The sequence below is a fragment of the Sarcophilus harrisii genome, chromosome 4, assembly GCF_902635505.1.
Source record: "Sarcophilus harrisii chromosome 4, mSarHar1.11, whole genome shotgun sequence".
Taxonomy (NCBI): domain Eukaryota; kingdom Metazoa; phylum Chordata; class Mammalia; order Dasyuromorphia; family Dasyuridae; genus Sarcophilus; species Sarcophilus harrisii.
The window spans coordinates 84,764,205-84,836,293 of NC_045429.1; the positions used below are offsets into that span (position 1 = coordinate 84,764,205).

Consider the following 72,089-nt stretch of genomic DNA (forward strand, 5'->3'; position numbering starts at 1 on the left):
AACTCTACAAATAAAGGATTTCTACTCTTAAATTTAACACTCAAATGCATTTTTAAGTCTGTATATTTTCATACTTCAGAGTACAGCTATTTTAGGAAAAATACAGTCTTGGTAAGGAGACTTTTCTCATCTCTCCCAAACAGGATGCAAAATGGATCTCCTCATGTAAGAAGATGATACAAAGAGACTGAGAGGCAGTTGCTGTTCTCTGACCTCTCTGAGAGGCTGTTGTGTTGTCTGACCTCTCTCCTCTTCCCTCTGTCTCCAGTTTATTTCATTCCCAGTCTGCAACACCTGTGTCAGCAAAGTCTCCTTTGCAACTCCTTCAGATGTTATGATCCACAACTGTGGAGGCTCTCGGAGAATTGACCTGCCCCTTAACAAAAGGGGATACAGCTTCCAGAGTGATTATTTTACAGATTAAGGAGGACATCGTTTTCAGAGTTTATCCCCATCACTTTCACCTTGTTTTTCTTAGTATCAAATGTTTATTTGAAAACTATTTGCCAAATTTGAGTAGAAGAGGAGAAGACTATGATTCTAGATAAACTGAATTTTCTGGTTTTGAATGTGGTCAATTTTATCTAAAGAGCGTCAGTCAGCTCTGATGTAATTCAATTTATCAGTCATAAAAAATGGATTTGTCCATAGATAGACCTATGAGACAAAAGTACATTTTAGGGTTCTGTAAAGATGATTGCTATTCTGAATTCATCGGACAAGTCTGGTGTGGAAGAGACTACTTTGTGGATTTTGGACACAAGACTGACGGAGTCAAATTAATTACATTAGTATAATAAGTGTAGTGACTCATTTTCTTTCTTTCTTTCTTTTTTACCAAAAAAAAAAAAATCTATATAATTTTTTACTTTTCTTTTTTTAAAAAAAGTATTTTATTCAAAAAACAAAATAAGAAAAAAAGAAAATAAGAAAAGGAATGCAAAACAAACTAAAACAAAAGAGACCATTGTCATGTGCCCAGCATAACATCAGGGAGGATTCAAAATATATAACAATGAATTACCAGTTCAAAAAAGTATAAATATATGTAAATATACATACATATATATATTCATAGAAGAAATTTTATTCATGAGTGTCCATTTTTTCTTTAATTCCTTGAAAACTGTTCTTTTGTTCTCTGCTGTACCACCTTTTTTACTTTAATCTCCTCCCCTTCTCCCACCTTTTTTTTCCCTCCACCTCCTCCAGGCAGAGACTCATTTTCTTAGAGAAAGGACAGGATCCAGGGTAAGCATTCTGGTGTGTTGGGTTATTTCTTCTCTGATTTTATTAGCTCAGGTCCCTACTGGTTGTATTCCCCCATTCTTAGCCACCAGTAGTATAACAGCTGCATTCAACTATTTTACATAAATTAGGTTTTACAAAAGGATATTTTCACTTTGAAGATACAACAATGACAAAAATACAAGTCTTTACCCTTAACACCAGAGGGATATACACCTCCCCTTCTAAGATCTACATCTTGGTGAAGAATGGTCTCCTGTTTAGCTCAGTTTCTACAAAACATTGGTTCCATCAAGTACATTTCCAGATGCAGCATTACTGCTGAAATGTTTGTCCTTCCTTCTTGAAGAGGACCATAGTATCAGGGAGGTGATGCTGACATGCAAATGAATTGGATTTAAGTGAGGGAGGGCTTTGTAAAGTCACCTACCTCATTTTCTTCTCTTGAACATATATAGGGACAATTGAATACAGTGTGAAACTTTGGCCTTTTTAAGCGGAGGTCTTTAACAGGTTTTATTCTTTGTCTCAGCTACTACAGGACAGGGTTGTGGAAATCAGCCCTTATTTCTTGGGTAATCAATATTGGATTGGTTGGAAAACTCAGATTTAGGACCTCAGGATATTGGGATATCTAGTGGCTCACTCTTTTGACCTTTTGAAATTCAGAGTATCAGTCTCCAAACCCTTCACTTAAAATGGTAGAGAACAGAGAGATAATGAACTGAGGCCCATTTCCTGAGGCCACCTAAGTTCCCAAAGTTTCCTGTGCAATATTATTTCTCATTGGATGTCATACATGAAGGAATCAAATTAAGAAAAAATAGCCATAAATGAGTGACTGAGGCCTTTTGAAAGCATCCCCAGTTCTGCTTATATAGCAAAAGAAAAAAAGGCTTCTCCTAACTATATGGTTAGCAGAATAGAATCAGTTACAAGATGTCTAGACATACTCTAAGACTCCCAAGTCATTTCTATTGTATATCATCATTAACCTCCCAGAAGCAAGTTCCACAGTCTCTTCTATATGATAAATTTACTTCAGCTGAGAATGTGGGTAAAATATCATAATGCAGCAATCCCTGTTATATCACCATCTCTACAGAGAGAAGTTAAAAAGGGGAACAATTTCCCCATGTCTTTTGAAAACTCTTTAGCACAATCCATTTCTACTCACAACTTACAGTGTCCCCAAATTCTCAATTCTGTAATAAGATAAAACATGGTTACCAAGTGGAAGTGAAATGTTAATATTTGAGATTTATGAAACAGAATAGTAGTCACTTAGCTTTTGTTATACTCTGTAGAATCATTTCCCCCCCTAAAAACCATTTAATCCCCTTGTAAGAAACAAAATATTTTATCAAGAACTCCACTGACTTTCTGATAAATGTAGGAAAGCTTTATTTTACATTCTTAAGAATAGGTGCCTAGGCTAGTAAACACACCTTTAAAACTCCGAAGGCAGCATTTTATTTTCTATACTGAAGCACAAAACCCTCCCTGATTTCTCATTAATTGGATGTAACAAAAATTTCACTACATGAATCTCCACTCCTCAAGCCAATCCCTGTCCCCAAGAAGTTTACATTCTAGAAGGGCAAAAGTAAAAGAGAAAGGCTAAGGGCAAAAATTATTTTCAAATCTCCAGCTACCATCCCAGATTATAAAAGTCAGTTCCTGCCTCAAAGGAGTTTACATTCTTTTGGGAAAAGATAAAACTCCACCCTTGATTATTTTTTGATGTCCTTGTGGATTTCATTTTTCTAATTTGTTTCATATCTTCTGTTTATTTTTCTTAACTGTGGAAACCAAATAAATGTCCACTCATTTCTCACCCCCATTTAGCCACTCCTTGTAATGTTTCATTCACCTAAGTCAAAGGTAAACTCAAGATATTCTTTCTATTAATTGAATTACTCAAAAATTTCCTTCTTTTTGCAGTCTGATAATTATCCTAATCAGATCAATTCATGGTTTAATCAAGGACCTTTTCCAATTTTTGGCCTTACCCACACTAATTCTATCTTTAGTTCTGAAATGTTGACTTCATTTCCTTTTAGAAACAAGTCCCGAGGCCTAATAAAGTGATTTTTTAAAGAGTATAAGACTGATTAAGTTCTGACAGGTTGTCTATTCATGAGAAATCAAGGTCTCTTAAACTAAGACATTAAGAAAATAAGATTTCCTTGATATTTCCAAAGGAAGAAAAAAGAACACATCAAAATTATAATTTACTGACAAAATAGTAGGAAAATTCAGAGAAGTAATGAGAAAAGAAAAATAATTTTTTTTTGGTGCCTACAACTCAAGGAAGTTAAATCAAATTTTTATTAAAAGTTAATTAAAAATAGAATGATGTATTTTAATTTTGGGGCACTGGAAATAAGAAAAGATACTTGATTCACATTTCTTTTATGTCGTTGCCTCTATTGTCTTGATATAGTTAGTAACTTCATTTAGAAAAAAAAAAAACTATGGCAAAGAAAATATTAAATAAGTTGATATTTTTAAAACAATTGAATGTAGGTACTAGCATCAGTAACATACTATTAATAAATAAGAGTTTCATCCACTCTTATAGGAAGGATGATCTTTAATAGTTGAACTTAGACATAACTCCTGGAATCTTTGTAAATCCATTTCTCAAAGGACAGGTGGTTCAAGAAATGGATAGAGTACCAGGCCTGGAATCAGGAAGATGTGTCTTCCTGCATTCAAATTCAAGTAAGTAGACATTTAACTAGCTCTGTGCAATTCATGTATTCCTGTTTGTGTTTCCTCATTTATAAAATGAGCTGAAGGAAGTGGCAAATCACTTCATTATTTTTGCCTAGATAATCCCTAATGGAATCATGAAGAATCAGACATAACTGAAACAATAGAAAAACAAAATCAATTTCTCAAGCATTTGAAATTTGTTTTTACATATTCCTCCCAACAAGGCATTTGTTAAATTAACCTTTGCTATTTCTAATCATCACTCTGTAAAAGACTTGTTTCTATTATAAACTACAAATTCACCATTAAATAATACTTTAAAGTTTAATTGTTTTATAGATATTTTATTTATCACAAATGAGAGAGGTAGTACTATTATTATACCCATATATAGATGGGGAACCTGAGATAAAGATTTTTATTTTAAAATAATTTTTCCAAGGTCATACATATAGAAAGTATCTGAGACCAGATTTGAATTATAAGTCTTCTTGTCTCCAAGTTCAGTGCTCTGTCCAATGCATCTTTTAAAATTTTTCTGATATAGAAAAATTTACTTTAATTTCTGAAGGTGATGATATTTTATCCACTTAAACAAAACAAAACAACAGAATATAGTTTTGCATTTCAACAAAGTTTAAAAACTCCTAGAATCTCTCATGTAGGCCAGAAATTTGATAAACTATATTACTAAATGTTTTTAAATGTTTGTATTTGTTTTCTGTCTTGCTCAGGGGAAAAAATATGAAAAAATGGATAAAATATTGTTGTTCAGTTATGTCTAACTCTTCAGGGATACAATTTGTAACTTTCTTGGCAAAGATACTTCAAGCCCGGATCTCTATCCATTGTACTAACCAGCTGCCCTGGATAGTTTGTAATGTTTATTTCTGTACATTTCTACTCAGTCTAAGTATAAACAAGAAGTTTTTGTTGGTAAGGGAAATTGATGAGCATTGCTACAGTGTTTCAATCATTAAAAGAATTGGCACATGAGGACTAGGTCCCCTAGGTCTCTCTTTGTCCATTTGATCTGAGTACAGGGTTTTACTTGAGATAGACAAAAGTCCTGAAGCTGATCTGTTTTGTGAGAAGAGACCCAAAGTATGACTGTGACTCTCATTGTTGCTCATTATTTGACACTTAAAATATAAAACTATAAAGAAACTATGAACAATGAAAGTCATTTCCAGTCCAGTCCAGAAAGTCAAGGCCAGTATCTGAACATTTAAAAGAAAAACAACAACAACAATAAACAGGGCTATAAAAAATGTATAAATGTTTAATGGGTCAATCCAAAATAATGGGCAATGGGATACAGGATAGAAAGGATAGGACTCCCTCAGGGCAGTGCCCAGATATTTGCCTGTAGGACCACATTTATACTTTCTAAGAATGAGAAGAAGTAGCAGATATTTAGCTCTTGAGCCCTACTTTTTCCAGAATTCCAGAGATTTAGAACTGGTTTGGAGCCTTCAACTTCCTATACCACCCCCCCCCCCCCCCGCCTTTTTTTTTGGCAAATGAAGAAATTACAATTTAGAAAGATTAAATAATTTGCTTGATTCATCATGAGAGTAAATGGCAGATCTCGATTAGAACTCAGCTCATCTGATTCTTTTCTATCCTATCACAATACTTCTTTCACTCTTCCTTGAAGAATTGGATCTTCCTAAAGAAAAGAATCATTTTTTTGGTGAAAGAAATCATGTTGCTTTTAGATTATGACATCATTTATGTCATGGAGTTAATGCAACTACCAAAGAGAATGAGTTTAATTCTCAGATTGTATCCATTTCCACATTTCATACTGTTTCCAAAATTATTTATGTTCAAAACACATTCAGGAATACTTACAATGTTATTATGAGGTTAACAATTGCTGATTCTATTTTAAACCATATTAGTGATAAATGGATTAATTTTAGAAAATCTTCCTGACTTCAGAACTGTCACCTAGACATAAAAATAGCTTTTACCTCTTTAGGGAAAGAATAAAATTATATTGAAAAAAGTATCTGCTGTTTTATGGCTTAGTAAGTGTGAAAAATCACACATTTCTAATTATTTTATATTAATGAGAAAAATTGGAAAGTTTCTAATTTCTTAGTACCTCAAAAGTTGTATTTAACTGCCTATCAGATTTTTCTTTTAATACTCATATTAAAGCAATTTTTAAAAAATAGCTTAAGTAGAAAGTAAATTGATGCTAGTGTAAGTACCCAACATAATATTTTTGATATATTTTGATTTCTGAAGAAAAACAACTATAGAAACTTTGTTATCCAGGTCTGAAAAGTCAAAGAAACTTTAGAGATCATCATGGAGGGTCATTATTGCTATTCATTTTTCATTAATCATTTCAGTGCCACAAATTATAAAATGAATAAGAAAAGTCCCAACTTTCTAATAACTTATAAAGTCTAATAATTTTAGGTAAAAGTAGCAAACTCCTTAACTTAAGGAGAGATATTTCAGGGAAAAAAATCACATTATCCTCTTTGAACAAAAGGAAGATGAGTAAAGACAAAGTAAAGTTTACCCCTTTATGCAATGGACTTTTAAACTTGTATTTCAAATATTTTTCTTGTAAATAAAAATATATTCAAAAGGACCTCATGCTTGGGAATTATCTTCAGTGATGCAGAATATAACTTATTCATGTCTCTCTGTCTTTGTAACTTTTTGTTCATAACTTGTATGGTTCCTTACATGTCTAACTAAATATTGCAGTCAGATTCAATTACCACAGTATATAGATCTGAGGGGGAAAAAAAGATTCCTTCTCCTTTTTTTTTCTTTATTTTTTTCCCTTTCTCTTTTCTACCCTTGTAGTTCTACCCTACAGTTCAGGAATATGAGGGCAGAGATAATTTTGCTGGAAAAGTTTTTCCTACTAGGCTTAATAAGCACAATTGCAGATTTCTGAGAGACTTATAAACATAGGTACAGGAAACATGGCCAAGACTGATATACTATTTGATAAACTCCACAGAATACCCATTCAGATACATGCTGAAATATGGGTAATAGATATTTTCCATCAATTTGGTCTTTCCTATGTAAATGCATAGGCCAAGCTTTCTTGAATGATTGTTTCTTGGTGTAAATTCCTTGAAAATATCATATTTCTTTGCTGACTTATATGGACATTACTAAATGCAATTTGGCCTTTTGCAATAATTTAGGAGTATAAATAAGGGTGATAATTATTTTATTATATAATTATATCACCAAAGACAACTAAGGTACATAGACTGGGTTGGTCCTATACTTAGTACCGAAAGGACCAAAAGCAGCTAGCCATGCTTTTAAATTCTTGTTTCTAGTTTTTATGATCATCTCCCTTTCACTTCTCATTGCTATTATTCTACCTTCCTTTAATGTTCTTTTTTACCTCTTCAAGTTTGTTTTCAGCTTAGAATATAGATGGCCAAATTGTCAGAATCATAACTGTGAATAGAGAGTGGGCTGTGTGCCAGCCCACTTTGGTACCCTGATACAAGATACAAATTGTGAACTAAATAAACATGATTTGTAATGATGTTCAGTGGGTTTCTTTTTTATATACAGTACATGGACTTTTACAGAGTTTGAACAGTAGTTTCTTGTAACAAATTATTCTTTCCTAATAGAAAATGCTATAAAAATAGAGTGGGACTGTCTCTATTGACTGTTCCAGTTCTTTTCATTATTCCTTGGTCCTCCCATCAAATTTCTTCCTTCCATCTTTTCATCTGAAGAACTTGCCTTGTACTCAAGGATATGATGGTAAATGTTTAACAATTGAGTTTTCAGGGGGAAAAATTACACATGAGATTTATGTTTAATCTACATCATTAATCTTTTATCCATTTTCATATTTTTTTAAAATCTGGAAATCAATAAGAGTATATCAAACTGATTTGTAGCATTTGATGATTTCTAAGATGTATTTACACTGAAAATTTAACAATCAGCTCTTAGAAGCTGGTACAAACTGACTGCAATACCACTCTCCTTATACTTTACTGGTAAAATTGAGACTATTTAAAGAGAGATGTCTCTTCTTCTCCTCTTCTATTTATTTTATTTGACTCGGATTTTTTTTCTCCCACTATCCACTGTCTTTCACTCTGATGGCAAATAAATAGGGGGTCCTTGCTCCTTGCCAAGGCAAACCCCTCTACATGTACCTTCATTCTATTTCCTCTTGACTTTTCCATCAAACTGACACCATTATCATCTTCACTGTCTCTTCAGTCTCTCAACATATATGTTTCTTCCCTGCTGCCTATAAACATATCTATTTTTCTCCCATCCTTCAAGAAAAAAGAAACTTGAAAAACAACAACAAACCAAACCCAGTAAAAACAATAGTCCTCTTATTTGAGCTCACCAGTCCTACTAGCTATAGTCTTATATCTCTCTCCCTCTACAAGGCTAAATTCTATGAAAGAGTCAAATGAAATGAGTATTTTTACTTCTTCTCCTCTGATTTGCTTCTAAATCCGCTGCAGTCTGTCTCCTGATCTCACCCTTCCTCCCAAAATAACTTCTATAAAGTTATCAATGATTTCTAAATTTTTAAATCTAAAGGCTTACAAAAAAATCTGATCCTCTTTGATCTCTCTGAAGCATTTGGCATTGTTAAGTAACTTCTAATTCTGGGTATTGTCTCTTCTCAATTTTTCATGACACTACTCTTCTGATTTTCTTCTTATCTAAGGGTTCTTTGTTGATTCTTAATTCATATCACACCCACTACATTTTGCATTCCCCAAACAGTCCCAATCCACTTGATGATCTCTCCATGAGTTCAATTATCCTCACTATGAAGATAATTCCCAAATCTATATATTGTGTCCCAAAGACATTATTGAGATACCCTGTATATTCAATCTTAGTCTCTTTCTGAAATTATAGTTGCATGGAACTCAGCTTCATTTTGTACATCTCAAATTGTTATTTTTTTCAATTGATATCTCAAATTCAACTCATTTTCTCCCAAATCCTTCATGAATTTTCTTACTAACAACATCTCCATCCTCCCAACAACCCAGTCTTGAAACCTTGGTGTCATCCTCAATTCAGCACCTATTCATTTTTTTAAAAGAAATACTTTTAATTTCTATTTTAAACATTTATTGTATTAATCCTTTTCTCTTTACTTATATAGCCATAATATTAATTTAGACCATTATTACTTCTAAGTTGATTCATTGCAATTGACTTTTAACTGATCTTCTTAATTCAATCATTTCACATTTCAAACCTCACCAGAACTCATTTAATTCCATTGTTCCCTAATATTGGCAGCATCAAATTTATTTGACATTGAAAACTTTTGGAAACTGACTCCTTCCTAATTTTTCAACCTTCTAATATGTACTTCCCCTATACACACTATACAATCTAGCTACTTGCTATTCCTTGAACATTATATTCCCTCTCTCATCTTCATACCTTCACACTAGCTCTCCCCTATGAATGGAATGCTTGGCCCTCACACTTTCAACTCTTTGTTTCTTTGACTTTCTTCAAGATTCAGTTCAACACTTATCTTTTCATGAAGGGCTTTCCAAGTATCCCTAGCTGCTTGTTTTGGATTAACTTTCATCTATTCTCTAAATGTTATATGTAACTGGTTATATACACACTGTCTCCCCCATGAGAATGTATGTACCTTAATAGCAGGGATTTTTTTTTTTTTTGGTTAGCCTCTTTTTTTTCCCTAGTATTTAGCACAGTCCCTGGCTCATAGTAAATTGCTTAATAAAGGGTTTTTTTTCCCCACTATTTTGGATCATCTGGGATTTATTGAATTCTGAGTTCTTGGCTGTATTGGACTAGCTATGTCTTTTCTGAAAGCATTATTCAAATCAGTAAATAAGTTTTCATTCTATTGTTCCTTCCTTCCTTCCTTCCTTCCTTCCTTCCTTCCTTCCTTCCTTCCTTCCTTCCTTCCTTCCTTCCTACATCCTTCCTTCCTTCATCCTTCCTTCCTTCCTTCCTTCCTTCCTTCCTTCCTTCCTTCCTTCCTTCCTTTTTTTTTTACCAGAACTGAAATTTTACTTATATTATTCACTCCAAAAAAGGAAATCCTTCTTTTCTATACAGATCAGAAACTGCTCTGAAATTTATAATGTTAGGGAATTTCTTAGAACTTTCAGAGATTAAGTAATGTGAACAAAATCAGAGGCAGGTCTTAACACTAAGGTCCACTCTCTATTCACTATAGCTCTTTACTTTTTTTTTTTTTTTTTAACATTCATATTGGTTGTTATTGTCCTTCATTCTCAAAATGACACCACTATGTTGAAGCAAAGGCACACTATATCATACTGTGATTGATCAGAACAACATAAATTGGGAAGTCTATACCACAGATTGGACACAAATAGTCTATATGAATATTTGGAGTAAAGGTGTCTCTAAATTTGAAATTTACATTTCTTTTGAGCTAATGCAATTATACTTCACTTATAGAACACAGTTTCTTTGATGGGGGAATGCCATGCTGCATTGTCTTTTACTAGTATCTCCAATGTCACACAATCAATTCCAAATTCTTCAGAGAGACCTTGAGAGAAGTTGAGAGTACCTGACTCCGGGCTTAGTATTTCATTCACCACATCACCTAGTTACGCCTATCTATCCACTTCATTATGCCAAAATGTCCACAATTCTACTTTTGTTTCTAGATAGTAGAATATAAGCTGCTTGAGGTCAAGAACTATTTTGGTTTTGATGTTTTGCTTTATCTTCATACTCTTAATTCCAAGGGCATTTTAATATCCAATTGAAGGAAAATTCAATTGTAGTAAGAATAGAAATGATCAGATTCTTGCCATTCAGTTCTTTTTGTTTGTTTTTAATTTTTAATAGCTTTTTATTTACAAATTATATGCATGGGTAATTTTACAGCATTGACAATTGCCAAATCTTTTGTTCCAATTTTCTCCTCCTTCCTCCCACCCCCTCTCCTAGATGGCAGGATGACCAATACATATTAAATATGTTAAAGCATAAATTAAATACAAAGTAAGTATACGTGTCCAAACCGTTATTTTGCTGTACAAAAAGAATCGGACTCTGAAATATTGTACAATTAGCCTGTGAAGGAAATCAAAAATGCAGGCAGGCAAAAATATAGGGATTTGGAATTCTATGTAATGGTTCTTAGTCATCTCTCAAAGTTCTTTCTCTGGATGTAGCTGGTTCAGATCATTACTGCTCCACTGGAACTGATTTGGTTCATCTCATTACTGAAGATAGCCAGGTCCATCAGAATTGATCATCATATAGTATTGTTGTTGAAGTATATAATGATCTCCTGGTCCTGCTCATTTCACTCAGCATCAGTTCATGTAAATCTTTCCAGGCCTTTCTGAAATCCTCCTGTTGGTCATTTCTTACTGAACAATAATATTCCATAATATTCATATACCACAATTTATTCAGCCATTCTCCAATTGATGGGCATCTACTCAGTTTCCAGTTTCTGGTCACTACAAAGAGGGCTGCCACAAACATTCTTGCACATACAGGTCCCTTTCCCTTCTTTAAGATCTCTTTGGGATATAAGCCCAGTAGTAACACTGCTGAGTCAAAGGGTATGCATAATTTGATAACTTTTTGAGCTTAGTTCCAAATTGCTTTCCAGAATGGCTGGATGTATTCATAATTCCACCAACAATGTATCAGTGTCCCTGTTTTCCCACATCCCCTCCAACATTCCGCATTATCTTTCCCTATCATTCTAGCCAGGTGTGTAGTGGTATCTCAGAGTTGTCTTAATTTGCATTTCTCTGATTAATAGCCATTCAGTTCTATCAAAGATTTCCCAAGGTGGTCTTGTGTAGCAGGTCACTGTTCTTATGTTTTTCCCTTCCCATTAAATTTCTCCATGAAAATATTGCTTCATTTTGATATTTTTATATAATTTTCTCTCATTTTCATCAGCTTTATTTTTTTTAAAAAAGATCAATTAATTCTACTGTCATATTCTATCTTTTAGAAAATCTTGTTGATATCCTTTGTCACACATTGAATTTAGGTGTTGGGTTTCATGAAAGTCTTGTTTCCTGGCTAGGCCCATGGGATTTGCATTCATTTCTTCTAAGATTTTTTCCTTGCTAATGTTGACAGCAGACTTCCATGGATTGACACAGAAAGTTGTGTTTTGGGCAGTCACTGTGAACAGAAGGAGTTTAGGGAGTATGGGAAGAAGGCTGTATAAATTTGTTTTACTCAACCTTGAAGAAAAGTGAAGCATTAATTCCCTCCTTTACTGAAAGAACATTGAATGTCTATGCATTCCTGGGAGTTTCCTAATGAACTGAAAAATAAGAGATCTGGGGTAGGGAGAACTACATTTCATCAACCCCCTGAGTAGCAATGATTTGACTCAGCTTGTCATACATACTTGATCCTGATAAAAATAAAGCAAATTAACTGGTTTAACCTTTCCTAATGGGAAAGAAGACATTTGTCTTAATAGATTCTCAAGTTTCAAGGAAGAGGGTCTAGCTATGATAATTATTAACATGATGAATAGTAAAATAACAACCAAAAAAAGGGCAATTGAGTTATGGGGTAGATTCTGGTGGGTTGGCCTGCCTGGGAATTTTTTTTTCCATTTTTAGTGTCTTTTCTACACAAGATGGTAAAATTGGATGTGACTTTCAGAACATGCAATGATCCATCAATCAGTTAAAAATGAACTCCTCTCTGTAGACTGTGGTATTCTCCTGATTCTTTCATCGAAGCAATGAACAACAGGAGAGATATACACAGGAACAAGAAAGCAGAGATCCCTACTATTGCTTGGATGAGAGTGATGGTGTCATCTGCTAAGACTTCTCTTTTGGCTGTAATCCGAGTAGTTTAGGAGCAGCAGGAATAAAACTACTCATACACATAATAAATAGGGCAGAAATGGTCACTAAACAGACTTTCCTTTGTTACTTATATCATGGGACTGAGACCTGCGCTTGAGGCTTGTTTTCATACTTCAGGGCACCTGTTAATGAGCCTCCTTGGTATGTATGTTCATATTTTTCTGCCCATATTTTGCCAGGTATTAATGTAGTCTGTAGGTATCCATTGGGAAAGCTAAGGAATTAAAGAAATTATACAGCCAATTTGGAATAAAACATCATTCATAACTAGATTATCTGAACGATTTTTGTTTAAATTATGCAGCAGAGACTTAACCAATGAATAATGAAATCATAAAATGTTAGAGTTGGAAGAGAATTTAGAGATAATTTAACTTACTCCCAATCTTTGACATTTGAGGTAACTGAGACCCAGAGAGATGAAATGATTTACCCAGCTAGTTTATACAGATAATAAATGGGAAATTGGGATAGAAAGTTTCTGACTCCTGATCCTAATATGTTTTCACTAAATTATGCTATAGTCATAGCTGCTCCCTCCTTCCCCCCCCCCCAAATCTGACTCCTAATTAAAATTCCAAAGACTAAAGTTTGATATTTATGAAGAGACCTAGCATATAGAGAATAACTTGCAATGTAGAACTTGGGTTACTCAGTGCTTAGTAAATTTTAAGGATCACCTAATTCTACATAATGATGAACAGAATCTGACTTCTCTGCTTTCTCATCCTTCAAGGCCCATCTCAGTTGCCAAATCTTTCATGAAGCCCCCTCTGATCCAGATAGAAGTTCTAATTCAATTCTTTAAATCTATGTGTTCAAATCCTTTGTGATTAGAAGACATTGCCATCACTTTTGGCTTTAGGAATCCTTGATTTCTGTCAAGATTCATTCCAAGAAATACTTTTCTCCCTTTGCTGTTGTGAATAATTGTTAAAAAGCAGCATGGTGTCAAAACGAACCAGACAAGTTTGGAAGATGGTGAGAAATGAAGAATTTACTTAGAAATGTGAACCCTTTATAAAGAAAGAGTTTTAGAGGAGGTCATTTATTTAATTTTTTATTTGTTTATTTGGCTCTATAATTTAATCAGAAGAGATTAGATATTTTCTTATCATAAAAAAATCATTTATTTCTGTTGGTGGTGGTAACAGATTGTTACTCAATGATCACAGGGGTCTTATTCTTGATTCTTCATCTTCTTCATTCTGTTCCCCACCACTTGCAGAAGTTCTAATATAATCTTCACCCTAGATCTCCTACCCTAGTTATGATAAAATACCTAGTTGACTCAGACTGTATGCTCCTCTGAAATATAGATGATGATATTTGAATTTTTTGTATTTGCAAAGATTTACTGTTGCCACAGTTTTATAATAGAAAAGGGACCCAGAAAGCTGTTGGATCCAACCATCTCATTTTATAGATGATGAAATTTATGACACACAGAGATTAAGGGGCTTGCCTTGTTGATAACATAGGTAGCAAAAGGAAGAAATAGAATCTTAATATTGTATAAATTTTATTTTCCTTAGAAGAGAAGGAAGAATAGACATAGAAACTTTTCCCCACTCTATTGACTAAGTTGTTAACCACAATGACTCTTAGAAAAATGGGAAAATGTTGCATGCTTGCTTAAGAAAAAGGAAATTAGAAGAGAAATTGAGATTTTTTTTTTTTTAATTCTGCTACTGAGCAGGCAAGGGGAAACTTTCATCAGGAACATTATAAGAACTTCCTCTTCATAACATGGTTCAATTTATCATTTGGCAAATGGTTATTATTCTTAGAAATTTGAATCAATTCCATAGATATTTTGGAAATGAGAATTTCAACAGAGAAACTTGATATTAAGATTTCCCCCCAATTAAATGTTTTTTTTTTCTGCAAAAACTTTAAAATTCTATGTAACAAAATTTTCCAGATCTTTTGTTATCTTCTCATCACAAACTTTTCCCCTAGCCATATTTTTGAAAATACTTTATATCCTGGCCTTCTAATTTGTTTATGATAGAAACTTTTACATTTAGGTCATAAATCCATTTGGAGCTTATTTTGCTAAAAGGGAGAAGATGTTTTTTCAAATCTAATTTTTTCCAAACTATTTATTCCTAGCACTTCTCATCACATAATAAAGTTTATTTTTTCAAGTAAAGTTTTTTTTGTGTGTGTGTGTCAATGATTCTCCTGTTTTGCAGAAGATCTGGATCTAGAACCATTAAACTAGGCTATGTGGGGGCCTATAACTTTCTTTAGCTGCTTCTTATTCTGAAAATATCTTTTCTCCAGGGTTAGTCCTGCTGAGCTATCTTTGGATTTCTTTATCTTTGATTTGAATTTTTATTTTATGAAATATCATGTCATGATCAGTTAAAATTTGAATGATTAATTTCCAAGTCAAATTAAGTTAATTTCTTTTAAAACTCAGTGGCAATTCCAGAATAGTCTGTTCACCCAGGTAATTTACACAAAATATTTACAGTGTTTGTCCATCTTCCAAGTGAAGGAGAGAATAGTCAGAAACAAAACACTTTTAAGGAATAACAAGGTAAAAGGAGAGAAAGAATAAAATTAATGGGAGAGGGAATAGGATGAAGGAAATTACATTTAACTGTCATAATTGAAAAAAAACTTTGAAGAAAGTTTCTCTAATAAAGTTTTCATTTCTCAGAGAGAACTGAATCAAATTTCTATAAATAAAAAACAATCTCAAATTGATAAATGTCTTGATAGGAAAATTAGAAACTGTTCCAAGTTGTAGCAGGTTATAATAGTAGAGAGAAGTTTTTATATTGAATAGTTATATAGTACCTCTTATCCAAAGAGATTAAAGTTTTTGAATAAGATTATCATGGTCAACTCTTATTAAACTGTATATTATCTAGATTGCCGTCTAGCTGTGAGAAAATGTTAAATTTCTAGTCGACCTTTGCTGGATACCTAATATGCATATATGACCCACCTTGTCTGTATTCTCAATAGATGTGTGCTAAGGAAATTTAATAGTATTCTAAACAGAACATAATTAGAAAGATAAGTCTGCTTTTAGAAAAGAAAATTATCTAATGTATTTTTATATCAAAGATAATGGCTTATGGCTCTTCTCTTATTTTGAATTATCTAGACCACTACTTTCTGTTCCATAATAAAAACTATGAAACAATTATATTCCTTTTTGTACCTTTTGAATCAAGGATATATTTCAACATGTACTGGAGTCCCCATTTAACAGAGGGCAAAACTGACATCAAATGTTTGATGCTAGCTTCTTAAATATAAACTTGTATGATATTCTTGATTAGGATTACAATAATGTAACAAAGTCAGGAATAAGATCTCTGGATACTTAACTACTCATCCTAAATTCTCTCAACTAAATAAGGTTATCTTCTCCAGACTGTGCTTAGGGTGATCACAACTGTTGAATTAACCAGGACAAAATGGTTACATATAAGATGAATAAGATGCTTGAATTCCCAATATTATAATGAGGAAACAATACATTTTCTTGGAATTATAATGAAATTGATCTACAACTTCCCACTGAGGGAAAAGAATTCTGTTTTGAACACATAAAACAAAAATGTTATATGACCCACCAATAAGATAGAACAGAATGATGTGTTATCCACACAAATGCTTTTCATCATCTGTTCTGTTTTTTTTTTTTAAATACACGTTTTGAAATCTAGTTTTTTTTTAATTGTCAGTGATTTAGCAATGTTTGAAACTTTGCCAACCTCACATCTAACAGAAGGGTGTAATTCCCTCCTTAATTTTCCTTCCTTCTGCATTTGATTCTAGGTTAGCTTTCTGATGGAAAAGTTAGATTGTTCTTGTGATGTATGCCACACAGAATTTCCATTATAGGACAAGATAATTTATACTGTAGTTAAGGAGCCTCAGAGCCCCTGCCTCTTCTATCTCCTTCCACACTCTTCATCTAACCCGCACATTCTTTGTCTTAATTCAGCTGCACTGAATAGTGCATCGGTTGTCAACAGGGTCAATCTTCTACATTCAGTGAAGCCTGAAAGATCCTCAATAGATTATTGGAAACATATACACACTCACATACACATGCCTGTACACATATATACACATATGTATGTGCTATACATGTGTGTATGTGTGTATACACACACATATATATATATGTGTGTATATATATATATATATATATATATATATATATATATGAATATAAACACATGTAAACTTTTTTTAACTTTAAAAAGTCCAAGCAAGGCTATTAGGCAAAGTGCTAAAAAAAAGAGTGCCTTATGACATAATTTCAGGACAGAAAGTTTGGATCATTTTCTTTCTTCTGTGCAGAGGTTTAGTACAAAAGTATCCTCACATGAGCATGTATACAGTAGAATAAGGCTAAGTTTTAACCAAATGATTCTGTCAAGCCCTAAAATGAAAAAACAAAAAGAGAGAGATCACTCACGAGCTCTCCATCCTCTTTTTTTCAAAAGTGACTCTTTTTCATTGACTTCTCTAGTTCAGCTGTGAGAAAGAGGTGAACCCTGTTTTTGACAAAACCATACCTGGCCATGTAATCTTAACCCAGGATCCTCCAGCCCCTTTCCTTTAGGATCATTCCCAGTTCTTCTTAGTTATTGATTCATCTCTCATTCCCAAAAACCATGCTCAGGTCTCTCCCATCCTTTTTTAAAAAAGGCAAGTAAAACAAAAGAACTTTCCCAGTAACTTGCTTTCCCCCAACCAATATACCTTTTTATTGACAGAACATATGCATGAGTAATTTTTTACAACATTATCCCTTGCACTCACTTCTGTTCCAACTTTTCCCTTCCCTTCCTCCACCCCCTCCCCTAGATGGCAGGCAGTCTTATACATGTTAAATATGTTATAGTATATCCTAGATACAATATATGTGTGCAGAACTGTACAGTTCTCTTGCTCAACCAATATTGTTTGACAGCTTTCTTTTCTTTCAAAGTCAAACTCTGAAACACACAAAAACAAACATTATACCTGAATTCCCTTTCACCTAGCTAAATAATATTTTCTCCAAGATTAACAAGAATCTCTTAATTAAAAAACTCAGTGTTTTTTTTTTTTTTGCAATATTTGTCCTTTTTAGGAGATCATCTTTTGACACTTAATAGTTTTTCTTGTATACTCTTTCCTAATTAATCTTTTGATAGCCATCCTGGTTCTCCTGGTATCTACTTGACAGCTTCTCAATCTTCTTTTTAGTTCATCATCCATCTTGACCTCCTGAGTCTTGTCCAAATATTTTTCCTCTCCTTTTCTCCAAACCTTCTCAATTATCTCAACTGTTCTGATAGGAACTAGGAAAATAGATAGTCCCATAGAGAAAGCGCTAGACCTAGATTCAAGAAGACTTAAAGTTAAATTCTTCTTGAAATTTAGTCATGTTAATCTGGGCAAATCATTTTGATTTCTGTTGCCACTGTTTCCTTTAGTAAAATAAGAAAAATATTAGCACCACCCTCTCAGAGAATTAAATGAAACAGTGATTGTAAAGGGCTTAGCACACAGTCTATGTACATGCTATTATTAGTAAATCAGATAATATAAGCACAGAGACACCAATTAATATTTCATCATATCTAGACACACAACTTTGCAAACTTTAGAACAGTTGTTATTGTTGTCTCCCTTATTATTAGTTCAGTTATCATCTCAATGTAAATGACCTCTAAATCTGTGTATATAACCCTAATTGTGCTGTTACATTCTAGTCTTACACCCTACTTCCTGTTGAACATTTCTACCAATAATCCTCAGTTTCTTTCAAGATTGTACTTGCCCCTTGAATGACCTATTTCCATCCCACTCACACCTCTAACCCCCATTGTCAGTACTTTTGTGACTCTCAAATTATCTTAAATTTTATTATTTTTTTATTTGGTAATTGAGTTGGTGACAGGAGCTACTTACTTTTTAAAATGATGGCTTTTGTGATCCTAGCACCTATGAATTGTCTTGTATATAGTAAGTGCTTTTTATAAAGCACTTATTTTTTTAGATAACATTTTTTTAGATAGAATTGAATTTCTAATCTTGGGCCACTTGACATTTTCCTTGAATTATAAGCTAGCTAATATTGTATTTTTCAGCTTTCTTCTTTTTTATCCCCTATGACTTTTTCCTGATAATTTTCTCTCTATTCCTTTTTCAGTGCCCCCCACCTGCTTTTTCACTTTGCATCCTGTATTTTAGGTAGAGTGAGAGCATTGTTGTATGCATGACAGACTCTGCTTTTCTGCTTTATTAGTTTTCATTAGTTTTCTTAGTCCTGCAAATGGTACTGTGTCCTAAAGAGGAACGACAATAAATAGGCAAATACAGCAGACCGGGCTTGGGCAAAGGCTGTGCAAATACACATCGACTTTATTATGTTTTGGTCTATTGGAGGGGAAAAAAATCTTTCTTTCAACCTTTTTAATATACATGTGATAGAAAAAATGTCTGTGAAATTAAGTATTTTTAGTAACAGACATACATATATAGCAAAATTTTCATTTAAATCTAAGTTTATTATGCCAATGTTAATTTGCCATGTTGGAGTATTGCTGAACTCATTTATAGATATAAAATATAAAAGGGAATAAGAGGCAAGGTCATAAAGTGATAATTACTTCCTATTTATCCTTTATATAACTTGACGTGTGTGTGTCCGTGTGTGTGTGCGTGTTGTTTCTGTCATTAGATTGTAAGCTCCTTGAGACAAGGACTGTCTTCTGTTTCTGTATCCTTGGCTCTTAGTACAATATCTGGCACATAGTAGGCATTCAACAAATGCTTATTGATTGTTTGATGCCCGAAATTTGGCTACTTATTGTGCTCAGATTCTATCATTTATAACATAGATTTTTAGAAGTCTGGATTTGAGTAGTATACACAGTCTGTAAAGCATATTAAAAACATAATTTCCTAGGTAGAAAAAAATACTATATTTAAATATTTTTTCCTCCTCCATTCTACCCCTAAAGTTCAAATTAAAGATACCAATTTGTAAATTCACAATTTTATTTTTTCCTGTATATAAATATTATATTCCTATTGCAAGCATATATAACAGACAAAATAACAAAGAGGATTAGCCAGCTGAAGAACAGACTAACCCTTAGAGTATACACTTAGTTTCAGCACTGCAACAAAAAGGATTTGGCTTCTGATCATGAGTCATAGATACTATAGGATGATGAAGATTTCTCCATTTCATTATTGAGTTAGAATAACTGATGACTCAGAAGTGTCTGAGTTGAATCTAGTGTGCATACCAAAAGATATGGCATACTCATCTCAGTCTCTTTTATTTCCTGATAAATTGTGAGGCAAACCAAGTATGCAGCATCGCAGGTATGTGTAAGGGAAAGATTAAGCATGACTGCTTTCCACCCTGTCTCCCATGCAGCTGCTTCATGTCCATGAGCACAAAACAATATTTTTTTCCTGGTTTTGGATGAATTAGTATTCTGAGAGGGGAGCTCCCAGACCACTGTGCATTTGAGGGAGATTCATCAAAGGCAGAAGATATCTCACCGACAACTGGAGTCAGCAATAGAGTTAGTAGCAGTGTCTATCAGAGAAGTGGTAGCCAATGACAGAAGAAACATATGCAAGCCTATGTGGAAAGGGAATCAAAGTGAATAGGGTGACAACTTCAGACTTTGTTACCTTTGGAGACAGAGAGAAGAACATAATAGGCTCTTTCTCTTTCTTTCTTTCTTTCTTTCTTTCTTTCTTTCTTTCTTTCTTTCTTTCTTTCTTTCTTTCTTTCTTTCTTTCTTTCTTTCTTTCTTTCTTTCTTTCTTTCTTTTTCTCTCTCTCTTTCTTTCTCTCTTTCTCTTTTTCTTTCTTTCTTTCGTTTCTTTCTGTATCCCTGGCTCTTAATACAATATTTGGCACATAGTTGTCACTCAACAAATGTTTATTGATCGTTTGATGCCCAAAATTTGGCTATTTATTGTGCTCAGATTCTGTCATTTATAACATAGATTTTTAGAAGTCTGGATTTGAGTAGTATACACAGTATGTAAATCATGTTACTCTCTTCCCAGACTCATCCCCAAGAAGGTAAGCAATCCAATATAAGCTATACATGTACAATAAAGTTAAACATATTTCCCTATTAGTCATGTTGTGAAAGCATAATCAGAATAAAAGGGGAAATAGGTTATGTACTTTAGAAAGGAACTGACCTTTGGAACCCAGCAGAGCTGCATTTAAGGGGAACTTTATGAAGACTGCACAAAGAGAAAAAAGGATTCCACTGCCAGGAATTACAGTGCTACACATGTGTCACTGCCATCATTTAGCATACATTCTTCCCTGGGAACTTGTGTGTGCCGGGGAAAAGTGTGGCCCATGATTACAGGGGAAGGTTTTTTGTTACTTCTGTTATTGGTATATTTTCCGGGTTAATTCTCTTTTCCCAAAGCTATTTCAGGTTACTGACTAATTACCAAATGGAAGCAGTTTAGCTGGGGTTTGTGAGCAAAAGTACTGGAAACCTCAGCTACTAAGGTTTGTTTCTAGATCCCTGAAGGGAGAAGTAATTAGATGAACTCTGAGCACCTGTTCAAATGTAACTAGATGACAATAGAAAGAAAGGCAGGCATTCAAGAAAATCTGAACTCAAATCCAGTGGCAGATATTAATTAGCTGTACCAGCCCTGAGCAAAACCTTTATCTCTACTACTTCAATTTTCATGATTGCAAAATGGACATAATAATAGAACCTCTTTCACATTGTGAGGATCAAAGAAGATAATGCTTGTAAAGCAGTACAGTGCCTTTCACATAGAAGCTAGGTGTCTAATAAATGCATGTTTCCTGCCTCCCCAGGGTATGTTACAAATGTATTTTTGTATAGTCATGGATGATCAACAATGATAAAAGAATTGTTCTTTAATTAATCAATGTGTGCTGATCTAAGTGTTGTGGGGGATACAAAGAAGACCAAGACATAGTTTTTGTCCTAGAGGACCTTATAGTCTAAGAAAAGAAGATTACATGAAAAATATAATCTACATGAAATATCTACATGAAAAAATAAATAACCTGTAAAATAGATAAATGACATATTGAATAGTACAAAAATTAAATGCCTACATAATTTTCTCCTTTCTTTTGCCATGGTCATTAGTAATAGACATTTATTTATGGCCTACCAAGTATTTCTTCAACAATAGGTCCCAAGACCAAGCCCTCCTTGATCATTGTTTAGACCTTGATTGGCTCAGAGAGACCGTAAAAAGCAATTGTTTCTGTTTTGTCCAGAAACTGTAAGCTTCTTTCCCTCCCAAATTGATGTGTGTGTGTGTATGTGTGTTTTGGCTAGGTAAAAGAGACCATTCTCTACTCATTATTTGCCTACCCTTAAACACTGAGTATTGCTTCAGTCAAACCTATTAAAAACCTTAGCTTAAAAAGGTTAAGTTCTCCCACTGCATCCAGAGCCATCTCTTTTTTGTTTTATTTTATATCTTGTCACTGAACCCAGATGTTTATGGAATTTGTGTGCAAGCACAAACATAATATCTGATTCTACTATCTCTAAATACTATTTACATTGGTTCTCAGAGAGTGGCTGGAGAAGAATATCTCTGTAACAATGACCATAGTTATTGGGATTTGCCTACCATGAAAGAATTCAGACATGGATCATGTGTCTTCCCAAATATAACTTTTATTATTTTAATTATTATTTTTTCATCATTCCTCATATTTTACTTCATGCAGAAGATCAGATACAGAAATGTGTGGTACAGGGATCGGCATTATCTTGAAGATGCAGCCAAGGAAGTCCTCAGAAAACTGACAAGAGTAAGGAAGGATCAGACAATTGCATTGTATGAAAGGAAAACTACAAGGAAAATGATACCTTCCATACTCTGCCTTAGAAGCATGTTTTTCACAAACCTGTGAACATTGTACTTATCCTCCGTGCAAAAAGAACAATTTGAAGGCCTTAGGGATTCTGAAAAATAGTTTATTATTGCCAATTTTGGCCTCCTCAGCATCTTTTCTCTCTGCTATAGGATCATCAGAGACATGGCTCACTTGAAAGCTAAGGAAACAGAATGTTTTTAAAGGAAGAAGCAGTTTCTGATAGCTCTGGGAAGAGACTATTTTTATGATCATCATTTAGCAAACATGCCCCACAAGCATTTATTTTTAGTACATTTTATTTTTTCATATAATTGATAGTGACAAAACTTTTTAATAAAATAAATAATGAAAAAAGGGAAGTTCTAACAAACAATTCTGAGATATCACCTCATATCTATCTGCTTGGTTAATATGACAAAAACCAAACCAAAACAAAACAAGATAATGATAAATGTTGGAGAGGATGTAAGAAATTTAGAACTATGCCCAAAACAATAACAAACTATGCAGATTCTTTGATCCAGTAATATCATTATTAGGCCTGTATCCTTAAAATGTAGAGCAAAGAAAAATCTATCTAAAACTGGATCATTTGAATATGTGATTATCAGTCTAAAAAGTCTTTGCACTTCTTTTTAAATAACATTTTCCCCAAGTTAAGACAATATTGTAGCATTTATTTTAAAAAATTTGGAGTTTTAATTTTTTTGCCTTCCTTCCTTCCCTCCATTATTCCTAAAAATGGTAGGCAATTTGGTATAGGATGTGTATGTGCTATCATATGTTTCCATATCAGTCAAAATTATGAAACAGATCAAAAGAGAAAAAAAAACAGTGAAAAAATATTCTTTGATCTACATTCAGAGTCCATCAGTTCTTTGTCTGCCACTGATTCATTTGCCCCAGGTCTACTCCTTCTTGCTGGTGTCTGGTCTGTGGGATGTAGTATGCACTGGACTAAAACACCTTCCACTCTTGCTGTGGTGCAACAGACATTTTGTGATTATCTTCTAAGTTGTTTTAGGCTGAAAAATTATGTCACTCTTCTTTTGATGGGTTCTGCCAAGCTAGAATTTATTAGGAGATATTGTTTAAAAAGATTTGGAGAGATTTGGGGAAGAGTTCAGGTGAGTCCTTGCCTTTACTTTACCATTTTGGATCCACTTCTCTCCCTCTTCAATGATTTTTGAGCTCCTTTTAGAGCACTTTCATGAGTTCTTTCTGACTTCAGATCACTTCCCATTTTTTTTAGGCTTTTGTCCATAGGTTTTTGACAGTTTTATTTTCTTCTAAGTTTGTGTCTTGGTCTTTCCTGTCACCATAATAACTTTCTATGGCAAAATTATTTTTTTTTTTGGTTGTTCTTTTTTGCTCATCTTTTCCCTGTCTTTCCTCCATTTCTTTTAAATTTGAGTTTTGCTCCCAGCATGTAAGAATTATTGGATTAGGCTTCTTAAGCTGGAGGCGGTTGACTCTGGCTGTTTAGCTGGTGCTTCACTGACATTGTCCTGAGGCTCCTAGGGGACACTTATGTCTGATTCTGTGCTGACAAAGTAGAGTGGAGGTGACTGGTAGTGCTGGAGGTTTTAGGGGTCTGACAGCTTAATTAATGTTGATCTGGGGTCCGAATGGTGATTTCTGGAATGTACTAAGGCTGTTTGGGTATTTTTGTACTTCCTAGATACTATTTTAATCTGTAATGGGTTACCCTCTGGAAGCTGCCTATTTTCCTGGGGCTACACTGAAGTATATGGTGGTCCTTACAGCTAGAGTCTCTGAATTCCCCTGGGTACACTGAAGCCTGTGATGGGTCCTGGTGTTCCTATTCATTTGTTCCACACAGGGGTTCAGAATCTCCTGCTTTCTTAGCAACTTCAAAAGTCTCCACATTTGTCTTGAATCAAGACTCAAGGAAATAATAACATTCAATGAGAATCTACTTAGTCCCAGTGAGACTATACATACACAAATATATAAATATGCACATTTATAAGTACATTCAACTGTTTATTAATTTAATATCATATGTTTGTAGTTTTGTACCAGATTAGTTCAAAAGAAGTAAAAGAAGATATAGGTTCATTTTTGTTAATGAGTAATGATGTGTTCTGCTTTCATTCTAGTTCAATCATGCTAAAAGTAGAGACTCAATAAATGTTAAATAACTGATGAAAGTTGATTTTAGATTGATAAGCAAACACATAGGATGTCTTGAAAAAAATTTTCTGATTATTTTACTGAATAATTTCTTCATCTCCCAATTTTGGTTGTTTGTAAGGAAGAACGGGTATAGTAACAAAACCTGGTTTGAAGCTACTAGATATTTTCCCTATAGGAAACTCAGGAATCCAAACAATTATCAGATAATCTCTTAGGAAATGAATTTGTATTAGTTTGATTATATTTAACTGTTGAGAGTGTATAGATAGATAATATATAGACATAACTGTAACTTGGGCTAGAAAAGAGCAGCTCTTGCCCTGCTCCCTCCTCTTTTTCTGGAGTCAATGACATTCACACCTACCATATGACAGGCATTATGGAAGAAAAGGTAAAAGAAAATTCCAGTAAACAGATAAATGCCAGAAAACTGTATAAAAGATAAATAGGAACTAATTAAAAGAGAAAGAAATTAGAATTTTAAAGTTTGGGAAGGGCTTCCTGAAGAAGATGAGATTTTAACTGAGAATTAAAGAAAGGAAGGGAAGCCAACAGGAGGAATTGAGAAGGGAGATCATTTCAGGCATGGGGGACAGCCAGAGAAAATGCCAAGAAATAGAGTATCTTTTTAAAGAATTGCCAGGAGGCCTATTGTTACTTGAATGTAAAGTGTAAGAAGATTGGTAAGGTATGAGACAGCCAGTTTAGGAAGGACTTTGAACATGAGGATTTTGTAAAGGCAAGAATGAGTCAGTAAGAAAATTCCTTCTCATGCTGCAGAATAGCAATTGTTCTACATAGTGTGAAACTGGGATTGTGGGTGTGAGGACTATAGATTTTGTTAGGGCAGGTTAGAATAAGACTGCCAAAGACTTCTCTGTTATCCACCATTTGAAAATGTTGAATTTAGAGTCTGGTATCTCTGATGTTATGGTTTGGAGATAGGATAATGCTACAATTCTTTGTCTCTCCCCACAACCCACACTCCTACCTACTCTTTCTTCCTATAACCAGATACTAAGCTTATCCTTGACTGGACAGGGGAGGGCACTTTCCCATCTCCCATGCAATTATTAGTCTTGCCTTGGGAAGAAAGTACCTAAGAACTTAGGAGAAGCTTGGTTTTGAGGTTTACATACTGGTGGAGGAGCAGCAGTTCTGAAGTAAGACAGCTTGCTGACAGGGCTTCAGGATTACTCATTCTACTGATATTCCCTGTACAAAGTCATATTTGCTTAACCTGTACCTGTGATACCAATTTGGGATTTTCTAATTTTAGTGGTACTCTAGTAGCAACTTTTCTGTTAGTTTGAGATTTTTTAGTGTTCTTTTTATTCCTGCTAAAATTCCAAGACACATTCTAATAGATTTTCTTCTATTCATCCCACCATCCCCAATTAGTTATTAGCTATAATGATAAAATCACAAATCTGATTAGGAAAAGAGTAGATAGGTAGATAGAGATATGAATAAGATTCTAGAGCTAGGATCAGGAAGAACTGAGTTTAAATTCAGCTTAAGATTCTAGCTTTGTGATCCTGGACAAGATGCTAAGGTTTTGTTTTCCTCAATTTCATCATTTGTGAAAAGAGGATATAATAATACATTATTACTATTATAATTGTACATATATATAATATATATTATATAATACTACAAGTACCTAGATTTGCTATGAGGATAAAATCTGATAAAATTAATTAAGTGCTTAGCAAATTTTAAAGAGCTATATAAATGTTAGCTACTAGCTATGGATATAGAAACAAATGCCAAAATAAATAGAAATAATTAACAAAAAGTTCTTTAAAGGATTATTTCTTTTTTGTAGCTTCTTAAACTTTGCTTACAATTTGTTTTTTTCCCTGTTAATAGTATTTTATTTTTTCCAACCACATTTAAAAATAGTTTTCAACATTAACTTTTAGAAGATTTTGAGCTCCAAATATCCCAAACCTGCTCAAGACAGCAAGTAATCTAATATATGCTAAATATGTATAATATTCAATATATGTTCGTGTTGTTCATGTGAAAGAAGAATCAGAAAAAAAGGGAAAAACACGAGAAAGAAAAGAAAATGAGAAGTGAAAACAGTACTTCAATCTGCATTGATACTCCATAGTTCTTTCTTTGAATGTGGAAAGAGTTTTTCATTATGAGTCTTTTGGAATAGTTTTAGATCATTGTATTGCTGAGAAGAGCTAAGTCTATCAGTTGATCATTGTATACTCTTTCTGCTACTGTGTATAATGTACTTTTGGTTCTGCTCACTATATTCAGCATCAGTTTACAAAAGTCTTTCCAGGTTTTCTTGAAATCCACCTACTCATCATTCTTATAGCACAGTAGTATTTCATTACATTCAAATGACATTGATTTTTAAATTAATTCTCCATTGGTGCCCATTCCATCAATTTCCAATTCTTTGCTACCACAAAAAAGCTGCTGTAAATATTTTTGTACATGTGGGTCCTTTTCCAATTCTTATGATCTTTTTGGAATATGGACCTAGCTGTAGTATTTGCTAAATACAGAATATGCACAGTTTTATTACCCTTTGGGCATACATAGTTCAAAATTGTTCTCCAGAACATCTACTCCCTATTTCATCTGGCTGTGAGAAAAGTGATATGTAAACCTGTAAACATTACATCAAAATAAACAATGTAAATTAGTGGTAATTATTTTACTGAAGTTGTTTTAAAGCTAAATGCTCAGCTTATCATGAATCATACAGACTTCAACTATGTGAGCCTCCCTTGCATTATAATGATAATACCACCTTCATATGACAGAAAACTATTTATTTAGCTTTTCAAATCATGTTTGTCATAGTAACACAATGAGAAAGTGAAAATAGAATTCTCCCAGTCTTGTAGTGGAAGAAGTTGAGGATCAAAGAGATTAAATACCTGCCCCCGGGTCACATAGCTAGTACTTGAATTCAAGTCCCAGTCTTCTGATTTGAAATCCATTGTTCTTTGAACTAAATAACAATGCTTTCTTCATGGTAGGGAAGATTAAGAACTGAAGGATTGCATATGGAAAGAGAAACACATTGGCTTGGAGGGAGAGATCACATTTAGAACTAAAGAGAGATGAAAAATGGAGAAGTCATGTACCTGGAGGTAGTCAATAAAACTGACATAATACCAAGTCCTTAGGGACCCTTAACACAGTGCCTAACACATAATAAGCCTTAAATAAATACTTGTTAAGTGACTATTAAACACAGAGCAATATATCATTGAAAAAAGGATTGTGAGTTCTATGACAGGTTATCTATAGCTAGGAGTTAAATCACTACATGGAATCCGATGCATTAATTCTATTAATAGTCATCAGTTCTTACAGTTCTTCACAAGTGCCATTGGTTTTTATATAATGAAGAGTTTTAATAAAATGTAATTATATTTGTCCGTCCTGATCATTCAAATGTCTTTATTGAAGAAAAGTTTTGACATTTTTCAAAATCATGAAAGTGTCAAAATCATGGGAGTACATTTGATGCCAAATCAGTTCCTGTTATGCAATGCAATGGCAAGATGCAGTTATGGTAAAACTATTAGGAAAATCATGCATTACTGAAAGACTTCCTATGTTCATTGGAATGTGCATAATAAGCTAAACGTAGGTCTATGAAATATCAGATAATTCACTTTGCTCTGCCATCTCATGTCATTTTATTCATTGATTGAATAAGACTATTTGTTCAGAATTAGACTTTGATGAGGAACATAAAGCCTGTTAGGTTTCCTGTGTGTGACTCAAAAAGGATAGCACTGAAGATTAGAATGATATAAAGAAAAAAGTAATTCTGTGTTTCTTATACAGAAAAGACTTATACATCTCTCTCTCTCTGGACATACACACATACATATATATATATATATATATATATATATATATACTATACATATATATATTCACACAAATATACACATATATATTTACATCTAGATATGCATACAGAGAGATATGTATAATAGATAGATAGATAGATGAATAGATAATTCTTTACCACTATATATAAAGGAAAAATAAAACTTACATGATAAGTATATACCTCTCATCTTTAAAATATAGTTGCTCACTTATAAATAAGTAAAGATAGTCATTTAAAGAGATTATATACTGGGATGAAAATCTATTCACAATATATGACTCTCTTTAGCATTTCAAAGTCAGATTTTTTCCATCCATTGTTTTCCTTTTATTACTAGAGTGTAAAAACTTGTTTTTCTCTAGACTTCTATGTGGCTCTACTCCAGAATATCTCCTCAATTTTTTTAGTTCTGCTAGCTTATCTGCTAGCTTAATGCCTTTAAGTCAGGCAAGTTAAGAAATGGGATGTCAGCAAGATATTTCAAAGATTGGTAGCCATCTTACATTTGGATCCAATTATTGAAATTGACTCCTTTCCAACACAGGATGTCTCTTTTTTTGAGTTTCTCAAATATGAAAACATGTCATATGAAGTAAAGATGTATCATGGTATAAAGAGCCTTAGGAATGAAATCAAGTAGGTTCTAATTTCGAATCTAGTATCTGAGCCTTAGTAACTATACAATCATAGGCAAGTTACAATTCTTTGAGCTTTACAATTTGATTAAACTCAATAAGCATTTATAAAGTACTACTATTTGCCAGGTTCTCTCCTATACACTAGGGATTTAAAGATACAAATGAAAATAGCTATTTCCCTCTAGAAATGTATACTCTACTAGGAAGAAAATATCAGACAAATAAATACAAAATATATACTACAAAAAGTAATTGTTTGGGGAGTGCTACTGTAGGGGTAAGGTAGGAATGGGGATAAGTGAGTGAGAATAAAAGCCTTATATAAAAGATGGTTCATGAGCTGAGACTTGAATAAATCCAGGAATTTTGAGAAAGAAGAGTATCCCAAGCATGGAATTCTGCTTATACAAAGGCAGGGAGGCATGGCATGCAATATCTTATATAGGGAAGAGTAAACCTATGCATCCAGTGCTTTATATGTTTGAATTAGATTGTGAAGGGTTTTAAATTAAAAAAAAAAAAGTTTGCGTTTTATCTTAGAGTTAAATTAGTTTTTGATCAGGGTATTAACAGCCTTAGATTTATGCTTTGGGAATACCAATTTAACAAATGTGTGAAAAACGGATTAAAGAAAGAGACTGGTGGAATGGAAACCAATTAAGAGGCGATTACAATAGACCTGATAGAAGATGACTAAGATGTGAACTTGGATGATGGGCCCCATGAGTGGAGATAAAGGAATGGATGTGAGAATGGTGTGAAGAATACAATTGATAACAGTCCACTGCTAATTAGATGTAGCTAGGTTTCAGTACAAATAACAAATTCCATGAAATGGTTGCATTATTCACATTTGTACTCTGTATCTATGCTGAGTTGGAAGCAATGATTACATTTTATATAATAATTTCAATTAGTATGGATTCAAATATAAGTGAAACTAGATCACTTCACAAGATTCATTATTTGCTTTAATCAGTACTTTGGAGTTCCTACCTCAGGTTATTTTGATGTCAATGCTTTAAATTAGAGCACTATTCAATTGTGTTATTTTTTTAAATGTTATTTTGTTGTTTTATCAATCTTAATATATTCTCTGCTATTGCCTTTGCATTTCTCAGTTTAATTTGTCCTCATTATTTCTAATTATATTAGTTGAGTTCCAGTAAATAATTTTTTTCCTTTTCCATTTTTGATTCTATAAGAGATCATCTTGTTTGCCCTCAATGATCTCTAATGCTAATGTGGCATCATTAAATTCTATTTACAACTCACCACTCTAACACTGTGATCCATTTACTTATCCATTGTTCCCTTACCTTAGAGCTTTTCCATTTGTTTTCCTTTTATATGTCAAGGTGTCCCAAACAAATCAAGTATTCTAGTTATTCTACCAGGAATAAACTGTTGTATGAAATATTAATTTGCAAAGTCCAGATGAAAACTTTTAGTAAGGTTAAGAAAAACTTTGATACTGAATAGATGGACTGATGATGATGATAAACAACAGCCTTGAGCAATAGAGAGCATTGAAAACATTAAAGAGAGAAGTTAGACTCTGTTTCAATCCCCAGTAGTTTCCAGTGTTACCAGATTGTTGTTTTAATGAGTTGGAAATTCCCAATACAGATCATTCTCAAAATTAGGAGAGAGACAAGTATTACAGTAAGGAACAAAACATGTTTTTGTTTTATAGTAATATATTTATGTGGCAATCATCCGGTTTTGCATATAGATAGATAGATAGATAGACAGATAGATAGTGTGTTAAGGGGAGATAGAAAGAAGAGCAGGAGGGGATTCAGATTAGACCTGGAACTTCATTCATATGGTTAATTTCAAGACAGGAAACACTTTATCCCAAAGCAGATCCACACTTGCTTTGCAATTTAAGTTTTAGAGCATTGCCTGAGGCACTGAAAGATCAAATGACTTGTCAAGGGTCTTATAGCTAAGATGTATCAGAGAGGGTCTTCAATCCAGTTCTTCTGATTCCAGTGTCAACTCTCTTTGTCTCTGTTTGTCTGTTTCTCCCTCTCTATTTCTCTCATTCCATCTTTATTTCTCTGATTTTTTGTCTCCAACTCTCTTTTTTTCTCTCTGCTTTTGTCTCTTGGTGTCTCTCTAACTCTCTCTTACTTTTTCAGTCTCTGTTTCTTTGTCTCTTTGTCTTTCTGTCTCTCTTTGTCTCTCTCATAATATGCATTTATTCATTATCTATTTAACTCTTCATTTGCTACCATCTCCTTTGCTTGATTTTGACTCTGCTATCATCTACCATGTTACTGAACTGATTCTGAATCCTGGTTTTCAACCTCTTCCTGCTCCCATATTTCTCTCCACATCACTTCACATTATTGTTGTTTTAATGAATTTAATATATCTTGTTCCATTCCAAGAATAGTCATTTAGGCTCTACTTTTTCCCTACATCTTTCTTCCTCTGGGATATTCTGGGATCTTTCAGGGAGTTTTCATTAATTCATGAAGAAGAGAGTTTTTTGGAAGTACTTTGGATGTACAATGAATTTGGTCTAAATTCCAAAGAGATCATAACAAATGAAAAAGGACCCACATGTACAAAAATATTTATAGTAGCTTTTTTTTTGCTGGCAAAGAATTGGAAATTGATGGGATAAGCATCAATGGCAAAATGAATGAAAAATGTATGGCATATGAATGTAATAGAATACTACTATGCTATAATAATATTTCTATTATTCTTCTATTATCTTCATAACCTAGAGCAATTTAATACCTCCTCTGAGTCTCAGTCCCCTCATACATGAAATGGAGTAAATTAGATCATTCCCAAGGTTCTCTCCTGATTCAACTCTATATTCCTATTAATTTCCTACATGATACCTTTAAGATATTTCCTGATTCCTTTCATGGGCTGAGCCTATAAATAGACTCTTTTTCTTCTCTCAGTGACTCTCAGACAAGGTGAAAGTTTTAAAAGAAGTTAGATTTTCTTAAGTTTATTCTGCCTAATAAACTTGTCTGTTAAATTCTGAGATTATCTTCAACTTCTTTAGCAGAATTTGCTTCTAAATGCTTCAAACCTCTCTCCTGCTTTAAATCTACCTTTTAAAATAATTGGTTATCAAGTTTAGGTTTGCAGGTAATATCATTAAGGTGTACAAACTGATGGCTTTACTTTTTGAATATTTTATTCCAATTCTTTCTTCCATTTCTCATGGTTATAGAATGAGATAGGAGATAGTCAGTACATGGATGCACTTACCCTAAGAGAGGAAGCAATCTATATTTGCCTTTTTTTCTTTTTGGATGATAGAAATAGGCGGCTCCTGAGAGGGTACCAGCATTATGACAAATTATTGTATACAAAAAATACTCTTTTGCAATTCAGATTATTTTAAGTTAATGTAAAGGAACTTCTCTTGCATGCTCTCAATATTTTTTTGTTCAATATTGAAACTCTAGAAAAAAATAAAATATTTGAGTAATTACAGCTGTGTTGTTGTTTTTGTTGATGAGTTATTCAGTTGTGTCTGATTCTTTGGGACCTCATGGACCATAGCACAACAGGCCGTATTATTCTCTACTATCTCTTAAAGTCTGTCCAAATTCATATTCTTTGATTGTATAACACTACCTATCCAGGTCCTTTCTTTTTGCATTCAATATCAAGGTCTTTTGTAATAAGTCCCATCTTTCCATTATGTGGCCTAAGTATTTAAGCTTCAGAATCAGTATTTGACCTTCCAGTGTATAGTCTGAATTAGTTTCCTTTAAGTATTGAGTGGTTTTATCTCTTTTCTATCCAATGAATTCTCAAAATTTTTCTCTACAACACAAGTTAAAGTTGTCAATTTGGGGACACTCAGATTTCCTTATAGTTCATCTCTCTCAATCACACATTACTACTGGAAAAAAAAAGTTTTGATTATACTCATTTTTGTTGGCAAGGTAGTGTCTTTGTTTTTTACTATGCTGTCCAAATTTGCCATATCTTTCTTTCTAAGGAGCAAGAGTCTTTAATTTCATGGTTACAGTCACTATATGCAGTGATTTTTGAGCCCAAGAATATAAAATCTAAATTTTATAATTCAAGTAATGAAGGAATCAGTTGCCAAAATCTTAGTTTTTTTTATTTATTTATTTTTTTTTGATATTATGCCTCAAGCCAGATTTTCAACTTACCTTTTTCATCCTGGAACTCCCTAACTCTCTTGCCTTCTCCATAATCTAGTGGATGTTGGCAATTTGGTCTTTAGTTCCTCTGTGGCTTTAAAAACCATCTTGTTCTACTGGTATTTCTCAGTGCACATGTTGCTGAAGCTTAGCTTGTAGAATTTTAAGTAATACCGCTGGTGTGTAAAATGTGCTATACTAAAGTGTAATGATCATTTACAGAGGCAATAGTTTTAAAAAGTCTGGATAACCAATTTTCAAATTATATTTTAGAAGGAATTCTTATTTAATTATTGATTGGACTAGATAACTTTAGAGAATCCTTCCAACCTTGAGATTCTGTAGTAAATACTACACCATATAAAGGGAAAGGAAAGGAAGAGAATAAACATTTTTAGAGTAGTTATATAGCCAGACACTGTGCTAAATATTTTACATATATTGTCTCATTTGAACTTCACAACAACACTGAAAGGTAGATTTTGTTGTTACCCTATTTTACAATTAAGGAACACAAGAAAAACAGAGATTCAGTGACTTGCTCAAGATCACAAAGTGTTGGAGGTAAGATTTGAACTCAAGTTTTCTGGTCACTAGACATAGTGCTCTATTCACTTGACTATCTTCTTCCCACTTGATGTTAAATGGGCATCAAAACCTTTAACAAAGATAAAAGATAGGAAATGTTAAAAGAGATATAAAAGAAATTATAGCAGCAAGAAACCCAAGAAGGGAAGGGGCAGGACAGGGCTGAGGTATGGGAGAAGTAACAGGAGTACAGATAGACAGAACATGGATACAGTTGCCTCATAAAAAGATTTGACTTAGCATTTATCCTTTCAGGTTGTTGGGGAAAGGTGAACCCCTGAGAGGGTAACCATGGTTATAGCATCCGGGAGAGGAATGGAATCAATGGGTCGTAGTTTGGATACATCAGGAACTGAGTACCATTAAGTATAAATTTGGAAGTAGCCAACTGAATGACTCCTCCCAAAGAAGAAAAGTTTCTTTATCCCCAGGCACTTTGGATTCAAGTGAAGATTTTATAAAAACCTTTAGGAAAGGGAATCCTTTATTGTAATTTGGGGTTACAAAAATATCTTTGAGGTGGCAAGATTTGACTTGATGCTTTAAGAGGGATAGGTTAGGATTAGACAAGAAGAGCAAATTCCCCAAGTTTTACTTGCATTATTTTTTAAAATCTGGGATTTGCAATATGATGAAAAGTTTTTTTACTTATCCTTAGAATACTAGGCCTTTGGCAGTATTATCCCTGAGTATGTTATATATTCCAGAATTGCTATTGCTTGAATGAGAACATTTTAAATTATTGCCCTTACTCTAGCCTTTTATTTACAGCTCTGGAGTGATAGACTTAAAAATGTCAAAAATTTATCAATTTGTCTAATAAAGTTGCTCTTTGGCTAAAAATCCTATTCTAAGATTATGGAATAAATTTGATATTTATTTGTTGGTAGTCACATATCACTTTTTAACTTGTTTCTAGGGAGCTTTGAATCATCTCAAACTGTCAAGTCTTAAATTGATTTCTGGAAGGAATTTCTTTGAGGGTCTATGAAGACCTGAAGTTGTAAGAATAAACAGAGATTTCAATATCAGAGATTAAATACAATTAAAGAAAATTGAGGCAACAGCCCTGTTTAAAATTATTTTCACTATACATTAAATGTAAAGTGTATGTGTGTGTGTGTGTGTGTGTGTGTGTGTGTGTGTTCAGGTCAGGCGATTTCATTTTGGTTTATTTAGATGGGGCATGGAAAGCTACCTTTAGAGTTTTTTCACACACCTTTCTCTAAAAGAAATTTTGATTTCTACCAGAATGGGAAACAAGAGATTGGAGCCCCATGGCTGGTCATTCTATTGTCCTTGAAGAGGGGACCCTGGGTTAGAATTAAATCTATTACATTATGTCTATTTGGCTTCCTAATTGTTGTTAAACTAGAAGAACTAGTTTTAGACTCAAGCTGTGCTACTAATGGTATCATTTAATGGAGATGGAGTTCCCCATGCTGAATATCCAAAACTTAAATCTCTTTCTACCAAATTTAAGTTATTCAAATATCACACAAAATAAATATAAAATAAATCTACTTATTTAAGCCAATAGTAAAGAGAAATCAGAAAACTTATACAGATAAGAATATGCTAGAGAAAATGCAGTGATTGAGATTTCCTACTGGAATGAGATATCCCAGCTCAAACAAGAGAGATGGAGTTCCAGATCTCTCCCAAAAATCAAGAAATCCCCCCAAATTCCTAATATGTGGTAAATTAAGGATAGGGACATGATTGTGGTGCAAATCCATTGCATATCAGCTTCTTCCCAGAATTTTTTCTCTCCTTTCATGGGGAATTCTTCTTGAAGAGAATCTGGAATTATGCATCTTCTCTCTTGAAACTGGAAGATTATATTAATATTTTTTTCTTCTCCCAATTCTCCCATATTTCTACCTTTCTCATAGTCATGGAGCATTAAATAACCCATGGGCAAAGAGGATAGTTTTTTGCAAGTAGGCTTTGAACCCCTGGTTAAATGCAAATACAGTATGGAATCATGCTGGAATCAGATGATCTATGTTTAAAATTTACTTCTTATTGCTTACAATCCGTGTGAATTTGTAAACAAGTTATTTAACTTATTTGGCCTCTGAGTTTCTTCATTTGCAAAAAACAAAAAAGTAGTTTGGAAGATACGACTTTTTTTTTTTTTTGGCTGAGGCAATTGGGGTTAAGTGGCTTGCCCAGGGTCACACAGCCAGGAAATGTTAAGTGTCTGAGATCAAATTTGAACTCAGGTCCTCCTGATTTGAGGGCTGGTGCTCTATCTACTGCTCTATCTAGTTGCCACTGGAACATATGACTTTTGATTTTATATGACCCTGTGAAACATCTTCCCTTTATCATAGAGAGTTGTCATATTTATATTGTAGTTAGGAAGAATTTCTTCTGAGTTCTTTTCATCTTAATATTGTAATGGATACATTGAAGGTCTGATTTGAAGGAGTAGGAAAAGGAAGGCTAATTTTGTAGTATGGTTTTTCAAGGCAAAGAAAGAGTGAAACAATAACAATAATAATACTAACATTTGTATGCACTAGACACTGTGTCAAGTGCTAATTATGATCTTGTTTGTTCTTTATAAGTTTAGGAGGTAGGTGCTACAGAAGAAGCTGAGGTTAAGTGACTTGCCCAGGCTCACACACCTAGTGAATATCTGAGGTCACATTTGAACTCAGGAATATGAGTCTTCCTTACTCCAGTCCCAGCACTCTATCCACTCTGCCACTGGTACCTACATCTATATTACTTCATATAATGAAAAATTAATTTAATTAATTTAAAATGGATAAGAGATATGTATGTCCTTTCTAGAACATCTGTTTGTGCACCATGAATTCAATTATATGTAATCTTTGAAAGCAATATTCAGATTAGTTCAAAGAATTTTTTGACTCAGAACCTGTTCAAAAGCACAAGTTTTTTCTTTTATTTTACCAAATCATATCAAATATACAACAAGTCAAAGCTAAAGCATTTAACTAAACAATGTAGCATTGTAAATAAAATGGAAAATCTCTCTTTTTCCATTCCAATACATTCAAAGCCACATTCCTTTATACTACCAGTGAGACTAGGGATGCAATTGGTCTGGAAAATTCTTTGGATTGAATTCCATCTGAAACACTTCTCTGCCTGCAGAGCTGCCATCTGCTTCCCCACCGAGTGGGTAATATCATCCATTTATCTGTTTGTTTGGTTGGGTTTTTTGGCTGCACTACCATTATCTTATTTTCCATTGAATTATTGCTCCAATATGATAATTTTCTATTTCATTGCAACTGATATGTGAACTCTTCCACAGAAGGAAATGATAATCACTCATCTAGATGATGTCCTATATGGCCTCCAGTTTATTTTATCATTTGTGTGAGTCAGACCTACAGTTAACACCTAGCTAGCAGAAGGAAAATCTCTTAGGTCAAACTTGTCTTTTATACTTAGTGTTTCCTTTCCTCCTGGAAACCCCCTTAAGTCGATCTAACTTGGGTTGGAATGAATAAACTCCTTCAGTTCCTAGCATACTGTTGGCAGCTCAGATCTATTCATGTCCTGATACTCATTTGACAAGACTGAAGAGGGGATGAGGAAGAGAGTCAAGTTTTCCTTGAATAGTTGGCTTTGCACATGTTTATTATTTAGTAGATCTAGTTAACAAATCAAACATATGGTAGTTTAAACATAAATCGTAATAAATAGTATAGGATAATACTGAATTTAGCATTAGAGAACTTGGTTTGAATTCTGACTCTAACATTCAATCTATGTGACTTTAGGCAAATCACGTTAATTCTCTATCCCTAAGTTTTTTTTTTTTTAATCAATAGAATGAAAGGTTGGATTTGATGATTTTGATATTTCTTCTGGCTCTTTGACTAAGATCCTTTGATCTGTGTTACATATAGTCATGATTAATCAGTAGTCTGATTTTCAATTAGTGATTTTGAAATGATTTGCATACTTGAACCAAATTTTTTTCAATTAAAATAGTATCAATTTCATTTTTAAAAAAATAATGATATTCATTATTCATCATGACAACCTTTTAATTTTTAAAGAATAAATTCAAGATATAGAGATGTGAGACTTCTTTATAATGAACTTTTGGCCTTTTCTAATTTTTAATCCCAAACTTTATTTTCTAGCCTAATCTTTTAAATTATTCTTCCTTGTATCTATTTTCCTAGTTCTTTAACCTACTTTTTGTATTGATTCTCCCCCATTTTTTGTATTAACACATATTTATGGACTAAAATAATCATTCCTCTAACAGCATTTTTGAATCAACCTTATATTTAAAAACTGTGTTGTAGTTGTGCTCTGGCAATGATATTTTAATGAATTTGTATGATATTCTCCTTTAAGGACAGAAGGAAGCATTCTTGAAAGGGACATAATAAGTCTGCTGTTACAGGGAAACATTAGCCTGGGTAATATGGAAGATTTTGTGGGGTTTATTCTACCCTTCTCCTTATTGAATATGTCTGTTTACTGCCTATTCTAAGATTGACAGTTGATGCAGTTGAGTGAGAAAATAAATGTTGAAAAAGAGATCTTGACGATCCTACAATTAAGCTACAGTTTATGAGAAAATCACAAACTCTTACTTCTAAAAGTGAGAACTGATAATACTGAAGTTTATAAAGAAGTTAAAATTTCTGCCAAAATATAATTAATTCATGGTATTCTCTTCCTAAAGGAAGAGAACCTTTCATTTTCTAGGTGAGAGGAATACCCAAAGTCACATAGGAAGGGACAGTAGAAGGAGTAGGATTTGGACATAAGTCTTCTGATACCAAATCTAGTGCTTTAAGAACTTTACTATTCTGACAGTGAGGTGTAATGGAGAAAAAATTTATCATTGTTTTAATAACATTTACAAAGCATTTTTAAGTTTATAAATTCTTTTTTCAAAAAAAATCCTTTGAAGTAAAGAAAAAATTATGTTGAGATTTGAAGCATATCCTCAGGTCCCAGGTCTTCCATTTCTTAGTTGTGTTTCTTGGATAAATTATCTGTCTTCTTTGGATTTCTTTTTCCTTAATTGTAATATCAGGAAATTGGGCTAATCATCTTTGTGGTCCTTTAAAACCAAGAACCCTGATGAAATCTGATTATCTGTATATACACATTTACATACCTGCACATACATATCCATATATACATAAATTACCTCTCTCTATAGATATGTATGTATATATGTAAGTATGTATGTATGTGAACAGCAATAGAGTGCCAAATCTGGAATCAGGAATATTCATCTTCTTGAGTTCAAATCTGACCTCAGATACTTACTAGCTTTATAATCCTGGACAAGCCATTTAACCCTATTTGCCTCAGTTTTCTCATCTGTAAAATGATCTGGAGAAAGGAATGACAAACTATTCCATAAGGTTTGTCAAGAATGCTCCCAAATGAGGTCACAGTCATACACAATTGAAAAAAAAGTTATTATCTTCATAAGATTTACAAAAAAAATTAAGTTTATAAATTTTCTTTTCTAAAAAAAAAAGCCTTTGAAGTAAAGAAAAAAAATATGTTGAGATTTGAGGCTTATCTTCAGATCCCAGGTGTTCCTCTCTGGATGTGGATGGGTCTTTCCATTACAATTCTATTGGAATTGCATTGAATTACCTCACTGTTGAAAATAGCCAAGTCCATCACAGTTGATCATCATATAATCTTTTTGTTTCTGTGTACAATGTTCTCCTGGTTCTACTCACTTCACTTAGCATCAGTTCAAATAAGTCTGCCCAGGCTTTTCTGAAATCATCCTGCTCAACATTTCTTATGGAAAAACAACATTCCATTTTATTTTTATACCATAACTTATTCAGCCATTCCCCAACTGATTGGCATCCACTCAATTTCCAGTTGCTTGCCACCACACAAAGAGCTGCTACAAACATTTTTGCACACGTGAGTCCTTTTCCTTTTAATGATCTCTTAGGGATACAGGTCAAATAGAGACACTGATGCATCACAGGCTATGAACAGTTGGCACCCCTTTGGATATAAATCCATATTGCTCTCCAGAAAGGTTGTAACCTTCATAACTCCACCAACAATGTATTAGTGTCCCAGTTTTCCCTAAGTCCAACTTTTATCCTTATCTTTTCCTGTCCTCTTAGCCAATCTGAGATATATGTAGTAGTACCTCAGAATTATCTTAATTTTCATTTCTCTGATCAATAGTGATTTAGAGCATTTTTTCATGTGACTGGAAATGGTTTTAATTTTTTTATTTAAATAGTTATCTGTTTATATCCTTTGACCATTTATTAATTGGAGAATGGCTTGAATTTTTTTAAAAAGTTTGAGTCAATTCTTATATTTATTTTCAAACTGAGACCTTTATCAGAAATACTGAATGTAAATTTTTTTTTACCTACTTTCTGCTTTCCTTTCAATCTTGGCTTCATTAATTATATTTGTATAAAAATAAATATGTAATATAATCAAAATTATCCTTTATGTCTAAATCATGAATTCATTTTGACCTTATCTTGGTATAGGATATTAGATATTGATTAATGCCCAGTTTTTGCCATATCATTTCCATTGTTACCAGCAGTTTTTTGTGAAATAATGAATTCTAGGGTCTTTGGGTATATCAAAGACTAGATTATTATAGTTATTGAGTATTGTGTGTTGTGAACCTAACCTATTCCATTAATTCACTATTTTATTTCTTAGCCAGGTTTTGATGACTGCTGCTTTATTATATAGTTTTAGGTCTGGCACAGGTAAGCCAACTCCCTTTGTACTTTTTTTTCATTAATTCCCATGAAATTCTTGATCTTTTGTTCTTCCAGATGAATTTTGTTATTATTTTTTTCTGGCTCTATAAAGTATTTTTTGTCAGTTTGATTGGTGTGACACCAGATAACTAGATTAATTTAAATAGAATTGTCATTTTTTATTATATTAGCTCAGGCTATCTGTGAGCTTTTGATATTCTTGTAAACGTTTAGATATAACTTTGTGTGAACAGTGTTTGTTATTGTTTATATAATCCCTAATTTTGTCTCGACAGGTAGATGCCTCCAAATTTTATATCGTATGTGTTATTTGAAATTAAATTTTCTTTCTATCTCTTGCTGCTGGACTTTGTTGATAACATAGAAATGTCAATGATTTATGTGGGCTTATTTTACATCCTTTAACTTTGCTAAAGTTAATTGTTTCTAGTAGTTTTTAGCTGACTTTCAAGTATTTTCTAAGTCTAGCATCATATCATCTGCAAAGAGTGATAATGTTTCTCATTATCTACTCTAATTCCTTTTTATTCTCTTATTGCTAAAGCTAACATTTCTAGTACAATATAGAATAGTGGTGGTGATAATGGGCAACATTGTTCCACCCCTCATTTTTTGGAAATGCATCTAGTCTATCCCTATTACAATAATGCTTGCTGATGGTTATAGATAGACGCTACTTATCATTTTAAGGACAACTTAATTTATTCCTATGCTCTCTAGTGTTTTTAATAGGAATGGGTGTTGTGTTTTGTCAAATGTTTTATCTGCATTAATTGAGATGATAATATGATATCTGTTAGTTTGGTTATTGATATGGTTAATTACGCTGATAGTTTTCCTGTTATTGAATCAACCCTCCATTTCTGGAATAAATCTTACTTGCTCATAGTGTTTTATCCTGCTGATAAGTTGCTGTAATCTCTTTGCTAATATTTTATTTAACATTTTTGCATCAATATTCCTTAGAGAAATTTGTAATTTTCTTTTTCTGTTTTGACCCTTGCTAGTTTAGGTATCAGTATTATATCTGTGGTATAAAAGTAATTTGATAGCATTCTTTCTTCCCCTATTATTTCTAATAGTTTATATAGCATTGAAATTAAATGTTCATTAAAGGTTTGGTAGAATTCACTTGTAAGTCCATCTGGCCTTGGAGATCTTTTTTTCTTGAGAAGTTCATTAATGACTTGTTCAATTTCTTTTTCTAAAATGGGTTATTTAAGTTATTTATTTCCTTCTGTGTTAATTTGGACAATTTATATTTTTGTAAGTATTCATCAATTTCACTTATATTATCAGATTTATGGCCATGCAATTGTGCAAATATTATTTTGCTTTATTTTCCTTTGCTTTAATTTTTCTCTCTATTGGCAGTAAGTTCACCCTTTACATTTTTAATATTGGTAATTTGCTTTTCTTCTTTCCTTTTTCTAATCAAATTAGCCAAAGATTTATTTATTTTGTTGGTTTTTTCATAAAAGTAATTCTTAGTTTTGTTTATTAGTTCAATCGTTTTCTTATTTTCAATTTTAATAATCTCTCCTTTGATTTTCAGAATTTCTAATTTGGTATTTCATTGGGGTTTTTAATTTGTTCTTTTGCTTTTTTTGCTCATTTTTAAAGGTTGAAGTCTGCTTTTAGGGCACAGAGGAGATTGAGTATCTTCTTCAGGGTGACAGGAGCTTCTCACTGACTGTGCTGGGACTAGTGCTGCAGGTTTCCTCACTGTGATGATCTGACCTGACCTGTAGGTGTATTTTGGCTAAGAGTCTCCTATTAGATTCCCCATTTCAGGCTTGGGCTTCTCTCTACTGAAACTCTCTGGGCTTGGGCTGGGTCTTATTCCCCACTCCCAATTGGGATGGATCTTTCCCAAAGTCCTTCCAGGATTTCTTAAGCTGGAAAATTATTACACTTGGAATATTTGTGGTTTCTATCACTTCTAGAACCATTCAGATTCTTGATCTAGTAGTGTTGATTCTGCAGGAAGCCCGAAAGAGCTCAGAAAACGTCCTGTCTACTTTCCACCATTTTGGCTCCATGCCCCTACTCCTGCCCCTCTATTTCACAAACTTTATAACAGCTATCCTACTTCTATTTAGAAAATGATAACCATTTAAAAATTCAGTTTAATTTATTTTCCATTCCTATTCTCTTCTTCTTCCTTTACTTTCCCTCAACCACATTCTGCTCATTGAGAAAGCAAGAAAAGCAAAATTCATTACAAAGATATATAGTTATGCAAAACAAATTCCTACATTAGTCATTCCCTTCCTCCCTCCCAAATAAAAGAAAATGAAAAGAAATTATGCTTCAGTTTATGTCTGAGTTTATCGGCTCTATGTGGAATTTGATAACATGTATTATTATAAATCTTCTGGAATTATGATTGATCAATGTATTGATCAGAATTCCTGAGTCAAAGTTGCTTATCTTTGCTATATTGTTGTTATTGTATATATTGTTTTCTTTGTTCTGCTCACATTCCTTGTATCACTTCATGCAAATTTTCCCAGATTTTTGTTTGTTTTGTTTTGGTTAATCATTTCCTTCATTATATTTCACAGCACAACAATATTTCATCACATTCATATACAATAACTTGTTCAGCCATCACCCAATTGATGGGCAGTTTTCAATTCTTTGCTACCACAAATTGATATAAATATTTTTGTATTTCCAACCAGTACTGATTAGTTTAGATCTTGAAGTAAAGCAGTTCCCTATAAAGGGGAGGAGTGATAAATTACAGGGAAATTGTATTGCAACAACAAAAGGTTTTTGTAACAAGATATGTTGGTAGTTTGAACAAAGAGGCAATTGGGGGGAGGTCCTTTCTCAGTTACTGGGGACTATCAGTTTCAATTAACATCATAGGATGCTAGGAAGTTCTTATTCTTTAAGCTCAATGTAGTTTTCTTGATTTTCTTCCACACACCATTTAATACTTCTTTTGGTATAGTTGCAAACGGCTTATCAGAATGGATAGATCAGTACCACTTATTGTCTTAAAGTGCCTATTTTCCCACTACAGTATTTGTTATTTTCCCTTTTTTGTTAATTTGATAGGTGTGAGCTAGTATTTCAGGTAAGCAACATATATGAATCAGAGACAATGTAAAAGCCCAAGGAGAGAATAAGAAAAAGTGGTTTGAATATATTTTATATGATGGAATGATATGTAGGAATTATATTATGGGAGTATCTCAGATGTGAAAAGGAGTTTAAACTTTGTTTGATAGCCAATGGTGAACACTGAAAGCTTTTGGGTAGAAAAGTTATGTGAACAAAGAAGTGAATTAGGAAGATTATTTGAGCAACATTGAGAAGAATTAATTGGAGAGGAAAAAGCAGGAAGGACATTTAAGTCTAGTCAAGAGAAGAAGATTTCAAGTAGGATGGTTCAGTGGGAGTGGAAAGAAAATTCCAGATTTGAGAGCTATTTCAGGAAGAAAATCAACAGGATTTATTTTCAGATTTCATCTGGAAAGTGAGTGTGACAGGAAAAAGAAAGATGACACTGAAGTTAGAAGTCTGGGTGACTGAACAGATGGTTGTGATAATATCACTTTAATTATCACTTCTATATAGGTAATTCAGAAATCTATATCTTCATCTATGACCTCTCTGCACTTCTACATTTCTAATTGTTTGAATAATATCTTCATATAGATATACTACCACCATTCTAAACTCAATATAACCAAAACTGAATTTATCATTTTCCCACCACACATAATTAAAAAGGGAAAAAGTGTTCTTCTGCCTGTAATTCTCAGAAGTTCTCAGAAGACACTTTTATTTCTCTTTGGGTAGATGTGTCTCATTAACCTAAGTTATATGGTTAGTATGGACTTAAACAATAAGAATTAAATATGAGGCTCCACTTATGGGATAATGCTGTTTGCCACTTTCCTAATTAGCACCATTTCTGGCACATAATATTGGCTTAATAAATTCTTTTTCACAGAAAGATTGTCTATGTACCCAGGAGTCAATGGCCATAGTCATTTTGTTAAAGTCATATTCTTTACATGAGGCAAAAAGATGTACATTTTTCATTGTAAAATTTATTTTTAGTACTCAGATTCTACCCAAATAGCTCCAGGTATTCTCATGACTTGAGTGAATAATAATCATCAGGGTGAGATGATGAGGGGTTAAAGAAAAGATTAAGAGGAGGAGAAAGGAAGTTAAAAAATCACCTGGTATTGAACAAAGGACAGAAATCTAGATTCACATACGTACTTTCAAGGCATGGAACTGGGAAGTTATGGCTATTAGAATGCCCAGTGAGACTTAATAAAGTCCTGAAGGTTTTACTAATATAGACCTTAAGACATTATTAGTCTTGCATTAAAAATCTGATTTATATGGCAACACTTTGAGAATGATGGCTAGGGGGAAAATCTTCCCTTTTGTTCAGCTTCTAAGTATGGTGCATCTTGTTTCTTGCCTGGAGTTTTTATGGAAACTGGAATGATTGTAGGCTGGGAGGAGGGGCATTTTGTAAATATAATAATGTTAGCCTGTGTCGATGTGTTGCCGTTATTCTTTATAAAGTTTTCTATAGTATGAATTCTGAGTAATCATGATTGAAATGCAAGATGCAAACTTTAATGGAATGGGGAAATATGATATTTAATTAAATAACCTATACCAAATCCAAGATCAACAATGGAAATGGCATGGATTATACAGGAGTCTAACTAATCAAGAAGAAATTTGTATCATATTAATTATTTGTTATAATTACATATTATATTAATGATATTGATCATTTTTATATAAGGTCTTGTATAATATGCTTATAATTTATTCTGATTATATGAATTGTAATAATAGCTACTATTTATAAAATATTGTAAGGTTTGAAAAGTACATTATTGATGATAAATCATTTTTGACTATAAAAGTCTTATTAATTATCTCCATTTTCCAGGTGAAAAAACAGGTATAGAGAGATGAAGTGACTTTCCCAGAGTCATACAGCTAGGTAGTTTTTGAGGCAGTATTCAGACATGAATCTTCCCAACTCAGGTCCTACTCTATCAACTACCCTACCTAGCTGGCTCCAGAGCTAGATTGATATGCCAGATGAGTGCCATCTGATATTTGGGTGATGGATATTACAGAGTGTGAATCTGATTGATTGCATATACCTGGGTCTTCATTGTGTAGAGGAGCCAGTATAGTTTGATCATAGAAACTCTCAGACTTGCATATTGTCACTATCATAGTCATCCATATTTATTTAGTAACTCTGTTCTAGAAACAAACCACCATGTACTGTCACATTAACTTTTTTTTTCCAATTCTAAAGTAACATTTGCATTTTCTCTTGCCTTCCCCCCTCCCACATGCACTAGAACAAAGGCATGCTCCTGTGGCTAAAATAGAAACATAAATGACTTTTTTCCTCAGGGATGTCATTTGATGTGTGGGGAAAAACAAACAAACAAAAAAAAAACTAGAGTTGTCAAATGACATTGGTGATAGCCCTTTGTCACCATTCTGGTTCAAACAAATATATTTTAAATGGAGTTTTAGAATAAAAAAGAAATTTATATATATAAAAAAGCTATCATCATTTCTCCACAGAATAACTTCCAGTGATTCCTGATAATTATAGAGTCTGACAAAGTATTTTCATTCAAGTACTCTTTGGGGGAAATTAATGTAGGGAAGTGATATACTTGCTTTCTCCCACAAAGCGAGGTTCAAGTTTCTAGTCTTTACTTCTTTTTGTTTGGGTTAAAAGTTTACTGCTTGTAGTCAAATAGAGTACTTTATTCTTTTATAAGTCTGACAAGAGGAAAAATAAAGTGATTCCCCCCACCATTTTATCACTGTAAATAAGTGAGATTTTTCAGGGTGCCCCTAGTCATGTGTAGACAATGCTATGTCAGGGCTTTTGAGAAAATGTTTGGTAAATTAATGCAGACATAAGCTTTAGTGCTGCTTCCGTGCAAATTAAATGTAGAATTCAATAGAGTGTGTCTAGACTGAGCAGAGCATTAAATTAAATTTGTACTCCTTCATTTTGGCTTAAGAAAATAAGGGAATTATTGGTGAAGCACGGAATGTGGATTATATATAGAACTGGAGCGAATTATTAGTTTTGGCTGGGGGGGACATATTGATATTCAGAAGAACGTTCGGATTTTTATTGTGAGCCACAGTGTGTGAACCTAAACAAACAGTAAGACTAAGAAAAAGTCCCCAAATCCTGCTGATGAGAGAAAGGTGAAGATGTATTTTATTTTTATTGTTGTATCTTGATGGAATATTCCTGACAGTTTGATACTGGAATCTAGCCCAGAACCTCATCTGTTGTAGTAACCACATGTATTAGAGGTTAGTCAGTAAATCAAAAGCAATTATTAAGCACCTGCTATATGTTCATTAATGTTTTAGAAGCTGTTACTATTTAGAGATGTTTCAGATGAGATGGGTTTGGAGTTTCTTTCTATCTAAGAGATTTGGGGATAAATGGTTATCAAGCATTTATTAAGTGCTAATATATGTCAGGAAATACAGCAAATGCTGGAAATATGAAAATATAAAATAAGGCTATCCTTGGGGAAGACATCTTAAAGGAAATTGAAAGTGGAGGAAATAGGAAGCAAAGGTATCTAACATACGAACCTGGTAGAGAAAATTCTATCATGCAACATGGAGAGTAAAGAGATTGGAGGTGCAAAATAATTTTATTGAAATAAAACAATGAATCCCATATAGAAAAAATGATCAAACTTAGATTTAATTAAATATATATAATATATATATTATAAATACATATGTATGTATGTATATATGTGTATTTATGTATGTGTGTGTGTTTATGCATACCCAAACTTTCTTCACAGGTTGGAGGGCAGGAAGAATTTTTCATTTTGTTTCTTTTTTCTCTTTAGTGCTGAACACAATGCTTTCGCTAATCATTAAATATTTTTGGATTGTACTGAATTGATTTATGTTCCTGAATTAGAAATATCGTACAAGATATGCTTGTCTCCAATTAGCTCATTTAACTGGAAAAGTCACAAGGTTAAGGTCTTGACTTCTATTTTCATATGGGACAATTAACTTTACTCTGGTCCATAACCATCCACTCACTGGGCACTTTTAATCTTAGCCAGCCCTTTCAAATCAGTGGGATGGTTTCAAAAATGGACTGGTAAGAGAGAATGCACTTCAATGAAATCCATTATTTGTCTAGGGAAAAACAAAATGAAGCAAAACAAAATATCCCCAAATCATATAGTCTTTTATGATAGGTGAATAGTGCCAACTTTTCACAAAAAAAGGAAAACACTTTAAAATAAATGTCAAGTAAATTGAAGAAATTTTACAACAGAATTAAAAACTTTCTGAATGGTCTTGTTTATAAAAATGCAGCTTTGTGTTGAACATTAGATGGACTATATTTGGAAAGTTTTAATTTCACAAAAGCTGCAATAGATTGAGGAACACTATATATTCAAAACCTCCAGCCAATCATCAGTTCAGTGTTGTAGGATGAGGGGAAGAGTTTATAAAACCAAAGAGATATGAAGTTTATAAAATTCAAGAAGTAATTCCATTTTAGCTTCAGTTCCTCTATTTTGACTCTGAACTTTTTAGTACTGTGACCGACACCATATCTGTGACCTTCCTTACTACAATAGTAGTAAGGAAATAGTAAGGATGATCTTTTTTATTCGGGATGTGTGTATAGTTTACAAGATATAGCTAACCTAAATCATAAAAGAGGGAAAAGGACTCACATGTACAAAAATGTTTGTAGCAGCTCTTTTTGTGGTAGCAAAGAGTTGGAAAATGAATAGATGCCCATCAATTGAGGAATAGCTGAACAAGTTGTATATATATAAAGGTAATGGAATATTATTTTCTATAAAAAATAAAAACAAGCTGATTTTAGAAAAGCCTGGAAAGATTTACACAAACTGATGCTGAACTAAACAAGCAGAACCAGGGATAAATTGTACACAATAACAGCAAGAATATCAGTGATCAACTATGAAAGTCTTGGTTCTTCTCAGTAGTTCAGTTATCCAAGGAAATCCCAAGAGACTTTGGATAGAAAATGCCATCTGCATCCAAAAAAACCAAAAAAACCAAAAAACAAAACGATGGAGACTGAATGGAATCAACAAAGCTATGCTTTTTTCTGTTTGTTTTTTGTGGATAATGGATATAGATGAGATATTGCGATGTATCATTAGGAAGAGGAAAAACAAATCACCTTCTATTAACCATTCAGAAGTATTCCAGGCTGGATGAGAAATGTCTAAAATTAGGAGCAAATTAGATCTACAGAAATAGGATTGGGATTTGGGGCAAAATCTGCCAATATTCAATAAGAAAGATGTGTAGTCCATATCAGCAGAAAGGAACTGGCAAAGACCTTGAGAAGTGAAGAGGTAATAGCACTGGGGATTTCTGGCAGCAGACAAAAAGCAGAGGTTAAACGAGAACATAACTTCCAGAAAGATGTTAACAAATGATAACAGATACACAATGCCAGAAAATGCAGATGGAGAAGTATATATTTGGAAAAACTAAAAATTCCAGGGTCACTCTTGCAGAATGACTGGAGCAATGACTGGAAGTTATAGAAAGACAATTTTTTGGACTCTTTTTATGGTGGTAAAAGAGACCTTTATAAGGATTGGAGCTGTCTAAAAATTGAATAGAATCAATGGGGAGGTAATAGGCTGTGTGTGTCTCTGGAGATCTTCAAGCAGAGATTGGATGACCACTTGTTAACTATGTTGTAAAGGGAATTTCTTTTGGGGTATGGCTTGTATTAAATGGCTTCTGTTTACTTTGAAAGCTTATATTCCAGAATTCAAGATTATTGGAGAAAATAAGATTGTGAGGGAGTAAAATGCAGTGGAAAAGGACAAATATACATTTATTAAATATGTGGTATGAAATACGGGTGTGGTCATAAAGAATAATGCAATAATAAAGTGACTGGAAACAATATGTGAGATTGGAATATGCCAATCAGAGACAATGCCTTCTGATTATAACTGCAGATTCAGGGATTTATTTTTTTTTTAATTTAAATTTGCTATGGCTAGTGGACATACTGGTCTCAGAGTCTGGTGTGAGGCAAACTCTATAGTGATTGATAAATACGTCCAACTCTTGGTGTTGGAGGAGAAAGGCTGTTGTATTTCATTCTTGAAGGGGATCAAAATGACATCACTGTATTAGAGTCAAGTGATAGTGTCTGATCAGACCAATATGAACTCAGAATGCTCTTTCACGGTTGGGCACAAATAGTCCATGTGAACATCTGGGGTGGATTCTATAAATTTGCACAGCTAGCATTTCTTTTGAGCTACTTTAATTCTGTTTTGCTCATAGAGCACAGCATCTTCTCTGATGTAGGCATCCCATGCTGGGCAGTCCTGTGCCAGTGTCTCTCATGTTATACAATTGATTCTAAAGTTCTTAAGAGAGACCTTGAGAGTGTTCTTGTATTGCTTTTTTTTTCTGACTACCTAGTGAGCATTTGTCCTGGGTGAGTTCTCCATAAAATAATTTTTTTGACAAGCATACATTTGGCATTTGAACAATGTGGTCAACTCAGTAGAGTTGTATTCTCTGCAATAAAGTTGAATGCTTGGCAATTTAGTCTGAGAAAGGACAGCAGTGTCTGGTATTCTTATCCTGCCAGAGGATCTTCAGAATCTTCCTAAGATGCTTCATATGGAAGTGTATAGACTTCTGTTCTGCTCCTGGCATTTTTCTTGGAGTTGTCAGGAAATAACACCATATCAATTATTCCTTTGCCCTTTCTGAAGCCTTTTTGAATAGATGACATTCTTTCAGGTGAAGGATCAGATAATTCACGAGTACTCTGGCAATAATATTGCCAGCAATGACTAAGAGAGAGACCTCTTATCCTCCCTCTGATTGATACGGGATAATCTACTTCTTTTACCTTTATAAAGATGGAAAATAGAGACATCCTTGAACTTCTAGGGGACAACCTCATCTTGCCACATAACCCTGAAAAATCCAGAAAAAGCCCAGCTTTTGTATGAGCAATGAACCCTCTTACCTTGTAAATCTTAGCACCAGATTCCTTTGCCACCTTAGAGGAATATAATGGCATTCCACCTCCTTCAATTGGAACTTCAGTTAAGGAGGGGTTAACTTCAACTGAGGTAAATAAGCAGTAGTCCCAACACTGATTGGTGATGGTCTGTTGAGAACACTCTGCAAATGTTTAGCCCATCACTGTAGGATTATATCCTTATCATGAATCAATGTAACTCCATCAGCATCGACTAGTTGAGATACACCATAAGCTTTTAGCTTATAAATAGTCTTCAGGGCACCACACAAACATTTTGGATGGTTATTATGATAAAACTGAATTTCATCTCACGTCTTCCTGAATCAAGAATCCTGCATCTCTCTAAGCTTTACTTGCATTTGACTTTGGATAGAATTAAATAGTGCATTCTTATAGATGGATGAACTATCCTGCTGATAAACCCTGTGGAGTTTCCAGTTTTCATTTTTTAAATTCCCCCATCATCTTTGTCAAACCAATTTTGATGTTTTGCAAGTATTCTGACACAGATGAGTAAAGGCAGTGCTATTCACCAAAGTTTTGAAAGCTGCCCATTCCTTTTCTCCCCCATTGTCACCAACTTTGTGTTGGCTCAACTTTCTTACCAAGGTGGCAACAGTTTGTGATCAAAGAAGCACTGTAATCTGTTGACATTATTTTTTCTGGAGAGATGTACACAAACCAATGCTAAGTAAAGTGAGTAGAACCAGAGAACACTTTACATGGCAACAACAAGATTATATAATGATCCATTCTGATAGATATGGCTCTTTTCAACAATAAGCTGATTCAGGACAGTTTTAATGGTCTTGTGATGGAGAGAGCCATTTGCACCCAAGGAGAGCCCTGTGAGAACTGTGGGAATAAGCAAAGAACAACAAAAAAAAAATAAAAATGCAATGTAACATTTCCACTTTTTTGTTGTTTGCTTGTTTTTTCTTTTTTTTTCCCCTTTTTTTCCTTTTTGATCTGATTTTTCTTGTGTAGCATGTTAATTGTGGAAATATATATATAGAAGAATTGCATGTGTTTAACATACTAGATTACTTGCTGTGTAAGGGGTGGGGGAAAGGAGGGAGAAAAAATTTAGAACACAAGGTTTTGCAAGGGTGAATGTTGAAAATCATGCATATATTTTGAAAATAAAAAAGCTTAAAAAAAACCTAATCTAGTCAATGAGCTTGTATGCCTACCAAGAGGAGTGAATAGAAGACTCATCCAATGTGATTGCCGTTTGCAGGAAAACATGCCACATTCATCAGAGCCTATGCTCCCTCCAGGACAGGCCTTGATGAGGTCAAAGAAAAACTTTATAAAGACTTGGAGATCTTTGTGATCAATGTGCCACAAGAGTATAAGCTAAAAATTCTGGGTGAATTTAATGTTGGAATAGATTCAAACTTCCAAGGGAGTCCTGGGGAGGAATGAAGTTTGAAACAGCAACAGTGGTCACTTATTACTGAAGAGTTGTGCATCTCATGACTTTCTCATCACTAACACTGTCTTCTGTTTATCTAAACACCATAAAATATCTGGAATGTACCTTCTGAGATGTGTAGTAGTACCTGAGAGTTATCTTAATGTGTATTTCTCTGATCAGTAGTATTTTAGAGCATTTTTTCAGATGACTAGAAATGGTTTTAATTTCTTCATCTGAAAATTGTCTGTTTATATCCTTCAACCATTTATCAATTGGAAAATGACTTGTATTCTTATAAATTTGAGTCAATTCTCTCTATATTTTAGAAATGAGGACTTTATCAGAACCCTTGGATATGAAATTTTTTTCCAGTTTTCTGTTTTTCTTCTAATATTGTCTGCATTGGGTTTGTTTGTATAAAAAACTTTTTAAGTTAATAAAATCAAAATTATCCATTTTGGATTTCATAATGTACTCTAGTTTTTCTTTGACCACAAATTCCTTCCTTTTCCACATATCTGAGAGGTAGATCATCCTTTATTCTTCTAATTTGCTTATAATATCACTCTTTATGTCTAAATCATGAATTCATTTGACCTTATCTTGGTATAGGGTGTTAGGTATTGGTCAATGTTTAGTTTCTACCATACTATTTTCCCATTTTCCCAATAAATTTTTATCAAATAGTGACTTCATATCCCAGAAGCTGGGATCTTTGGGTTTATCAAACAGTCATTGACTATTGTGTCTTGTGAACCTACTCCATTGATCAACTACTCTGTTTCTTAGCCAGTACCAAATAATTTTGACAATCACTGCTTTATGATATTGTTTTAGGTCTATTATAGTTCACATATATATTTATATTATATACAATATAGTATTTAGGTTTACTTATAGTTTAGGTAAAATATAATATAATTTAGGTTTATTATTTTTTCTAGTATTGTAATTTCTTGGCAGTTTGATTGATATGGCACTGAATACGTAAATTAATTTAGGTGGAATTGTCATTTTTATTATATTAGCTTGGCCTACCAATGAGCACTTGATATTCTTCCAATCATTTTGATTTGCTTTGTGTGGAAAGTATTTTGTAATTGTGTTCATATAGTTCCTGACTATGTCTTGGCAGGTAGACTCCCTAATATTTTATATTTGACTAGATTAGTTTTGATTGCAAAACCTCCACCAGCTTTATGGTGGCCACCTTAATTATAGCCATTCCAGGAAAAATATTTATCCAGCTCTGACTTTGGAAATCTGGTTTTATGTGCCAGTCTTTTTTCACCCAGGGCTGCTATTTGGATGTGATACCTGTTAAGGTCCTGTTCATTTTTCGGATCTACTAGATTTGTTTGTTATTCAGGCACATGTACTTATTATAAGCAAAATCACTGCAGAAGTTCTTCTACATTTTTTTTGCATGTGTATTTTGACCAAAAGGTGGGATCCATGCCTGTTGTGGTAATCAGGCCAGGGTTGGTAAGCAGACAATTTTTGATCCAACTTTTTAGACTCTTCCTCACATCATTAAGTGAGCCAGTGGGTTCTTTAAAAAGTTACTCAGACACAAATAGGTCTGGCAAATCCTAATGCTGTTTCTAGTAATCCAAGCCACTGGTGTGTAGAATTGTGACTACAGCTCTCAGTATATCTGCATTTGCTGCTTCATCATTTGCCTTTTTATTACAGGAGTTTGAGATGGGTTAAAAAATGGTAAAATGGTATGGATTATATCTTTTGTTTCATGCAAAAATTAGAGTTAATTATCATTAGATAAATGAAGTCACTGGCTTTATTCTCCCTCACAGACTCATCTCTGTCCAATAGCAGAACAAAGTCAAGATGACTGGTGATGACTTGAGATACAGATTTTGACATCTTCTGTGTCTAACCAAGTGCTCCACAGTGTCTGCTTCAGCTGCCTTCATGTGTCCTTCATGTGTGAGAAATTGTCCTCATGTGCCCACTTTACCAGAGGACATTTTCACATGCTTGGAGTAGAGAGCCCCCTAATTCACCAACAGGTTTGAGAACACTCAATTACTCTCATTCTACTTCAGTCTTTCTATTGAAATGCATTACCATCATGCTGCCTTGTGCATGATACGGCTTCTTGGAGATATAGGTGAGAATTAGGTGGAACAACTGGACACCAAAGACAGAAAGCAGCCCTGAAAAAGGCTCAACAGCTCTCACATCAGAAGTTCTATTCTTTCCTGAATATACCTGGCAGCCCAGGGTAGAGGACTAAATAAATAATGGAATAAAAGTAGAAGGAAGTTATTGTGGATATAGAGCTTTGCTAAATAAATGTTATAAATACATCACTCTCTGACCTTGGGGCACAGATGTTTGTGTTGTCATTAATATTCTCTGTAATTGGCTATTGCTTACTGTATTAAGTATAAAATCTTCTCCCATGCTTTGGAGATCCTTCAGAATCTAGCTATGCCTTGTTTACTCAATACTCTTTTCTGACAATTCTTAATATATACCTTCAATTCCTCATGGGTATTTACTATGCTTCTGCCTTCTTCTGTGTGTTCATATCCACTTAGAATGTTCTTCCTTCTTTCTTCCTGTCCATGTAATTTTCATCCCTCAAAGTCTAGTTCAAGAGCCATGGTTTTAGCTTCTTTGATTTTCTTATTTCTTTTTGTTTAAACATTTTCTTTTGGATATGTTGATATCCTCATAATGTTATGATTACTGCAGGAAGGTGCTTCAGCACTCTGAGTGAACTCCTTGTGACAAACTGGTGGAATGGCATAAATGAGATTTACACACGTACAGTATGTGTAGTTTATATTTTACATTGTTGAAGGAAATGTCCAATTATATTATAGTTGACTCTTGGCAAATCTATACCTCATGACTAGTTCCTACTTTAAAAAAATGCAATTTAAAAGGTGCCTGTGCTTCCCTAATTTTAGATTATATTATATGTTGTCTTGTTACTTAGTTTCCTATCCAAACTTTCCTATCTTTCTTTCTTGGGTCCTTATCTTTCCTACTAGATTATAAACTCCATATAGGCAAAGACAATGGTTTATTCTTCTGTATTCCCTCCCAGTCTTCCCTTTCCAAGCTTTCATGGGCCTTATCCTAGCAGTAAATACTTACCAAGTGGTTAAAAAATACCATTCTAGTTGAGTGAATTAAAAAAATAATTGAAACTGTGATTGGCTATAAATAATTTTATTCTATTTTATTTAACAACTAATAGAAGTTTTAGTAAATAATTTTGAATAGATAGAGGTAGGAGGGGGATTGTTTTTGCCTAAATAAAACTATAGAATTTTGGAACCTTTGCTGTACAAACAAATTAAAGGCTTAATAAATACATGCTGGCAAAAGTCACTTTATGGCAGGTTCTTTAAGCTACATTTTCCCTTTATATTTTTGACTTTTTTTGGTGAGAATTCAGTGAAGAGAAAGAATTAGAGGCTATGCCCAAACTTTATGAAGAAGATAGCATGGTGCGGTAGAAAGAACAATTCTGACAAGCTGTGTGACTTGAAAATCACATATTTTCTTTGGATCCCAGTTCCCTCTTCTATAAAAAGAGAGTTTCCAACTAAGTAATCTGTAAGGTTTTTTCTAACTCTTAAACAGATAGAGCCCCCAAACTCTAATGACTAATGATAATCATTATGATTCTCTTTCCCTTAAGTTTGGATTTGGGGAGCTTTATTTGTTTGAAGAATATTTATTGAAGTATTATCAATGAAACAATATCTTGACAGTATCAGTGTTGGAAATCTATGATTCAAATATAAATTAAAATTTCTAGAACACAAAAAGAAAGAAAAATAAAGCCTGGAATATACTGAGACATGGGCAATAATGTTCATCATGAGATTATTTAGAAATATTGAATGTGCCTTTGCTTTCAAGAAAGGCCTTTCAGATATGTATGCATTGATAAAATATTAAGAGATCACCATAAATAATACATATTGCCAAGTAGAGTGAGAAAATAATAACCTAGATCCTTGTCATGAAAATGTGATACTATTTTTCAGTCCTTGTTTATTAAGCTAAAAAGACTGAGTTCTTTGAAGGCTGTTTTTGTTCAGAAATATTAGAAGGGAGAAGGGAATTTGAGACAGTACATGCCAGCTACTTAGTGTACATGTAAGTGAGGAGAATAGCAAAGCACGGAGCCAATCCTACAATGCTCCTATTATTCACATCTATTCCTTCACTGCATTTGATAATTTATGCAATATTGAAAATAGTACTTTTTTTTAGAATTTTTTTTTTGTTATTAGCTGTCCTACATGAAATCAGTCCATTTTTTCATGTTGGTTTCCTTATAGATTTGTGGTAAGATGCCAAAGGAAAAGCTGTAAAAAACACTTATCTTCTCAAGGTTTTCTCCTTATTTGAACTTGGTAGATCTATAGCCAGTTATCTGGACCACTTAAATTGCAATTATGTCATTGCCTTTCTAAGAGTGTGCCTGTTACTCTAGCACTTTGAGGTGAGCTAACTAATCACTAATGGCTCATTTTGTCTGGGAAATTACGACTTAAATAGATTAAAGTTTGAAATGATCAGTCTTTAAAAGAAAGAAACAGAATCCAAGTGGGCTCAGATTAAGTGTTTGTTAACCCACAGACCAGCATTCTCACTTTTGTTTCACTTCAGATGCCCTATCTAAATCTAGGTATCAGATACAATCCTTGGCTAGAATAGGGAATATAGATGGAGAAGTAAAAAAAAAAAATTCCCACTGCTATAAAAACAATTGAGCATGCATACATGATTTATGGTGGTTAATATTATCATTTCTCTATGTATAGGAAGGATATTTCTTCCATTTATATTATTCTTAAGCAACTTAGAGCAGTTTATTACTGTTATATATATTTCAATCTGATAAGAAGGTAACTGAGGAAGAAGAGGCATATATAAGGAACAGTGCAGTAGGAAGAATAAGTGGTGACTCTTAAACACACAGCCATTCACTAAGGAAGTATCCTTTTGAGATTTCTGCTTAAAGTAAGATGCTTATCCCAAATCAAATTTAAGTTGTATATGGTGGAACAAATGATTTCCATATCCTATACTTTCTCATTTTTCAAAGCCTTAAATATGTATTATAGCTTTGCCTTGCAATGTGAAAGTAAAGGGAGATTTTAGAGGGATACTTTCTTTTCACTAAGTTTTACTAGAAATACCTATTCAGACTTTGTCTGAGTAAATCACATGAAGGCACTCCAACTCCTGCTCATATAATTCACAGGATCAAGCCTAACTTCTTCTAAGCCCTAATTTCCTTTGCAAAGACATGGTTCATATAGGATTGGCATCTGAGGTTCCTAGACTTTCCTTGCTAATTTCCTTCCTAATTTCCTTGCCTAACTTTCTTCTTAGGACATGAATAACTATACTATTAATTAAACTATCTAATAAATGATGTCCATATTAAATTGGAAATATCTCTGCCCTTATGGTGCCTGTCTCTGATTGGATGACTCTACTCAAAACCTCTAACTGAGCAGGTTCCCTGCGCTAGCCACATTTCTTTCCTTTGCAGCCTAGATTTCAGACTTTGTATAACATGCCTTAAACCTTGTACCTCTACTTGCTTTCAGCTTCCTTTTATATGTCTTCCCCTATCTTTGAGGGCAAGAATAGCTTTTCTTTTTGCCTGTGTCGTATTTCTACTTCTTAGCACAGTGTCTGGCACATATGAAACATTTAATCACTGCTTGTTTGACTAATGACCCTCCTGGTTAGAACCCCTCCCTATTGAGATTCCAAGCTCTCCAAATTCATGTTACCTAAAAGGTTTATTCACTCATATATAGATTTTACTAAATCCGAATGAAAACTGAATAAAGCCCATGTCTAGAAATATGGAACAGTATGTTTACTCTTGGGCAGATATTGAAATATCCATTTTCTGTACCTGCTTTCCTGTGCCTGCTATTTCCTAGATATGTCTGCATTCACTAGGGCCCCTAGTTGAAAGACTCATTGGGAAAGACGGCCCCTGTCTCAGGGCCATTGTGCTCCTGTCTGATGAGCCACGTGAAAATGCTTCATTCAAATAAATACTTGGGAGGTTTTGCTTTCAGATGCCATCTTTGACATCTTTTCTCAGGGGCTGAGAGCTGATTGCTCACTAGGGGTTGCTCAATCAAACTGAAGAGTAGTTTCACCTTCTGAAAGCACTGCAGGCTCCAGCTCCACTTCCTCCATGTGATGACCCTATCCACTTGCCCCTGGTGTCTTCTCTATAGAGCAAAAGAGAGCTCTGTTCTCACAAAGAGAGTTCTTTTCAAATATCCTCCTTGTGTTACAATAATAGATTAATGTTGGATGATTGCTTTTATGTTAAATGCCCCAGGCAGTTTGCCACATACTTCATATTTGTCTGTGCTGCCTAGAAATGACAAGGAAAAAAACCATGAAAAAACCACCTTATTGAGTGGAAAGTTACACAGGTGGGTATGCATTAGACACCCTCCTCAGTGTCTGTCAGAGGTACAGAAATGGTAAGGGAAAGGAAAGATTCATTAAGTCAACTCATTTCATGAATTGGTTCATAAACCTGATTACTACTCACTATCTAAATTAGGTGTCTCTTTAAGGTATACTACTGGGTAATGTAAGCCTATAGGAATGTTTCAATCTCACAGAATCACAGTTAAAAGGGGCCTCAGAGACTGTGTAGTTCGATTCCTGCTTGAACAGGAATTCCTTTGACAATATTCCCAACAAAATGTCATCCAATTTCATGTTGAAGACCTGTAATGATGAGATTACCTTCCAAGGCAGCGCATTCTATTTTTACACAGAGGTAATTGTTAGTAAATTATTTCTACTTTTAACCTTTGAGATCTTAGTAAACACATTAAGTTAAATCTTATAGGCTTTGCACCATTTATACCTCTGGCTATATATTCCAACCCTCCCTAATCAGGTTTTCTTCTATGATTCACAATTTGATTCATTTTGCATCGTCCAGAATCTTTCCTGGGAATCTCAGAATATAGTATACATCTGGATCTTCAGAGATGTGGGGAAAAGGTCCCTTAGCTTTGTGCAAACATTAAATGTATGTTTTTAGATGAAAGACAGCTTTCATTTCATTCAAATGAAAATACAAAACACAAAGGATTCATGGGAGTCTACAAGCAAGATAATACCCCTTTCCAATTAATTCTACCTATCATCTAGGGCTTTAGAACTGTACTTTCTGATTTAAGAAAAGAAGCACTTGGGGTTGCTAGAATGGTAACTGTTAACCACTTAGAAGTTGCTGTGAGCCAGGATGCCAGTAGAAATAGAATAATTGAGTAAATCTCCAAACTCCCATGGCATCAAATGAGCACAAAACAATGTGTAGCAGGCGAGGACACTTTGAGGTATTTATCATTAAGTAGATTGACCTAGTGCAAGGAACATATAAATGTGGCACTAAAACTCTGGAGATGTTTCTTAAGACCCCAGAGAATTTTGGGGGGGCTGCTTTTATCACTTTGTGGATTGGTTTCACTTCAGGCTATTTATTCATAAAAATTAAATAAATCTTATATTAATTCTTAGGCACTGAGTGGTTCATCACACTATTTTTGGAACAAAAACCAAAACAGATATCAATATAGAGCTTGAGTGAATCTTAATGGTCATATAAGTCCAAACTATCATTTTAAAAATGAGGAAAAAAAGTGAGGCACACAAGAATTAAATGATTTACTTAAAGTCACACAAGTAAACTGAAGGACTGGTATCCAGTTTTGGGTCCTGTGACAACAAATAAATGCTAAGAAAAATACTATATTGCAATCCATACTTGGAGTGTTAATCTTAGATTTAAAGTATCTCCTAAATGGGAATTTTATCATAATGCTATTTATGGCCCAGGATGAATGTCACTATCTCCAGCTCCTTAATGAAGTATCCCAAGATTCAGCTCACTCTGATGTCTCTTGTTGGGGCAGAGTTACTTCTTAGACTGAAAGTAGTTTTGTCAAGCTTTCCTAAATCTATTGTTGGTATTAATTTGAATTTCCTTTTCAATGGGATCTGGATGCAAGTGTCTTTTTTTTAAATAGCTTTTTATTTACAAGTTATATGCATGGGTAATTTTACAGCATTGACAATTGCCAAACCTTTTGTTCCAATTTTTCCCCTTCTTCCCCCCACCCTTTCCCCCAGATGGCAGATTGACCAATACATGTTAAATATGTTAAAGTATAAATGAAATACAATATAAGTATACATGTCCAAACAGCTATTTTGCTGTATAAAAAGAATCGGAATTTGAAATAGTGTACAATTAGCCTGTGAAGGAAATCAAAAATGCAAGTGGACAAAAATAGAGGGATTGGGAATTCTATGTAATGGTTCATAGTCATCTCCCAGAGTTCGAATTTCGTTGAGTGTAGCTGGTTCAATTCATGACTGCTCTATTGGAACTGATTTGTTTCATCTCATTGCTGAAGATGGCCAGGTCCATCAGACTTGATCATCATATAGTATTGTTGTTGAAGTATATAATGATCTCCTGGTCCTGCTCATTTCACTCAGCATCAGTTCACATAAGTCTCTCCAGGCTTTTCCAAAATCATCCTGTTGGTCATTTCTTTCTTTCTTTTTTTTTTTCTAAAGCAAGATAATACATTTCTTTTATTCCAGATTTGTAAGTGATTTGATTTAGAAAAATGGAAATTTGAATGTTAATTGGTCATCATTAGTTTTTTTAATCATTTAAAGACATGCATGTCATAAGCATGAGTCTCTAAACCATGTAAAGCTCATAGATCAATGATAAAGATAATAGTTCTTTATTTTTAAAAATGTTTGGAAAATAATATGCATAAATCAGTGAATTGACTGTCCATGTCTCATTAGTATCTTTGCATTTAAAATTTTCCAGCAAAATGTTATTGAAATCTTGTCCAAAACAGAGGATAGAAGGCTGACAAATGTTGAAAAATCTCTGGTCTGCTAAGTTCCTTCATGTTCCAGTCAAACAGAATTGTCTGCAAACTTTCTGGAAAATATGATGTTTTCCATATTAGGAGGGCATATGCTTTTCAATAACTTTTTATTGACAGAACCCATGCCAGGGTAATTTTTTACACCTACTGGTCATTTCTTACAGAACAGTAATATTCTATAATATTCATATACCACAATTTATTCAGACATTCTCCAATTAATGGGCATCCACTCGGATGCAAATTTCTTTATATAGGTTAATATTTGGCATCAATTTATCATTTGTATCAGGAGATAGAAACTTCTTAAGAGTCTACTGTATCACTTTTAGTGTGAATCTAAGAAGGAAAGGCAGAGTTATAGAAAGGGGGAGAGAACATAAAAGAAAATGAGATTTTGGAATTGTATTAGGATCATGATCATTCTACTATTTTTCTTAATGGCTAAGACTGTGGAAATTTTTTTTTTCATTGGAAGAAACTTCTAGGACTTAATTGTTCTAGGGAATTATGTGTCTGGATATAAAGGGATTGCAATGTTTCTGTCTTCCCAGACAGTAGAAAGTAAGACTCATTCCACTAATGGCTACAAATGGTTATGATTTTGAGTCTTTTCCAGAGTTCCTACTATTTTATGGAGCAATCTTGTAGACTGTTGAATTACCCCATCTTACAACTATTTGGGATGAGATAGCTTATGACTGATCCTCTACCTTATATTTTCCTTGCACACCAAGATTTTGTTGCAGAACTCTGTCCTTTGGTTGAAATTTTGCTGCCAGAGAACTTGGGATATTATTATTACCTCCCCCTTTCTTAATTCTGAGCAAAAGCTTCTTTTTAGTGTTCTCTCAGATCAGTTTGTGAATGTTCACATGTTAAATTCCAAAGCACAGAACAATAGGTAGATATAGCTCTTTTCCAAACATTAGCAAATATAGACTAAAATTTGTAACATAATTCTTGGCAGAATTTTGCATGCATTAGAATGCTTCATGCTGACTTCACTGAGCTTTCTGCTCAGGTGTCAGAGTTCCCACCATGTTCTCTAAATTGTGATTAAAAAGTTCTGGGTCTGGTGGCTGTGGGTATGATGAGAATGTTACTATGATTGTGTTCTAGATTTTTTTTATTCCATTCAAATTGTATTATTTAAGTAAATCTGCTCTGAAATTAACCTTGATTTGAATGGATTTTGGCAGGGAACCAATATATTAGAGGAATTCTTGTCATGTAGCACCTTGTACACTTGTCTAGTCTTTTGGGACCTAGATCAGTAAGCCCTTGCATGTTGGATGAAATGGATTATCACCACCAGAATGCTGCTTACGTCCTTCCTCCTGTCTATTTGCAGAGCTAAAAAGTGACCCTAAGACAAAATACTTGCTTGTATTTTCACTCTCTAGGTAAATAGGATACATTGGTAGAATTTCTTTTGACCATACTGAATATAATTTTAGCTTTCATCTTTGCTTATATATCTACCATTCAAGATAAATTGAAGAATAGGTAACTGGTTCACTTCATCAACATTCACTCAACGTATCAAACAATTTCTAAAAGAAGCCTAGATTTTTACTTTGCTTTTCTTATGTGAATTGTCTGTTTATTTGTGTGTCACAAAGTGTCTTTAACTTCTCCATGGGGATTACCACTTCCAAAACTTGAGGTTCTTGCTTTTAGCCTGGAGGCACATAGACCTGAATTCAAATTTGACCTTATAAGCTAAGTATGATCCTGGACAAGTCACTTAACTCTGTTTCAAATGTCAAATTGAGATAGTGATATTACTTCCCTCCCAGAATTGCTGTGAGATCAAATCAGAGACCATGCTTCTCAGTGTAATCTTCTTATATCCAGGCATCAATGTCCTTTAAAAAATGAGGTCCTAGGAAATTCTTCCAATGGAAAAAAATATTCTCTGGGTTCAAACATCTAGGGCAGTGTAGTAAGGGATGTGATCATCCCTATTAAAATAGTAAAATTCCCATTCCCTCTCCCTTTACCCCCCCCTCCATTTTCTTGTGTCTCTGCCTCAATTTCTTCCTCCCAGGTGCATATTGTAATTTCCACATTTCCTTGGGCAAAACACTTAGCAATTTTTAGCCTTTATTGCTTCATATGTAAAATGAAGAACTTGTTTGATGTGATGATCAAAATTATCCAATCTAGAAATTGGTCTTATGTTCTATTTATTGAATGTGCACTTAGTACTTTGGAGAACAAGGATCTAAAAAGCACAGTCTGTGTTATTAAAGATCTTTCAGTTCCATTGAAGAGATTGAACATGTACTCAAGAATCAGTTAAGTGTCAATACACGATAGTATATAATGTAGACAGGTAAGTGTTTTAGGAATTCAAAGTCATGGAAAATCAAAATGGTCTGAGGTAGTTAGAAGGAATAGAAACTCCAAACACTGAAAATTCTATAGCTGGACATAATTTATATAAATTAATAGAATAAAAGCATGGATGTCTCTAACATAGTTTTCTTTTGCTGTTCTTATAATTACATATGAACATTATGTGGGGAACAATATAGACTGAACCATAGAATTTAAAAAGTCTTGATTTCAAATCAGAAATCCTAGATTCATATCCCAGCTCCTCCATTTATTAGTTGTATGACTTTAACACAGTCAAATAATCTCTCATTCTCAAACAAAATTATGCTTATAAAAGCATTTTGCAACTTGTAAAATGTGAAACAAACAATAATTCTTGGGAAATCTGTACCTAAGTCCAAGTAAATTTAGGTGAATAAAAAGGAAATAAAGAAATTAACCATAAATAAATTAAGGATTGAAATGCATTTCTACATACATTTTTATAAATCCAATTTTTCCTGATTTTGATATGTTTAAAGTCAGATAATATAGGGTTATTTTTCATATTCACTACAATTCCCATGATCTTAATTACATACTTTGTAAGATATTGTAGAATTTAGTGGATGATAAATGAATGGAAGTCTCCAATGATTTAACTGTTTTCCCCCTGTTGTTACAAGGAATACACAGAGAAATTTTACTGTACTTAGTTGTTTTACCTACTTAAAAAAATGATTTTTCCCTAGGATTTTAAAGGCATATTCTAATTCCTTGTAATGTAATTTAGAATAATATTTTAGTTCTTTTTTTCTGATGAGTGCAGAAAAAAGGATTTCAAATAAATATTATTTTTAGCGTTATCTTTGTGAGATATGTCTCAATTTGCAAAGCTTATTTCTGTAGATTGTACCCAAGAAAAATGAAAATAACCTTAAGAAGTACAGTCCAGCAGGAAAAAAAAAGTTCAATTACTTTATAAAGCTGCCATTGCAACATAATCTGTTTGTGACATGATTAGGAGAAAGGGCCACAAATTATCCTGCCATATCACCAGGGAAATAATAAGTGTTTGTGTTTTCAAAAGGGGTGGGAAGAACAGATTTAGACACAATTCTTTAAACTTAAAAAAAATCAATCAGAGGCAAATCTCACAAGGTTAAATGTGGCAGCCTTAGGAAATGAAAGGATCCCAAAGAGAAATATATTCACTCTTGTTTTTCAAGCTGATACAAAAATAGTTATTCTTGGTATTTAATTTTTTTTTATAACTCTTTTCTCTCCATCCTCCTATTATTTTCAAATTTTCCTTTAAAAATTATCATCTCGTGTGGAATCTATTGAGATTGAATGAATGGAATTTTATCAATTGCTTTGTATGAATCTTGCACAATCTTGATTTCTCTGGTTTCTAATGTGTTAGAAATACCTGTTTTCTTTACTCACCTATAATCAGTGCTTCTCTGAATAGAAAGAGGAAGATGCTAGTTATGCAAGGGCTTGCTAATAAAAATGGGCTTAGATTGTTAGATGAAGAAATTAAAGGTTGTGTGAAGAGTAAGGAGTTACATCAAAATTGCTAATTCAGCTTTCCTAGGCAGAGCTCCCTCATTAATTGATGGGAAAGTCATAGCTTCCTGGGTTGTTTATTGTTCATTGATTTTAAGAAAAGCATTTGATTCAATAGAGCAAAATTTAGCTTTAAAGGAGCCCTTGAGAGAAAATTTTTCTCAGGCAGGCTACAAAATCATACAAGCCTCCATGAAAGACAGCACTGCAATGATCACTTTATTTTGTTATTTGTTTTTATTAAAACTTTTATATTTTCAAAACATATGCATATATAATTTTTGATATACATCCTGGTAAAACTTGTGTTCCAAATTTTTTCCCTACCTCCCCTCAGCCTCTCCCTTAGATGGCAAGTTATCCAATATATATTAAACATGTGCAAATATTGTAAACTTATTTCCACAATTATCATGCTGCACAAAAATAATCATATTAAAAAGGAAAAAACGTGAGAAAGAAAACAAAATGCAAGCAAATAACAAGAGTGAAAATACTATATTGTTATCCATACTCAGTCTCTACAATCCTCTCTCTGAGTGCAGAGGATTCTCTTCATCACATGACCATTGGAACTGGCTTTAATCATTTCATTGTTGACGAGAGTCATGTCCATCAGAATTGATCATCCTATAATCTCATTGTTGCCGTGTATAATGATTTCCTGGTTCTGCTCACTTCACTTAGCATCAGTTCATGTAAGTCTCTCTGGACCTCTCTGAAATCATACTCCTGATCATTTCTTATAAAACAATAATATTCTATAATATTCATATATCATAATTTATTCAGTCATTTTCCAACTAATGAGAATCCACTCAATTTCTAGGTCTTTGCCACTACAAAAAGGGCAGCCACAAAAATTTTTGCACATGTAGGTCCCTCTCCCTTCTTTATGATCTCTTTAAGATAAGGGCCCAATAGAAATACTATTGGGTCAAATCACATTTTGATAGCCCTTTAATCATAGTTCCAAATTCTGAACAACTTCAGAATGGTTGAATCAGTTCACAACTCCACCAACAATATATTAGTGTCCCAGTTTTCTGACATTCCCTCCAACATTTAACATTATCTTTTCCTTTCATCTTAGCCAATCTGAGAGGTATACAGTGGTACCTCAGAGTTATCTTAATTTGGATTTCTCTGATCAATAGTTATTTAGAGCACCTTTTCATGTGACTAGAAATGGTTTCAATTTCTTCATCTGAAAATTGTCTGTTTGTATCCTTTGACCATTTTGCAGTGATTACTTTAAATGCTAATATCAAGGTAAGTCTTCAGCATTGGGATATGTTTGTCAATACATTTTTAGATGACTCAAATCTAGGAAGTAATCAAGTAAACTCATAGTAAGTATCTGCTTAATACTGTGCTAGGTGCTGGGCATATAATTAGTAAAAAGAAAGAGTTTTTGCCTTCAAGGAGATTCCAGTCCATAGAGAAATATAACACACTAAAAGAAGCACATAAAGGATGGGGTGAAGAAAAGTGAAGGAGGAGATGGACCAGTTAGGGCTATCTTGTTGTCAGGAGTTGAACCTAGGCAGGACAGTAGATGCAAACTGGATAATGCACTACAAAAAGGAATAACAGCATTTGGTAGGCTCAGATATTGAATTTAATCTAATAAAATGAAATTCAGTAGGGGAAAATTCAGAGTTTAACTTAAGGACAAAAGCAATCAGTCTAACAAATTATACTTACTCTAGAGAACTGGTCTTTTTTTTTTTTCTGTTCCTCAACCAAAACATTCCATCTTGTTGTTCTAGGCATCTTTTCTGAAAATCTTTTCATATTCATCAATCTATTGGCTTCCCTGACTTTCTTCAAATCCCTACTAAAATTCTGTCATATATAGGAAATGTTTCTGAATGTCTTTTATTTGTTGTGCCTATTCTTTTAAAATCATTTCCTATTTTTCTATACATTGTATATTCATTTCCTTGTTGCCTTTCCCCTCCCCATTAGATTATAAATTCCTTAAAGTCAGGAACTATCTTTTGCCTTTTTTTAAAATGCCCAGCATTTAGCAAAGTATGTAGCATATAGTAAATGCTTAATAAATATTTGTTAATATTGTGTTCTCTTCTAGGTGCCACATTTTAAAAAAGCATGATAAACAGGTGATGGTGAATAGGAGAGTAATGAGAATGATAAAAAACTTATTAATTCATATTCTATGAACATCAGTTGAAGGAACTATGCATATAAGCCTGAATAAAAGAACAATCATACTACTTGTCTTCAAATATTTGAAAGTCTGTCATGTAGAAAAAGCCACTAGACTTGTTATATTTGGTCTTAGATAGTTAAACCAGGGTAGTTGCAAAAGTTGCAAAAAAGGCAATATAGACTACACCAGGAAAAAAAGACTTAAAAATTAAAGCTATCTAAAAATAGAACAGACTGCTTCAGAAAATGATTCAGTCAATTTATCTTTCAATGAAAATTTATTCAATGCCTACTATGTGTTGGTATTTATGCTAATCACATTTGTATAATAGCCACGTTAAAAAAAAAAAAGAAAAAACTAAAGTAAGTGAAAAAGGAGGCTTCAATCTACACTAAAATTTCAACAGTTCTCTCTGAATATGTATTTTTGATCAGGAATCCTTTAGAAAAGTATCGTGTCATTGTATTGATTAGAGTGTAAAGTGTAAAATGTTCTCCTGGTTTTGCTCTCTTCACTTTGAATCAGTTTACTTAAGTGTTCCCAAGTTTTTCTGAAATCATCCTGCTTATTATTTCTTATAGGACAATAATATTACCTCACAATGATATACCACAACTATTTCAGCCATTCCCCAGTTGATGAGCATGACTCAATTTCAAATTTTTTGCTGCTACAAAATGAGCTGCAATGAATGCTTTTGTACATATTAGCTTTTTCTTTGATCTCTTTGGGGATACAAATGTAATAGTATGAAAGTAGACTTCCCCCCCTTTTTATTAAAGTTTTTTATTTACAAAACATATGAATGGATAATTTTTATCTTGATGTCAAACCACAGAAATATTTGTAGCACTGGTAACATCATTATGGCATCAAAGTCCAGAAGATTAAAAAAAGTTCTATAAAATATAGTAGAATGAATAAATGAAAAAGGATGTTATTATGTATTTTTTAGGCACAAAGAACTGTGCTAAGCCTGGGGGATAAAGAGAGAAAAGTAGACAATACAAAGCAGCTCATATTCTAATAGGGAAGATAATACACATAGGGACTTTTAGCTAAAAGTCAGATAGAAAGAAAGAAGGATCCAGTGATCCTTAGGGACAGAAGTGAAACATAATTTAACATACATTATTTAATGTAATTTTGATTGATAAGACCATATCCATTTCTGATGTCGAATGATTTGATAGTGCCAAGTACTTTGTAATGTGAGAGAATATATATCTTTGAAAAGTCATTTAACTCTGGGTGCTCCAGACAGTTCTTTAACCCTATAAATAGCAATGCAGGTTCTAAATTATATTGTAAAGAGTTTCCTAGATGAGAATTTACACACATAAAGAAACATATACATACAAGAGAACCTCCTCATCTTTTGTAGTATACAGAGTGGAAGCCAGGATAATTCAGCTCAAGTCTCACATCTGACACTGATTTCATGACTTTACACAAATCTGTCAGTGCTCCAAGTAAATTTCTAAAACTATAAATTACAAAGCAATGATGATCATTGGTAGAAGGAATTTCCTCATCCAAAGTACTGATATACACTATAGAACATTCTCATTCTCTCTGTCTCTCTCTCTCTCTGTCTCTCTCTCTCTCTCTCTCTCTCTCTCTCTCTCTCTCTGTCTCTCTCTGTCTCTCTCCCTCTGTCTCCCTCTCTCCCTTTCTCTGTTTCTTTCTTTCTCTCTTTCTGTGTGTGTGTGTGTGTGTGTGTGCATTTGCGCCAAATCTTTAATGTCATTAGTTTAAAAAACTCATACTGTGCCATTGTGACTATGAAAACTCTCTCCCCTAATACATATGGGCAATTCATCTGTAATTTATAATCTCAGGGAGATTCCTAGATTATAGAGAAGTCAAGTCACTTGTCCATGGTAATGGGAATTATATTGATCAGTGATAGGGCTATGACAATTGCACATCCTTCTGACTATAATGCTGGCTATAGCCTTTGTGACATGCTCTTGTCACATATCATTAGCAAGTGCTATCTAGACAGACAATGAACAGCATCCAGAATTGAGTGGTTTGAGGAATCAACGTTAGATGGCATTTGAAAAACTATATAGTACTTTCAGGGATATTCAAAATGAGATGTCTATTGGAGGAGAAAGATTATGATGGGAGAAATATAAAATAACTGAGGAAATAAGGTTTGAGCTTCTAAGCATATTGATTTATTAAGCAATTCATAGCAATTGAATAACAAATTGGGACTCAGAACTCTCTACCCTGGTAGTGGAACTTGAATACAGGAGCAGACAGATTTTTATGCACTAAAAAAGTCAACAAGATAAAGGCCAAGATACAAGATAAGTTATTTTAATTTCTAATTAGAGGAAAGATTAGTGCCTTTCTGAATTGGTAGGGAGATGAATGAGTTTTTAGAGTTGAGTAATGGGAGAGAGAGCAAGTAGACTTTTCTGGATGTGAAACAGAATGCCTCTCAATTCCCACTATTAGCAAGCAGGTAGAATTTACAGAAAAATGAAACTTTGGTCTCAAAATGAAATGTCTTTCAAAATAGAATCAGTTTAATTCATATAATTTCTACAATTCTCTCAAGGAAAAAGCAAAAAAATATGTTCAAGTGGGCTATGATAAATGAATTTCCTTAATCAAGGTGTTTCAACACGGTGCCAAAGGAGAGTGGGGGGAAAATATACAAAGAACAACTAGAGCATACTGGCAATTATTAGCTTGATGTCATGTAGACGTTTGGTCCAATACAGTCCTGACATCAGAACTTAGTGAAACTGGAGTCTGTGTATATTTACCAAACACCAAATAAGATAGAAAGCTTTGGGACTTATCTCCCACCCCAAATCTTAGTGAAATGTTATTGTCCTCACTAAAATAATGTCAAGTAATCACTTTGAAAGCATTACACAAGAATGATAGAATCTCCACTTTGTGAGGATGATATGGACATATCCTCTTCCAATTTTCGTAAAATCAAAGTATGTGTACATAGAATACAAATGGCAATATCAAAATAATATGAATCATCCCTTGGGTTATCCAACTGAAAATGACAAAGCAGAGATTTATAGCTATAGCTACTAGACCCTTATTTAAGCAGCTATTAATCTTTTTTCAAATGTACCCACCATTTTTGCCCTGTCAATTTAGAATTGGCATAGCTTTATTACTCTGTGCCTGAGAAGTATATATTAATTATTTTTCTAAATGAGAACTTATGAAGTTTTTGCCTTTTTTGGATTTTATTTTCTGGTTTCAGCATATATAGGGAGTTAAATTATGTGCTTTTCTCAAAGTTGAATCTAGTAAGATGAAATAAAATAGTGATAATTTTAAAGTCTTATATTTGGGTATAATTTTTTAAAAAAGCAAACAAACATTTTCACAAGCATAAAATGGGGCAAGTAGTTCTGAAAATACCTTGAGGATTTGAGTGAGTTGCATCCTCAATATGCATTTGCAGTGCACAGTTGCAACTAGAGGCACAGGAGCTACAGGAATGCAGGGACTTGAATGCAGGAAGACTCATTTTCCTAAGTTCAAATCTGGAATTAGACAGTTATTAGTTGTTTGACCTTAGACAAATCAATTAACCCTTTCTGCCTCAGTTTCCTCATTTATAAAATGAGCTGGAGAAAAAAATGTCAAACTACTGCAGTGTCTTTTTCAAGAAAACTCAAATTGGTTCACAAATAGTAAAAAAATTCTGAAAATGACTGAACACTCATTACAGCCAAAAAAAAAGCTAATGTAATTTTGCTATACAGTAGGAGAGGAATAGCTTTTAGGACTAAAGAGATGATATCCCCAATATACTTTTTTCTTTTCAAATCTCATCTGGAATTCTACAATATTTTTAGTTCTGGGTTCCACAGGATGGATAGGCTATAGAGTGTCCAGAGGAGACTAACTAGTCTGGTGAAGGACTTTGAATCTATGTCATAAAGATCAGTTGAAAGAAACAGAAATCTTTATTCTACAGAAGAGATTACTCAGAGGAAACATGATAGTTCTATTTTAGAATGTAAAGATCTTACATGGAAGGGAAGAAATAAATAATTAGGATTGTTTACAAGTAGAATGGGCTACTTTAAGGTTTTTTTTTTCTCCTTGTGGGTTTTTAGATAGAGTCTAGATTATCATTTTGGGAGTATATTGTAATAGGTATGTCTTTTATCTGTGGATTAGAATGGATGATTTCTGAGATCTCTTCCAATTCTCAAATCTTTGACATTCATTTGTTCCTTCTTATCTTAGCATACAGTAAATAATTAATAAGTGTTACCTAATGATGATGATGATAGTGATGCAATCAGGATCACTTAATATACTTTTTGAATGTTTGTCTTTATAATTATTGACTTCTCCACAGTCTCTATTATAAGAATTTTCCTTATTCCTCAAGTAGCTACCTTTACCCACTGCCTCTCAATCAGCATATGATTATGTCTCCTATTTTACTTACTGAGAAGATTGGGGTCATCTTCCTTCTTGACAGAATAATATATCTTTGTCTTCTTTCCCTTTTCAATTTAATTTTTAGAGGATGAAATGACTTTTATTCCCGAGGCTAACTCTTATTTTTTTTTCCTTTCATCTTGTCACCTTCTATTT

At 33.5% G+C, this 72,089-nt stretch overlaps 1 pseudogene; it reads left to right on the plus strand.

Moving 5' to 3' along the window:
• Positions 1-162, plus strand: part of LOC100933055 — a 944-nt pseudogene extending 782 nt beyond the window's left edge.
• The last annotated feature ends 71,927 nt before the right edge of the window (positions 163-72,089 follow it).